Genomic DNA, 72,089 nt, shown 5'->3' on the forward strand with positions numbered 1-72,089 from the left:
AAGCCAAAGAATTTGTGACTTCCTGTTTAGGTGGTAATGCCAGAGCCCCAGCTGTGTTGTCTGAAACCCCTCTGGGTGACTTGATGGTCAGGGCTGGCCTAAATGGTTTTCTCTCTCTTTCCAGCAGATGGATTGAACAGCAAGAAGATGATAAACAGTCTGAGATGATGGATGCGAGAGGGAGGAAGATCTTTCAATCAATCTGTCATCCACAGTTCCTCTCCTATCCGCAAGAAACAGGGGTGATGTCATGGTCGATACAGCCGCGCTTTTGTCACCGTGTGTGTGTGTGTGTGAAGTTTATGCATGCAAGCGGTGTGCGGTACCTGCGTTTGTCACGGGGCGATGTGGGAATGGGAAGGGTATGAATTTGTTTGTTTTCTCTCCGAGTGGTGGAGGTCTGCATCGTTGAGGTGTGTGACTGCGCGCGCGTGTGTGTGCGTGAGCGGAGTGTGTGTTCGGGTGTGTTGTGCTGAAGTTAAGTAGGCAAACTGTCACCATCTGCTGCCTGGAAATACCCGCTGACATTACACATCACACAATATAAATGCTCACTTCAGCAGTTGGCTCAGTGGGAGCGGCTCTTCTAATCCAAAACATGTGCGCTCGGCAAGTGTTTGCTGGTTTGATCTTATTTCTTTTTTCATTTAAATTCCCTTACAAGAAGATCACCTCCTAAAAGGCTTCATTAAAGGGAAAGTTTTGTACTTTTCCACAAAGGATATTTTGACATATCTCAGCGGGAAAAGCACAAGCATCACTGATCAAATTAATGATGGCTCAGTTCCATTTAGTTGCTTCAGTTTTGGGGTCCTGGTATTGTGCGTGCTGGCTCACTGTCATGCTGTCACGTCTTACTGGGACACTTGAATAGACCAGAGTCACCGTTAATGAGCTTTTCCAAGTATGACAAGTCAGAAGGCCCATTTGAATATTTGTGAATTATGGATCAAGTGAAGGGGAGAGTCAAGAGTTTCTATAAATGAAACAAAGTGGTAAAATGGATCACCTCCCAGCAAATTTTGGAGAGAAAAGTGGATAAATTCAAAATAATGAATGTGTTAGTCCTGATTTAAAGATTTGGTTTGAGAATAAATTGAGAAGAAACCAGAAATGCTGCTCTCTATTGGGTCTTTGTAGTTTATTTAGTCAGAGCAGGTTTATTATTTTCATCATTAAGTAGATGCCCAGTAGTGTTGCTTAAGTATTCAAATCCGAACAATAAAATTTTGGTTAAAGTATGTGTGTTCTAGTGTCAAACACCAATTTCCTCAAGACCTTCTAACCCCCCATGCGACCTGACGTAGATTTCTGCATGATGATGCTGTTACATATAAAAGCTCTCGGATTGGGGGAGGGCAGGGAAAAACCATTAGCGCTGTAACCTGCACCACCACTTTTAGCTAACGGTTTAGTTTTGAAAAAGCCAGAGAAGAATTTAAGAGTAAATGAGGTAACCTTTAGCACTAAAAGCAGCACCAACATCTGTGAAAACAAACTCCAAAGAAGTTCAGTGTCTTCTGCTGGCAGTCCAACTTGTAATGGGTTTTTTTTTTAAAAAAGATTTGTCAAAGTCAAGCTTTTAAAAATGAATTTCTTCAAATCCAAGGTTAAGATGAAAAACTAGTCTACACCCACCTTAAATTTTCAAGTTGCTGAGGACAGTATGAACGCACCAAAGGTCCATGTATTACCTTTGTCAGAGTTTTCAACTATTACTCAAGGTCTTTGTCAGCCAGTTATTTGGTTGGTTATTATGTGACCTCTTTTGACTCACGGGACACCGGACCTTCTGATGCTGCTTCAGTCGCTCATGCACCAAATCCACGCTACATATCAGAGGTGTAGACTTGAGTCACATGACTTAGACTTGTGTCAGACTCAAGTGTCAAATTTGATTACTTGACTAAAAAAGAAGACTAGCAACTCGACTTGTACTTCAACAGCAATGACTTGTGTCTCCACTTGGACTTGCACTTGTTTGGGACTCGAAACTCAGAATAGGACTTGGGACTGTCAGTTTTGACTTGGGACTTGAGTGCAAGACTTGAGACTTACCTGTGACCTGCAAAACAATGACTCTGACCCGCCTCTGCTAAATACATACGTTTCTACAGAGATTCTGGTTACACTAAAACCAGGACAAAATAAAGGATAGTCAAAGGAGACTATGAATTCTAAATATGGACAATTCTTGAACGTGTTGTTGATCCATACTATTCTCCCACAATGCAATACACAATGGAAAAGGTGGAGAAAATAAATTGCAAGTGGTGGCTTGAAAAACAAAAAACACAAGAATTAAATCTCAGGAAAAACATTTCAGTCTATTAAAGGACTAGTGTGTAGGAACTTTTTTAGAGCCAGTGTTTGGTTTGTTTGTTCTGGGCTACTGTAGAAACATGGCGGTGCAACATGGCAGCCTCTGCGAAAGAGGACCTGCTCCTCTGTAGACATAAGCAGCTCATTTTGAGGTATTTTCAAGTGATTATACATGAATGAAAACATATTTTTGAATGTTATATTCCATTTCTGCCATTTCTTGGGCATTCTGCTAATAAATCCATGTAAATTTTATACACAGGACCCATTAGTTTGTAGTATGGATTTAGGACACAGCTGTGAAGACAAGGTGTAGTTGTAAGCTCTGAAAAAGCATGCATGAAGACCTTTGAGTTGCAGTTATTTTGTCACACAAAAGGAAACTATTATCTTGGAGCTATTAGTTCCACAAAGGTCTGCTTTTAGTAAGAGAAAATATCTTGTGAATATGGTGCCAGATGTGTGGTACAATGATCAGAAACAGCACAGAAGCAGATATAATTACTTTTTGGTAGTTAATGACTGACAGAAAGTGTTTTTATGTGTAGCCTCCATACAGGGATTGTCAAATGAAGACCAATTAAATTTCATTTAAGGCAAAAATGATAAAATACAAAGATAGAAAAACTATATTAGGCTTGTCAGAAACGTTGAGAAATTAAACCTACTGTAGCAAACCCTGATGTGAATCATACCTTATGGATCCATGTATATGCCGAAGTGCTCAGGGAGTTAATCCTGCTGTAGCTCTCGAGCAGTCAGGGAAAACTTGGCGAGTTCATCTCAGCAGCAGGAATCCTGAGCCAGAGTGCTGCTGGGAGGAAAGCCAGATACCAACATTGATTAGCAGCATTATCACCTCCATTCCTACGGATTCTCCTCAGTGCACGCGCATACACACACCAACACGAATACACAGGCATCCAAGGTGACTGCAGGTTCAATATTGGCTCCTGCAGTCAAAGCGAACAATGAATTTTTCAAGGCCTTGGATTTCCCACATAAAAACAAGCGTTTTTTTTTCTTTCCAAGCGAGCAAGGCATTATTGCTTTGTGAGTTGTGAGAATTTGAAGGACTCCTCCTGAAAGCTGGGCTCATCTCTGCTGCTCCAGCTAATAAACATGTTATCTTACAGTGAAAGAAGGCTCATAAAAAGCAGGGAGATGTACGTATTTTGCAAATGAGAATTGATTGGCTCTTTCTGAGGCAATCGATTCTCCCTACATGTCTCATTTGGATGTGGAGTTTATTTAGTCTTTTTTCTTTGTGATCCAGTATAAAAGAGACAAAAAAAAAGTACTTTCCTTTTTTTAAGTTTTGAAATTGGCACAAAGAGAGCTCACACTCACCGAGGAATAGATCTGCAATAACACAAAAACCACAAAAACTTCAAGGCTCTGTCTTTTTTTAAAAAAAAATAAATAAATAAAATGCATTGTCATGGCTTCAAACAAATTTTGACGTGTTTGGCATCAAGCCTTTGTCAGGGAGTCAAACAGAACAATAAAGGCAGTCTAATTGTTTTAAAAGAGTGCCAAGGAGTTTTTGTGATATTGTGTACACATGTTTCCTTATCCAAAGAGCACCTCAAATAAACTCAGTTTTAGTCTAGAAGGCACTCCCACCCAGACATTTTCAGGTTGGCAGTTAAAGTTTTGGCAAAGTTAAAGAAGTGCTGAAGTAAAACACACCAAAAAACAAAAAAAGACCAGCCTAGTGCTGCCTACAGTCACATGTGGTTCTTGATGTGTTTCGTGTTGTTAATTCACGAGTGTCTCAGGACGTCACCACTAACTGAAACTATTCCTCTTCACCCTGCTGTCAGAGACACACAGAGCAAGAGACACAAAAGTACCTGCTGCCGTACCACCAAACTACAGAACAACTTTTTTCCTCAAGCTGTGAGACTCCTAAATTTATCTTCCGCACTCCACTACAAATAAAAAGTTTATATTTATGCCTTATTATTAATTAAAGACTTGAAAAGGGAAGAACAAGGGCTGTGGACAGTCCCACTCCTGTGTTTGCCTTAGGCCCTTGAAAGACTAAATCGACTTTGCTGCTAGTTTAATTACCTGTGGTGCACAATTCCCCAACACTGCCAATGAGTTCTTCTAACTTTAGAAACATTTATCAATATTGAAATCAGAATAAAAAATTAAACATATATGCATGTAACATTATAGTTTTGCACCACTTTTGGAGAGTGGCAAATAAGAAAGTTTTGTTTTACCTCATGAATTATTTCTCAGTGTGAGTTCAGGCTGAGTTTAGGGCATCCTCCTCAAGCTCATGCTGCTCAGACAAAATTTGGAGTCTGATCAAATCTCTAGACGACTCCTCCCTTCCTAAGCGGCCCATTCAGCTCCATCATCTCACATCCAGCGCATTATTACTCAAACTAATCTTGTATGAGCAGCTTCATTGTTTGCCGGCTTGTCGGCCGCAATGTGGGCCGCTGTGGCACCTGAGCCAGAAGGCAGAGTGATGCAGGTGATTAATGCTCGCAGGACACAGCTGATAATAAATAAACAAACCAACCGCCCATTTGCTGTTCGAGGAAGCAGCGGCTGCCTCCTGCCATCTGTTGTGGAAATAACACTGCTGCTGCGTGTTTGTTGGCATCAATGTGACAGGAGGATCTGTAGGGAAGAGACATAGAGCTTCTTCATCTTTAAATAAGTGTGTCCTTTAAGTGATGCACACCTATCTGTGTGTGTTTACAGTGTGACCCCGGGTGTCTGATGCACAGATGTGCAGCATCACAGGCAGGTGTTGTTTAAAACAGCCACTGATGTGCGTGAGTCAGACAGAGCAAAAATGGATATTCATGAACGCTTTTGACACAATGTTCAAGAAATTTCTAACCACCCACAACCAAAAACTGTTTAGAGGATCTTCTTTAGTTTGTTTTTGTTTGTTTTAAATGTTTCATTTTCTGCTCATCACTTATTGATTATGGATGGCCCAAAAGGCTGCACAGAGAGGCCAAGCTTTCCAGAATGTGAACGTTGGTCAGACACCTCCCCCTTGTGGTTAAATGTGAACATGACTGTCACTCTTCTTGTTTATTACCTAATTCATTAGTTTGCAAACTACTGTTACCATAAGTAGGAGGCCCTCAGAACATGACAACGAGGGTGTGTCTAATGTTAGTTTCTTGGTAACTCATAAGAAAACACACATTAAAATAAATAAATAAATAAATAAAATAAAAAATAAAACTCACCAAAACCATCTCAGTTTCAACAGTCACAAACTGTGGTGGTCAAACTACTGGACTCCTCTGTTGTGGCTGCCCGCCAGGTGTTTGTCATCCCTGGAGTCGGAGTCCTGGTCAGAGCCGCTGTAAATCCTCTCAGTACTGTATCCCCTGTCATCAAACTGGCCTCTGTTGGTGCACCAGCTAAATTCAGGCAAATTTGAGTCAGGTAAGGGGACCACTATCTGCAGAGGTATCTCACACACCTACGATAGAACTTGACAGGGCTTTGCTGCTCGGCCTTGCTGCCAATTTACTATCTAGATCCCTATAATATATCTGTGGACTAACTGAGCTGAGCAGCTAGCTACAGTTAGCAGGAGTAGGCAGTTACTCTGGAGATATGAACGAGTGACCAAAAATAATTTACTGCAGATTTAAAATTTCTTAATGACAAAAACTTGTTTGTTATTTAATTTCCATTTATTTTTATCCATAAGGACCCCACTGATCACACATCCCTGAATGTTATCCCAAATCTAATAACATTAATCAATATGGCTCCTGGCCTGGAGACATTTCAGTACAATCAATTTCTATCACTATCAAGCATGGAATTAAAACAAAATTATAGAAGAAACAACAACAGATCTTTCTCACAGTGGCCATTTTGACACAGATGTTACTAATAAAGTGAATACTGGCTGTAGTCAGTATAGATGGACCAGTTCCAGGACTCTGCTATTGTGCCCGCTGGCTCACTGGCAGAGCTTTCCAAGGTTTATCCCTAAATGAAATGGAGCCATTGTTAATGTTATTAGTTCCACCTGCGCTTCTCCTGCTATGACAAGTCTGAATGCTCGCCATAATGTTCACAAAATTAGCAGCTGTAATGTTGTTTTACTGTTCTGCTCTGAGTTTACAGACTGTTGGGGATTTTGCACTTTCTTTATCTTAAAACAGCTGTTGTAACACTACACCGAAAACCTTCTCAGACTCCTGCTTAACTAGTATATGTGGATACTTTAAGTGCACATGTAGCCATTTCATCATGAATGGCAAAAGATCTACCTTAAAATATCTGACAAGTCAGTCCAGAGCTGGGAAACAAGCAGAAGAAACACACCAATAAAAATGATGAACGTGTCTCGTCATCCCAAAGAAGTACCAAGTTGTATTTGTTCTACATCAACTACTACTACTACTGCTGCTGCTGCTGCTGACTAGGAAAAACACAGGTGTAACTAATAACACAACAGCTCAGCTCTGCAAGTAATAATCGTTAATTTAATTATTTAAACCTGTGCTTCTCCTACTGTGACATGCCAAAAAAAAAAAAAAAAACCACAACTGATCCATTTTTTTTTGGTCATGACAGTTTCCAAGCTTGTGTTGTTCAAAGAAGATCAAAGTCAAACATTTTTAAAAATTATTTATTTAAAAGGGAATCTTGAGCATTAATATCTCATTTCCCCACCACCAATGTTCACTTTTATGTGCCATGAAATAATAGCTGGCCTGGAAGCTTTTCTCCTCATATCACAGAAAAAAAATACACATAATGCAACAAATTAATACATGATTGTTAAACATTTTTGTGGACATCATGCAGAGAACGTCCTAATTCAGACATTGCAGGCAGTCATATTAACGGTATGTTCAACACATAACACACAGACATTTTGCAGTACACATTGTGGTGTCAGCTACTGCTATAAAAGGCAGTTTATACAGCACAGTTTCTCGCTGTCTCTCTCACTCACCCAGTCACACGTAATACTTTTCAAGTTGTATTTACACTCGCACACAAGAGTCACAAAAAACATTTAAAGGAAGACAAAAGGATTAGATTTGGTCCCAAACAGCTAGTTGATCAAGGGCTGCCGTCACTGACAGACAGGCAGTTATTATTCATGAGAACCAGGAAGTATTCAGTACCAAACTTGAAAAAAAAAAAAAAAAAAAAACATTTTTCAGTTTTCTTTGGGGTTTTGGAATTCATTGTGGCACCAGCCTCTGCACACACATCCATCACAATAAAAAGATAACAACTGAATGTTTTTGCTGTTAAAATTACGGCACAAGACGAGTCAGATGTCAAGTATACAATCTTGCATTGAGACCGCCACGTTTCTTTCAAACGACCACAAATTACAGGGATTGTTCTCTGAACTTTGATTTGTTTTTTCTTCTTTGCTTTGTCAACCTCTGAGCGGAGACATTTTTGCTGAACAATTTAACACAATTACACAGAGCTGGCTTTTTCCATGAAATATAAAAATCGATCCTCAGTTTGAAAAACACAATCACACACAGAAATCAACACCGTCTGGAGTAAACATGAAAACAGTCACTTATAGTATATTACATATTTATAATGTAGGAGTAAGTTTTTTTTAACCATACGAGGAAACATCTTGCCATCAAGATTAACAATTGCACATAATGGTTGGCTAAAATATTTTAGTGACACTTAAACAACGACCTTGTTATTAAAAATAGATTAACATTTGAACAAAATTGTACATTTGCTTTTCTTTATCCTTTACAAAATGAGGACATGATTCTTTTTGGAATAAAAAGCTGCTGAGAAGATAAAAAACAGGCAGATTTGTGTACAAACCGATGCGTTTTAGAACAGGCCCTTGCTTTTCTTCAGATTCTTTTGCTTCCAGTTTGGCAGGGCGTTAAACTCCACTCGACTCATCCCAAGAAGTGTCTGCAAAACATTAAAATAAGAGAACAACAAATGTTACATGAGACCTCTTTCAGTTAAAGGTGTTGACTGGATCATTGAATTTGTCTCTCAAGATCTATGAAATATTTGGCCCTTTTAAATATACGTATATGTGTTTTGTAAGATCCATGCATGCACGTATGACCTGATGATGACTGAACAAAAGAAAGACAGCTGATTGTAGAGCTGTCCATCTTAATCATCTTGAGTCATTTTTTGATGAAAAAATGTCCAAATTTTCTGATTTCAGCTTCTAAAATGTGAATATTTTCTGATTTCTTTAGTCCTCTTTAACAATAAACTGAATATATTTGGGTTGTGGACATTTAAGGACATCACCTTGGGCTTTGGAAAATAGTGATCAACATTTTTCACCATCTTCTGTCATTTTATGGACCAAAAAACTGATCGATTAACCAGCAAAGTGATCAGCAGATTAATTTATAATGAAAATAATCTTAAATGTTCTATTTTCTGCTTTTTTAAAAAATTGTTTTAGCTTTTTCTTTGCTTTATTGATGAATGCTTGTCACTTTCATTTGATTATGATTGAAATTTTTTCCTTCTGTCATTTAGCTTACACATGGTTGTGAAAAAAAAAAACTCACACACTGAAAACATGGCTATTAAATATTTTTAATTATCTCACAACACATAAACTTTAAGATTTCTGATCATATTTGAGAGCTGCCATATGCCGTACCTTGAAGTCCTGGTCAGACAGGTAATCCTCCAGGCGTAGAGGGTCCACTCCCTCTGGCGGCGGTTTCCTGGTCAGCTCCTCAATGGAGTACTGCTGCTTACTGAGCTTAGACAGCGCCTCCTTCACTAACATCACCTTGTTTTTGGAGCTGCCAGCCTATGTACACATGCATATAATACAAGGTAAACAAAAAGTGTATATACTGTAGTTTACATTCCTCTGTTTGTTCAAGCTAGAATTTTACATATTATGTAACATTTTCAGCATTTAAATATGTACACTGCTGTCTGCAGAATTTCTCGTCTACACTCTTCACCCACTTTACACAAAATGTGATTCAGCATGCCAGCTTTAAATAGACATCTGGGGAGGACGACACTTTATCTGAACAGATCTGGTTGAGTGAGATGATTTGGATTCTTTCTAGCGTCGACTTCTCCCCTCTAAGCTGTGATATTGGCACAGCTTTCCAACCCCGACACACACACTACAGTGCAACTGTAAAAACAGAGATGTCACAATGAATAAAAGTACAGTATTCCACCTTTGAAGCGATGCTGGCGTCCTTCTCCCAGTATGGGAAGATGTTGGTGAAAGTGAGAGGTTCACAGCCTGCGAAGACCAGATAGGCCAGAGGGGGGCGCCGAGGGTTCTTCTCTGTGAATCACAAGCAAAAACAGTTAAGAAGGCATGAAAAACATGCTGTTGAATTCAAAACAAAAGCAACAATATTAATACTTTTGAAGACTACTTAGGTATTTCGTTCAATAAATTACTTTTAGTGTTATATTTTCTTTAAGTGAACCACTAATCTTTTTTGACAGATACTTAATGAGAGCACTGGTCCTGATTGATTACTGTACACAGTCAATTAAATCAACACACTATTGGTTGTCTGTGAACTCTGACCTTTGCAGTACTGTAACACCGTCTCCATGGCACACTTTCTCTCGTTGTTCCAGCGTATCTTTGCAGAGCCGGTGCACTCCGTGTCTTCAGGCTGCCAGCCCTGCCACAGGTACACCTCCATCCGGTTATCCAGCAGGAACAGGGCTGGAGAATCAACAGCGTGAGCATTTACATGTACGTATATCTACACAATGTCTCCTCTGTTATAAGCATTTATACCTGGGCACTTGTGTGTCGCTCTGCAATTACACTGCCAAAACGCTATCTGGCGGTATGATCTCTATGTCATTGGTTTGCTTGTTGTTTTAGCTAACCTCTCCTCCATTTGCTCCATGTTCGTCAAAGTCATGAAAAAGCAACTGAAAATGCATAGGAAGAAATGCGAACCAATCATAATTGTTGTGGTCTCCATGGCGTGATGTGTAATTACATTTCTGGAGAGGTGCACGCCATATCCATGGGTAAAACATTTAAACTGATATTGATTTTTTAGGTGGACCGTTTTTAAAGTGGGTAGTACCTCATACAACTCCACTTTAAATATTCTGAACTATCCCTTTAAGAGGCAACATTGTCCAGGTAATGTTGTCTACTGTAGTTGCACATAAAGTCCCAACAACACAACACATCCATCAACAGAGAAGCCTGTGAAAGAGTCTTTGAAAGAACCTTATTGTTTGGTTTTCAAGGTTCAAACAGGGAACTGCATGCATAATTTTTGTGCTGTGTTTCTTTGTGTGCCCTTGATGAGAAACCTGCAAACAATTTATTTTGTAAAAACATCTCTGTTTCAGATTAAGGATGATTCTAAAACACAGGACAAACACTGTATTATTTTCAAGATGAATCTTTAAAATGTGAAAATGATTTTGATGAATGACTCACAATCCTTCAAAACATGGGAGAGTGGGATTTACAGTACAGTCACTGACATCTAGTCGAACAAGGAATAAATACTCTCCAGTTGCTGGTAAATTAATACAATTCAGTATTTCTTCTTTGTGAGGCCACAACCAAACATTTTACAGCTACATTTCTGTTTCAGTACTGACTCCCAGGTGCTATTTAATCTTATTCTAGGAACAGATGTAGTTTTACATTCATCTGTTCATCATTTCAGAAAGAAACGGGGCCGTTTAGTTTCATAGAAAACATCAGACAAATAATAAACGTAGCATATGTGTTGTGTGTGGTACCTGGCTGTGGTGCGGAGTAGAGGTTATCTTGCAGGAAGGGCATCGCCATGACTCCCTCCGTCACTCTGGCAGTGTACAGCTTCTCCTCCCCTTCGAACACCCCGGAGCTGGCACTCAGCCGGAAGAGCCGGGGGGTGTAGTTGTACTTCCCTGGATCTGGAGATGACACACACGCACATCTCTCTAAATGAGCTCACAGGCAGTCATTAAAGGTCTTTCTCTCTCTTTCGTGCTAATAATTTAGTGTGTGTGTGTTAATGTGAAGACGCACCCTGCAGCATACAGTCATAAGCCTTCTTGTCTTGCGGGCCCAGAGCCTTTGCGAACTCTGCAGGTTCAGATCCTTCCTCCACCTCCTCCACTTTCACGCTGCTGGTTTTGCTTAGACCTAACTCTGCGGGACACCTTGAGCATACAAACAGAAAATTATTGGTCCACACATCCATCCATTAGAAATCTATTCATCCATCTTTCTTATGCATTTACCTCTGAGTCACTTTGTCTGCGGCTCTTTTGGCCACCTGCCTGGCGCCAGTGTGAGCTTTACAGCCATGCCACAAATAGAGACGGCCTTTCTGAGCATTAAGAAGCACCAGACTGGCACGGGAGCGTAGACTGGCATGCTGGCAATCCACCTCCACCAGTGAGGCCTCCACCTCTGCCTCACCACGGACACAGAACAACCTCCAACCACCTTTAGAGGAGAACAAGACACAGTTAGAAATATTTGACATTAAACATCAGTAGTGTTCAGTTCACTATTTGGTAAGTTTGATACATTATTGTATACAGTGAACCAAAGGCTGCACATAAATCAGCAGTATTACAGTACAGCTTTGTTTTTTTTTTTTACCTGTATTGTTGGTACTGTCGTCTCTATTGCCCTTGTGGATTATCAAACCTCCCTGGAACAGCTGTAGGAAGCACGGCGGTTCTTTTCCCTCAGTCACCAACACCTGGACAGCCAATCAGACACAAACAGATGAAGAAAGATACTCTGTGATTAAACATGCAGTCAGTAATGTTGATTAGTAAATAAATAGATGAATGAGTGAAAAATTATAGCTAATTATGATTTAATCAGTAACTTAACAATTAAACTGACACTGGTAACATTTTCTGCTGCCTTCATGTCTTTAATGCATTATAAACACATTCATAAGATATTATAATGTATTTAATAAGCTTTATAAAACTCTTTCTAAATGTGTATACAGTAAGCATGCATGACAACTTGTAAGGCTTTATAGAAGTCTTTATAAATGTTTAAAGTTGTCATGCATACAAAGAAGTTTTATAAAGTATTTTACATGATGGGCATGATGTATTATTAATTCAGCATTCATAATGCCTTATAACTTCATGCCAAAGTGACACAAACAGTGTTTGAAAGAAGAGTCTGAGTCCTGGCTTACACGGCACATTATAACCACCGTAACGTTTTTATGTTCTCTATGTGTCTGTTTAAAATAACAGTTATAACTGGCTAAAGTAATGGTAGTTATAATGTGCTGTGCAACCAAGGAAGGAGTTTCTTCTTTCAAACACCATTGTCACTTTGGCATGTTATAACATTATAAATGCCGAACTTAAAATATATTATGTCCACAACTTATAGTACTTTATAAATCTTGTTATAAGTTGTCATGCATTATTACAATTTAGCATCCACATTATCATACATTTATTAAGATTTCTATAAATCCTTATGAATGCATAATAATGCTTTAAAGGTGCTTCTAAGTAGAAAGCGTTACCATTATATTTATCGACTGTGTGTGGCTGTGACAGACTGATACTCACTTGTGACCCCCTGTGGCTGCCCAGCTCCACTGTCATCAGAGCCGAGGTTCCTTTCTCACTGATGCTGGAGTGTCGGCCTTGCCAGAAAAAACAAGCTGTCCTCTCTCTTCCAGGAGCACCGGCACTCAGCTCGCCGGGTTTCTGCCGCTTTCCCACTGACAAAAACAGATTAGAACCACAGTAAGTGGATTAAATCAGGATTTCTTCTTTCAAATCTCATTAACAGTTAAATCTGCCTGTTTCTTGATGCTGTTTTTCAGTCAGACAGATACTAATTTATTCTGCCATTAATCTTCACACTTGAACCCCCCATTTCACAAGTCCACGGTTTACTCCTCAGACTACCTTTGTGCCAAATGCATGACTCACCGAGTGTGGTGATGGAGTACTTCCAGCGGATGATGTAGGCGTCACCCTCGTGTAGTTGGCCCAGGCTTTCTTCAGGCAACTCCTCTTCACCGTGCTCTTTGATGTGCCAGGCGTCTACAGCTACTGTTGCCAGCTCTGCCTGTCTTCCATCGTCCGCCCTCACCATGCCGTGGCCTCGCTGGACATCCACCCCCTCCAGAACAGTCTTCACCGGCTCCGGCTCGTTGTCCAGCAAGGCCTTGGCATCACATGGCTGCAGCTCCAAGTCCAGTGGGGAACGTTCGGTGGAATGGACTGGGGTCTGTGTGCAAAAGGTCATTTTTAAGTTGTTGTTTCAAATGGTATATTCATGAACTGAACTGTTATAGTAGAACAATGTTTCTTCTTAAAGGGATAGTTTGGATTATTTGATATAGGGTTGTATGAGGTATTTATTGATAGTCAATGTGTTATCTACAGTAGATGGTGGTTGGTATACCCCCAGAGAAGCAGAGAGATGCACCAGCACAAAAGCAAAATACTGCCGTGGACAGGGTCAGCCACAAACCAAACTCTGTTGGCAAAGTTAGTTATTTTACCTTGCAGCAGGAGGTGATGGCCTACTGCTGCCTCAATCTCTATGGATTAACAGTCACACAATAACAAACAAAAGCACAAACAGAATGAGGCAGGGGGAGACCAGCAACTTATGTGTTCTGTGAGGTAAAATTACTGACTTAGCCTATGATGTTTGGATGGTTTGAAAATAGTGATATTTGACTTGTGGTAGTGGTGGTTTACCCTTGGACAAGGCTGTCTTATGGCAAGGTGAAGTGGTGAAAAAGTTCTAAATATAGACTTACTTACTACTTAGACTATAGATACACTAAAACTGGCTTTTAGGTTGACTTTATTTTAAGTGGCTAGACAACCTTTTAATGCAGACCCCGTTCAAAGCAATGTTTATTTTCCAAGCTGGCTATTGATAGGTACCTCATACAACTCCACTTCAAATAACCTTTATCCCTTTAATTCCTTTAAAACAAAATGTCAGATACCTACACATCAAGAAGCCACAAGAAAACAAGAAAGAAATATGTATCCAATCAAGAACTATCCAAATATGAACCCAAAAGAGGGACCAGCAACATTCAGTGCTGTTTGTCTAATGTTGTCTACCTTGACTTCCTCAGCTTGAGCTGCTTCCTCCTTCTTCCTCTCAGCCCAGTCCAGGAACTTCTCTTTGAACAGGGCCGTCTCATTGTGCTCCGAAAGTCGGCCAAACAGAGTCCAGCTTGGACGACCCTCCCCCTGCCTGGAAAACACACAACAGGAGGAAATCATTAAAAACATCTCCTCTGTGGAGCTGTACTGGCAAGATGACACCACTAGGGGCTACAATAACACAACCAATAATCTAACAAACTTTGCTGCCCATTGATGCCAACTTAATGTCACATAAAAAGTACAAAGCAGATGTCCAAGACAACGGGACTGATTAATTGACACTCACAGGGGCACATCCTTATTTGCGCAGGAGGCGTCTAAAGGGTTGACTCTGCAGTTGGTGTAGTCATAGCTGCCGTTGTAGAGCTGTTTGCCCAGTTTCACAGCAACTTTTCTGTCACCCAAGGGCACATCTTTGCCATGCCAGACATACACCTCGCTCCCAAAATCAAACACCAAGACCTGGTGTTGAGTATTGGCGGCAGGGAGGAGGAGGAGGAGAGAAAGTTTATTAGAAACACTGTCAGGCTGAACTTTTATGGGTGCTTTATGAACATCTCTAAGTTTTATAGCATCCTTTTTCAGAGTTTCTACGCGGGTCCCAGACTTTTCCAGGTGTAAAATGCATCAAATTTGTTTTCCACATTTCCAGACACATGAGGTCATTACTTTAGTGGTGGTGTTACCTCTTTAGAGTTAAGCAAGGAGACACTCGGGATGGAGGCCCAGGCATCTTCATGAGGCACCAGTTTGTCTCCCTGCAGTCTGTACACACCATTAGAGTCCAAAACACCGCTCTCATACAGCTCGTCCTCCTCTGGCTCCCCGGCTCCTATAAACACACACACACACACACACACACACACACACACACACACACACACACACACACACACACACACACACACACACACACACACACACACACACACACACATATAAAGCAGGGTGAGCATGTGTGTAGCTGGTTAGACAGATACTCCTTCAAATGCTGAGGTTCATTCACAGAGCATATCTATAGTGATACTACATGTAATCCATCCATGAAGCCACTTTTTCTTCTTCAGAAATGATGCAGACAATCCTCACTGTTAGACTGAAAGTTTTGTCCATATTTGACATCAGTACATTGTTGATATTGTTTAGAAAGCAGTTCATAAGATTATGTTTAATTCAGACCTTCACTCAGAAAGTCTAGTCAACTTCGCATTCCCCATGTTAACCGTATCTGTCTTTTCTGTTTAAGAAGTCCCAGTCAGTGTTTAAAAAATCCTAGAAGACGGTCCTAGAAGTAGCATTAGTTAAGGTTTTGTCCCTATGTTCTGACTTAATTTGTTTATTTTAGTAGGATTTTTTGGGCTCATACTTTTTTCTTACTTGTGTTTGTTGTTTTTTTCATATTACTTTTCTCAGCTATTTGAGACGTTTATTACAGAATAGTCACTTCAGGTTTTAAAATAAGTTTTTGTCCTTTTTTTTTTCTTTACTTTGATCGCCCTAACTGAAACTGAGGTAGACCCTGATAATAATTTATATTGTTTTTGTAAAGGTAGGAACAGTTTGATTTGTCAGCTGTTGTGTGTTAACACAACAAAATGATAGTTGATTGTTCAGTCTCATTTACTTCTGGTGGATCATGGGAGATGATTGTGGAGATTTATTTTTGCATTAGAGACTTTTCATTGTTTTCTGGGGAATAAATACTGCATATTTTGCCTTTAATGTTCTTTTCTATGTGCTACTGAATAAATTAAATTAAAATATGTGTATGAACCTCTGTATTTGGTGTGTCCTCCCAGCAGGGTCCAGAACTCTTTGGCCCATCTGCTCTCAGTATTAATGCCCTCCTCCAGCACCGTCACCTGGGGGGCCTTACAGCCAAGGTCCCGCTTAGCCTGAACAAACGACGCCATCTCTGATGCCTGGTCAAAAAAAACAAAAAACATACTGTATGTCTCAGCTGTATTTGAAAACTAAAAGCTCTGAAACTCTCCTGAAGTTTTCCATTTTGTGTGAGAAGATCACAGTACCTTGGCTTTCTCAATGACATTGGCAAACTCTCCGCTCCACATGAAGCAGTGCTTTGGCGTTATGAGAAGGAAACAGTCACCACTGTTTAGTGACTGGGCTGTGGGCTCCATCAAGCGCACCTGGACATGCCTCCGACCTACAGACAAAACAGCTTATAACCTTAATCTCAAACATAAATCACTGAAGTAAATCTGTCGTTAAATGTTCTCGTTTGTGGCTCTTTATCTTAACATCCTTAAGAATCACACTTGAGACTCCCATTAACAGCAGTTTTAAGCGTAATGTAATTTGATCAGCACATATTATACCTGCAAGTATAAACAAACAGAGTCCATTCTCTTATGTTTCTGACCTTTGATGCGAATGAGCATGAGCTTGTTGTAAGGCAGTGTGCTGTTGTTAGTCACAACATCGGTGGACTTCACACTGCGCAGGTTGACCTTGCGGAAGTTCTCTTTGCTGGCGAGACCCGCCAAGGCCACATCAGCCAGGTTTGTTCTGGAGTGTTTTGCCACTTTGAAGGAGAGAAAACGAGACAAGTGACAATAAGAAAATAACACATTTGAACTGTTTTTTTTTTTTTTTTAATTATTACTCTTCCTTGATCTAGTCTGGCATCTCACTGCTTATACAATGAACAAAACAAAACTTAAACAAAAGGCACAGCCAGATTTGATATGGATCATAAGATACAGATTATGTTTTCAATTTCTTCTTTCATGTGTGCTACAGTAGACAGACGATGGATTGCTGTAGTGCTCGCTTCCTCTTGTGTAATTTGTGAAAGATCACTGAGGTCAGACTAGTCTGTGAAGTGTATCTATAAAGAGGAACTGAAGATAGGAAATACGCAAGCCACAGATAAAAACTGAATATCAGGTAACTAGCACGTACACTGTAACTGCCTGCACCTTCAGAACAGTTTCACTCCTTGAGAACAGCTACTTGGTATCCAGCTTTGACTTTTTCATTCATGCAGTGTGTTTACTGTGCAAACAGTGAAGTAACCTGATTACTGTCAGCTTTCTGCATTGATCTGCTTCATTAATCATTATTTAAACAAGAAACCCGGACTCTGTAATTAGTGTATGGGATTAGAGAAACACAATTTTCAAACCTACTGGAAAACGCTGATTTTTTTGGGGGGGGTCAAATATTAGATATAACCAGGTTCCTAAGGCTTCACCAGAATTCATGCAGCTGTGACAGCAGGATTAAACAATGCATCCTTGCAATTAAAATAATTTTATTTAATTCAAATTCCAGCTAAAACTGTCACAAAGTAGTCTCTTCACTTACTGTAAAGACAACCAGGAAGCAGAGTCTTGCATCACTAAAATATCATAAAAAATTAGCAAGATATGGCTACCAAACCAGAGAAATATGATTTTGACCTGATGCAAGAATTTGACTGCTGGATGGTAATTTTTCTAGACTGATGACATTCAAAAGCTTGAGCTATGTTTTCAGAAGGGAAGCTGTATTGTGGAAGATTTTACTTGTAGAGTTTGGGACAGAAGACAAGTTCTTTTCTTGAAATGAACTGTATATAAAATGGAACAAGTTTTCTTGACAAATGTTTCACCACTGTAACTATAGGTTTGATGTCTTCAACACAATAAATAAATTAATAAAATAATTGCATACTTATGTGATAAATTATTTAATGTATAACTTATGATAGTTTTAGATTTTGTATTATTTTTTATATTATTGTATTATTATAACATTGTTATTTTATGTTTTTTTTGCACAGTACAATCTTCAGAAACCACTAAATAACCTTGTAAGTTTAGCATTAAAAACATAACATATCTTGGTCGAATCTTAAACTGCAAATTTTGGTTGTGACGGTCATCCCTGGTGAGTCTTATAAGACTCTGACTAATAATACCACACTAAGTAATTTTGAGCAGTCTTACTTCTCTCCACTTGGATCCTCTTGGTCTCCACTGAGGCCACATTAAGCCTCTGCTCGGTGTAGACTTGGCGGATGTCATTACGGGCAGCTAGGGCCCGCAGGGGGTTTCTGGAGCCCTGATTCCTTCTGGCTGGTCGCACTGCTCTCTTGTGTTCTGCTACAGCTGAGGTGAGCCTGAAGACATTAATACAGAAACAGAGGAGAGTTTTAATTTGAGCAACAAAGGTCCTGAGAATGACCGTTAAGAAAAATGTGAATCATTGAGTTATTATATTTATATGATGTAATGAACAATAACGTATTATGTTTTTTTCTGATGTTGTTCATGGCATGCAACAATTAATGCCTAACAAGTTGTACTATAAATGCAAATTGCCATTTTTTGTGGCCTTCTTTTTCATTTTTTGGTTCTTTTCATCATTCCCTCAACTTAAAATGTTTTACCAATAACTAATGAGGAAATGTTATGAGAATTACAAAGTTTCAACTGATGTTAGTAATAGTTATAACATGATTGATAGCAAACAGTAAATTGCAGTCAAGAAGGTGCAGAAAAAGTTACGAAAATGGTTAAAGGTATAATTTGTTATGATTATTATACACTAACTTCGGTGTATCGGCCTGAATCTGGCTGAGGTCCTCCTCTGTCAGAATCACACTGGAGTCCTGTAGTGCTGAGGGTGACACAGATCTGTAGAAGTTGCCGAACGTCTCGTCATCATCCAGAGTCATCACTTCTTTCTCCGTCTCCGCAGTCACCTCGATGGTGGATGTCTTGCTTTTGCTCACGCCTGATCCGCCCAGCATAGCAGGAAACAGGAAGGATGGAAGAGCAAGTGTTAGACTGAACTCTTTTCTTGCTAATGATGCATTTTTTCACTTGATGCTTTTGGTGAACACAACAAAGGCAAGGCTATAGTAAGGGGATTCAAATATATACAAAATGTGTTGGATATCTAGTCCTGTGAGCGTGAACCTATGCACAACAAATAGGGGGATTGTACCTTTATTGTGGAGCTTGTCAAGGAAAGACTCAAGCTTGTCGAGCCTTTTATCTCCTTCCACTTTGACATCAGTTCTACTGGAGATTTCTGGCCAACAAAAAACAACCACAGGCCAGATTAATTGTTGCCTAATACGCATACTCATTTATTCATACACCGTTTTACGTCCATTTTTGGCATTAATCATGTTTTTAAAAAGTATAAAATGCTATTAAAAATATTATATATTATTATATAATAATCGGTCGCATTTTGTGACAAACATGGCTAAAGAGTCCAGTTAAAGTATCAACACACAATACACAATAGAATTCATAGCATTGGCTGTGTTAACAAAAGTATCAGGTTAATCCCTTTATTGACTAACTGAATGATTCACACATGGATCTACTACTGAAGAGAAATGTCTACTACCTTCGTGCGGCTTCACAGGTGTGGCATGAGACTTCTTAAGAGAGATGAGAGGTGACTCTTCCTTTCCAGTATCCGACACAAGACCTGGTGGAAGACATGATTTTCTCAATTAATGTTTTGTCTTAAAATGTCAAAAAAGTGAAAAAGTCCATGGTGATTCAAATGTCTTGTTTCAGTCCAAAGTGTAAATACATTCAGTTTACTTTTAAGCATGTGAAACACAAGCATCAAATGCTCACACAAGAGAAAAAAAGTGATTTTGCAAAATCAGTGAAAAGCTAATAGTGTATCAAATTTGCTGCCGATTCATTTTCTGTTTTTGTTGATTAAGTGAATAGTCATTGCAGCTCTAGAGGGAGCAATCTTAGGTCCCATCTTGATGGTTCTTATGGACACCCTGTGAGGCAGGTGATAAAAAAAAATTATGGTGATCTAAATTGTTGTTGAAAACAGGTAAAAAAAAAAAAAAGTTGTGGCAGGTGACTTTATTTTTTCAATATCATTTTTCTCAGTGTTTTTTCTCTCTGGACTACGCAATTCTCACATTCAGTATCCAATAACCCTGAATATATCCAATCCAATCTAATATGCCTGTACCTATGGAGGGAGGATCAAATGGGACACAGAAAAGCTTCTCTTTATGTTGTTTTAAGGGCTGCAAATAGAGTTCATTTTCACAAATTAATACTGGCTAATTTTTTTTAAACTTCAGGCCAACATTTTGCATTTTTCTAGAAAACAGACTAATGTAAAGCAAAGTGTAAGGCTTGAAATAACACAGAAGTCACGCAGTAGCACAGAAAGTTTGCAAGACTGACTTTATGACAGCAGCATGAGCATGCTGGACTTGTGTCACACCACAATCTATAGATTAGATTTACCTCTCTTTGCCATGCGTCCGGCCACAGTGAACTGGACAGAATCGTTGGCTGCCCCTTTGCCTTTGTTCTTCCACTGCTCCTCCTTGTCTTTAAGGATCTTCATCCTATCCGCCAGCGACATTTTGGCCCCAACATCGATAGTGGACTTCTGTTGGGACATTCATTTAACAGACAGCTATGAGGACACAGTGAAGTCACCACGAGTGAGTAAGAAAGGTCGCCTGAGGATGAGAGAGATTCTTGGTGATGCTGAAGGAAGATAGTGAAGCAACCTCACAGGCAGAAAATAATTTAGTAGAGAATTAAGAAAGATCCTGTTACAAAATAATTTAGTAGAGAATTAAGAAAGATCCTGTTACAATCGTATGATTTCTGAGTGCTGGTGGCTTCGTCCCAAAACAACTGTTTTCACTGCATTATTCAAACTTTATTTTTACAACAGTGAACATGAAGAATGTTAAGGCCTGACAATAAAACACCAAAATCCCTGTTAATATACTGAGGCTATCCATCACCCCACAATTCAGCAGAGCTTTCCTTGTGTGATTTACTCCTGCTGCCATTTTTGCACCTGAACTCCACCATTAAAAATAAATTAACAGAGTTTACTGCCCCCTCCCCCTGCTCCCACCGGACCCCCAGAGCTGTTACAGTAATTAATGATATTCCACTCTTAAATATGTGAAGCGTTTTATGGCCCTGCCTGGGTTTTTACTGGCTGCCTCTCCTTATTCCTTTGCTAATAATGAGCAATTCACTGTGGGTAATGTGCCATGAGGGGTGTTACACACGGAAGAGCCTCCAAAACTATCTGAGTGCACAGGAGTAACACATACAGAAAATAAATCCCAAGCTGATACACAGCATGAACCAAAGTTATTGTACAAGACAGAAAAAAGAGGAAAATCTTATCACAGACTCTAGATGGTCGGTGCTTGCATGTTTTATGTGTACACTGTATGTTCTTGTGCCTATATGAATTCAAATGAGAGCAACAACAGGGCAAAGTGTGCTGCAGGAGATGGAAGTATATGATTGAGGTTCCCAAAACCAAATATCTTGTTACAGTCAGAGAGGAATTTCCTTTGTGGATGATCTGCTGACTATCACACTGTAACTCAAGGCATCATCTTTACTGTAAGCTCTGAAGAGTTAAACATTCACAGATGTCAGCAGCAGCTTTAAAGCGAAAAAGATGTCGTGGCTGATGTGATGAACTGCAGCCAGACTGATGTCAATGTGGTATTAGAATGGGAGGAGTTTCCTCACAAATTCAACAGTATATCCCCTGATGTTTGACAATAAATTTTATTTGAGCTGTTCCAAATACCATTGTTGGGGCTTCAAAGCTTCCTTGACAATTACCCACAAAAATCTGAAGCTATCATACTTTTCTCAAACTTATTCATATACTTTGGTATTATTGTAATTAAGAGCCTAATGAGAGAAAAGGACAGGAGGAGACATGTCAATGACAGTACAAACAAGGTAAGTCTGTAACAAGCATAACAAAGAATGTTTATACATGAAAAGAACAAGTAAAGAAATACCAAAATAATGTTTTTAAAGACCTCTGGTGTTCATTCTTCAACAAAGTTTTCTTACTTGAGAACATATAGACGCTGGCATGTAACGAACATATCAACCAGTCAACAGCCATGAGTCTTCATTTTAGTTTTTCCATCTCACTGAATTAGCCTTGATAAGCTACATCTGACTAGATTTTCTTTGCTTTTCTTTGAGCTAGTGAAGTCAGTTTTGTTAGAGTTGTACTTTTGCAACGCATCAATAGTAGGGACAACAAAATAATGTGAAATTCAGTGATTTGTGTTGACAATGTTTTATGAAATGGCACACTTCAGTAGAGAAGTAGGATGAACTCCACATCTTGTCTAGAGAGGGCTCAGATAGTGTGACAATAACTCTTAAAAATATTATTTGAATACTTAATTAATTCAAAGCTCAGAGTTACTATCTAATATATTTTACTAAACCATTGTAGTGGTACTCCTGGGGTGCTTCAGTTGGTGACTCAAGTAGCCTACCCGTCCTTGTCCAGTGAATTCACTGTAATGCCCTCAAGCCAGCGTTATAATGTGCCTCTCAGGAGAACAAATTATTACTCTACGATCTTCATTCCTTCTGCTATCAGGCTACTAAACTCTGAAAGCAGCCATTTTAAATGACTGCTATATTCTTTTACATTCAGTCATCATATCATCTGCTGCCTCAGACATAAAACAACTTTGCCTTGCCTGTAAGATGCAAATGAATGGCCGGTTTGCAATCAGTTAAGTTGTCTGAATCTTAATCGATTAAATGCATTACCTAGTATTTCCCCCCTTTTTTGAAAGAGCAGTCATGCAGAGTTAAACAGACCGAGGCCACCGGTTCCATGGAAAAACAGAAAAAAAAAAACCTGGCAGTCGAAGAGACTCTGTGACTGCAGGGTCAAAAGTTTAATCCAACAACAGTCTTTGTGTCTCACAATATATTTACTGTTGAATTGTCTCTGAGCAAGACTCTCCACCTCTGCTTAACCAATCATTTTTGATACCCTAGCAGGGAATGAGCTGGAAATTGCCCCGCAATATCAGAAAAATGTAGTAAAATTTAAATAACAAGCCTGACAAATCTTATTTGTCCTGAATAAATGGGACACATGCTGTGATATACATAAAAGCAGCCATGTAAGAACAAAATGGAAAAACACCAGTTTCCCTCGAACAATCTCCCACTCAAACACACACACACGCCCTCTCTTTGTTTCTCTCTCTGTCTCTGACTCAGTTTTTTGCACTTCAGTGTCAAACATGTTGCGTGGTGTGGTCAAATATTAGCCTAACACGAGAGAAACGTTCAAAGAAATATATGTAATCACACACAGAGACAACACACTAGGGCCTGCACATCAAAGTGAACACTTGCTGATTTCAAAACATAAAGACGGATAAATCTTCTGACATACAGAGCTGTTTAACTGCACATGTCCTGAAGTTAGCATGAGTGAGAAACTTTTATACTTTGGGAGTAAATCCTTTTCTTCTATCTTTAAACTATAAGAGGGATTGTTTGGACTACTTATCAATAGTTAGTGTATCACCTACAGTACATGGCAGGTATCATGCCCCCAGTTTGGAGAAGCAGAAAGGGGCACTAGAGCAGAAGCTGAGCAATAACTGCTGTGGACAGGGTAAGCAATTGTGTATTTTAAAATAGTTTACTTTAACAACAGACAGCCTTCTCTTACGGTAAACAGATTTTATACAAGCCAAACATTGCTCTCTTCAAACCATCCTAAATCCATCGGCAAAACTAATAATTTTACCTCATAAAGCATGAGTCGCTGGTTTACCGCTGCATCAATCTGTTAGTTTGTTTGTGTATTGTGTGTCTTTGGTATTTATAAAGAATAGGTCACGTGCACCAAAGTCACACAATAACATAAAATGACTAACAAATCAAGGCAGTAGTAGACCTTCAACTAATGTGATATGGAAAAATAAGTGTAAGGTAAAATAACTGATTTCACCAGTGGAGTTGGTTGGTTTGAAGAGAACTATTTTAACTCATATAATGCTCATAACATCCAGTTCCTGTCAGAAAAGATTGTCTGACAGCAAAGTAAAGCAATCAAATATTTTAAATATAATACAGCGTAAAATTATACTGAGTTTTTCTTTTTAGTATCCTAAATGTTTTAAGTGTCTTTTCAGCAGTTCATTGACTAGCTTCCGTGCTGTTACTGGTTTTCCAAAGTGGGGGCATGACGACCAGCATTATCAATAAATACCTCAAAAACCCCACATTAATCCAAATTATTCCTTTAATACTCAAACATACCACTCATAATAAGTTGTGAGTTATGTTACATTGCGGTCTCTTAGTACAACAATGCATATACTTGCATGCAAACTACGATACCTGTCATTCTCTCACACAGTCCTGAAGTGTTCTCACACACTCACAGACTGACACGGCCCCTCCAGCAAGCAGCCCATCTCTGGAGTCAATCAGAGAAGGGAAATACCTTGGCCTGACAGGACCCCAGAGAGAGGAGGGAGGGGAGGAAAGGGGTCTGGGCCTCAAGCTCCCACAGGAAACCATTTTTCTCAGCCCTGCCTTACTGTATGGTGCTGGCAGTACCTCAGCCAAACCACTGACACAGATATCGACCAACTAAGGGCCAGCAAACCACATTCATGTAGCAACAGTGAGTGTGTTGACAGCTCTGATTTCTCTGCAGTACTGCTCAGAGAGTGTGAGAGGTTGTCCAGAGCACACAGGTAGAGAAATAAGAGCGAAATTAATTAACGTCCATGCAAAGAGGCAGTACATATTTCCGTACACACACTCACCTGAAGGGACTGGGAAAGGCTGACAGGTAGGAGCCAAAGTCAAAGAAAGGGGAAGAGTCCGCAGGTGAGGACAGAGGAAACTGGAGGGTAAAAGGAGGAGCAATAGAGGAAGAGGAGATGAGGAAAGGAAAATTATCAGAGGAGTATGGAGGAGAAAAAGCATTAGACTACAACAGCTGAAGTGAGTGGGTTTGAGCGTGGAAAACTAAAGAAGAGACATTTAAAGTCATTTAAAGCCTGGAATAAAATTTGAGAGGATGGGAGGGAAAGGAAAAGGGAAATAGATTGTTTATAACAGCGCATGCAGAGACGGTACACACCATAAACTGAAAGCAATTTATTAAAGTACAATTTAGTTGGAATCAAGTGGAAATGTCTCAACCTGTTGGAGGATTTACTGCCAAAGTTTGATTCCATGCAGTGAGTTGTCTTTTTAAATTGCCTATTTAAAGAGCAAACACACTCACAATGTTTTTGAGATAATTAACTCATCTTTAGTTGATTATCTCAAATAGAGTTTCTGGGAATCAACACAGCAGGGACAATATTTCTAGCTGATCATTAGTCTTGCAGGGAGAGTTCAGCTTATTTGAAGTGAGGTTGTATGAGGTACTTATCCATAGTCAGTGTACTACCGACAATGGATGGTGGTTGACCTGCCCACAGTTTGAAGAAGCCGCACAGATGCCAAGCAATGTGCTGCTGTGGACAGGGTCAGCAGCGAAATGCATTTTAGACACTTAAAAGCAGTTTAAGTTTATGCTATATCTAGAATATTTTCATTGCTCTACTTTGCTGTCAGTCCGCTTTTTCTGATGAGACACGGGTGTTATATAAACCAAAAATCGCTTTCTCCAAACCAACCAAACTCCTTATGCAAAAACAGTCATTTTACCTTGCAGAATGCAGGAGTTTCCGTTCTACTGTTGCCTCACCAATAACACACAATAACACAAATAAACTTAGAGATCGAGGCAGCAGTAGAGCAGCGACTCCTGTGTTCTGTGAGTTAAAATGACTGTTTTTGCTTAAGGAGTTTTGGTACATACATCATCTGTTTCCAGTTGGAAAAGCCTGTCTGATGGCAAGGTAAATCATTGAAAATATTCTTAATATATTGTACAGTTAAACTGATATAGATTTTTTTGTGTGGCTAAAATAACTTTTAGTTCTGAGCCTGTCCACAGCAGTACATTGCTTTCTGCACCAGTACTCCTGCTGCCTCTCCAAACTGGGGGCATGTCAGCCAGCATCTACTGTAGCTAATACACTGACTATGGATAAGTACCTCATACAACCTCGCTTCAAACAATCCAAACTATCCCTTTAATGTACTGGATCAGACTAGTCGATGAGTCATCACTGGAATACCAAACTTAGCAAATCCTAAGGGATTTGAACATAAATAGCAGATTCTTTTTAAAGTCTGTGGGGCAGAATAATGTACTAAAACTGAATTCAGATGAACAAAACAACAGTTTTCTGTTGCTTTTTTATTTAGATAAAATTAATCATTCACTAATGACCTGCTGCAAACAGGCAACATATGACTAACAATCATTACTACAAGACGGACTCTTTAAATTGAATTTACAACAAGGCCTCACTTTACAACGCAACTGGGGTGTACAGAACAGTTTAGCAGCCTTAACAGGAAACATCTGGAGCTGGTTGAAGATGACCATAGCGTATACTATCCATGTTACGTTCCCTGGTCTGCCACATATCAACCAAAGAGCAACAACATCTGCTCTGGCTTGGCAGTGCAGGAGATGAAACGACATGCCTTCACATGTAAAACCAATGGCTTTTCCTCAAGGGAAGAATGGAAATGTAACCAGAATAATCACATGCAACTAAATGCCCCATAGCTAATGCCGATTAATGCCAATAATTTAGCCAAACTGTGTATTATCTCTGAAGTGAGTTACTTTCCCAGAACTGTACAGTAGCAGCCGCAGCACACAGCAGGTTCCAGACCAATGCAATAACCACAGATAGTCTAAAAGGAACAAATCCGCAGACATTTTGGACACTAGTTTGGCTTTCTTTCATGCGTGTGAGTGTTGAGGATGCAGTTTTTGTAGGCTACTAAATTATTATAGACTTTGTGTTGATTCATCATAATGAAGGCAGACCACACAAACATAAAATGACATCAGTTTTCAGTATTTAGTTGACTGGGGATTTGTTCACATTTTTTGGCTGTCTGTACTCAGTCATAAAGTGGCTTTTTCCAGACTAAGAGTGGATTTATTCTAAAGGTTAGGTCATCCTTGGATGAGGGATGAGCCCAAAACCAGAAATCCCCCAAGAGGATCATTGATCTTAACAAACATCAAGCCAAGAGACCGTCTATATAAATAAACATGACATCACTTCAATCTTAGTGTCCAATTGACTGTTTTGGGGATATTCCTTGAGGCAAACAGAGGGGTTTTCCACTTCTGCAGCACCATTCTTTACTGGACGTGGTTATTACAGAGTGTAGTGTTGTTTTTCCACTTGAAAACTGAGCAAGGGTGGTCTTGTTTGTTTAGAAGAAGAGCATGTTGAAACCTGCACGCACTTCTATCACCTCTTAAAAGTATGTCAGTTATCTTAGCATGTGTCCAGAGTAAAACTGTGTGACCAGGATGTTTAAAAAGCTTGCTTACAGAGGGACTTTTTCATGAGAAGAGAAACAAAGGAAGCAGGCATTAGCTTGGAAGGTTTGCAGGTGTTTGGTCATGGTTTAGAGTTTTATTTTTACAAGGGGGAAGGGGCGTGTCTCTCTTTCTCTTTGGGAGGCTAGCTGAGCCCTGGCTTTCTGGCTTTGGCATCACCACTCCCAAATCTGCTGTAACCCCCCACCCTAACCTCACACCCTCTTGGCAGCAACTCCGGGAAATAAGCTGATTCAGCAGGGGAAGAAATGTGTCCGCCGCCAAATCTTTTTCTCTCTGCACACAAAAGCTGAGGGGAAGCCTCGACATATGGCAGGATTTGCTCATTACTGCCCACTTACCCACCCCAAAAACAAAGCACTCTATCAAAAATAGCTCTTATTTGTAAGAGGTTTTGCAGACCTGTGATTCATACTAACCAACCAACTACTAAACCTCACAACACAAAAAAAGAGTTTACTTAAAAGTACAAACTGACCTTTTTCTTCCAAGCATTTTCAGCATCTTGGAGCTGACTGAAGCGATCAGCCAGTGACGTCTGGACCAGGTCAGTTGGCTTTGCCTTCTTCACTCTGTCCTTCTTCTCAGCCTCACTACCAGTGAACTCTGACAGTCTTAAAATTCAAAAGACACATTAGTTATTTCCCTGATTTCTCAAGGCAGCATTAATATTAGTTATTTGATATATCTACTATATGTATATTTGAGATTTTGTGACATTCAAACATACTCCTGCCAGTAATCATGTTTAACTTATGTTAAATGTTAAGTCCATTCAAATATATTGAAAAAAAGGCAAAGATGGATTTTTAATTTTTTTAACAGCATTTTTTGTAACAATATTTGAGATAATTTAGCCTGTGATGATGTCAGTAAAACAGATTAAGTCCATTCAAGGGAAAATGCTGTTCACTGCCCTTAAGGCAAACTTAAAATCATAGATTTTTTCTTAAAGGTCCAGCATGTAAGATAAAATGTATGGATTTGCTGCTTTTCTTCGTCACTTATTATAATAAATGACAAGTTGTGTCAAACGAAGCAATCTGAAGATGTCACTTTGACAATTTCAATTTCGATTCAAGCGCCGCCCCACCCTATAACTATTAGCAATTATCAACAATAATTGTGGAAGCCAAGCCTTTTGCATTTTTATGAGTTTTGCAGCCAACATAGGTTCTCCCACACACTTGAAAGAGAAGGTGGGGGTAGTGGGTGGGCGGCAGATTGCGAAAGCACTGTGAAGCGCACCACAAAATGCACCTGCTTCCATTCGACATCCACGTTAATCAATTGGACCGGACAAACAGAGTGTGCTGCAGCTGGCTCGTGATCTGCAGCATTCCATTTTTTCTGTGCTCCGCAAGTGAATCTGACATGAAAATATGTCATAAAAATTATATATTATACATGATATAAATGATCTGATACTGATAAATGATGAAATATGCAGCCCATGCTTTCCAGCTCTTTTCATTTCTCTCCTCTCTCCCTGCTGGTCACCTCAATTTTTTCAGTATCAAAACCTGTTAATCCACTATATTTATTAGAAATAGTATCAGTGTGGATTCGTTCTTTTACAATACTTATTCCACAAATTTCTGTCTGCTGTGTCTACGGAGAGCGAGAGAGATGAGCAGAGCAGACACATAGATGCAGGCAGAGGGGAAGCCCCTTCTCGCAGATCATCATATAAGGTGATGGTCTGCCTTTTTTCAAGGGACACATAAAAAGCTTTCAATTAACAATGTTTTTATATAGAGCAGCTCTACATGTGATTAGAAAACAAAAGACAAGTAGAATCGTATGCTGACTGGCATAAAGAAAGCACTTCTGGTGGGTTCAGCCAGGCTGCTGCTCAAACCAAAATTGATGTCTTGCTGCGCTTTGCTGTGCCTCTCCCTCCTGTGTGTCCTGCGGTCCTACACACTGGTCCATTATGTTTTATTTATTTAGTTTTTACATTTCCTTTCATTTTAGTGCACAAAAACACACACATTTAAGCTTTATATTTCATCATAATGTGTGGTGTGTTTGTGTACATCCAATGACCTCTGTTTCAGTGAGGAGTCCTGGCTTCCGTCCAAACTGCTCCCCAGCTCTTCAGCGTCCTCTGACACTGTGGACGTCTGCTCCAGGCTCTCATCAGGCGAGGGACTCTGCATCTCCTCAAAGCTCCCTCTGCTGCTCCCACTGCTTCCCTCCGACTGCTGTCTGTCAATGCTGATGCTTCCTCCGTCTGTGATATCATCGATTAGTGACTCATCCTCTCTGTCATTTTCCTCATCAGCCTCTTCATCCATCTCCTCCTCCATCTCCTCATCCTCCTCCATCTCCTCCATCTCCTCCTCCTCCTCCTCCTCCTCCTCGCTTTCGTGGTGGCTGAGGGTGATGCTGCTTTGTCTGGCCCGTGTGGGCTCTGGTGTCGAGCCCTCGCTCTGGTCCGACTCCACGCTGGTGGAGCGGCTTTTCTTTAGGATTCCCTTGATGCCTCGAGGCCCTGAGTCTTGGCGTTGCAGCAGGGCGGGCTGGCAGGGAGGAGAAGGAGGGGGAGAGGCGTCTCTGTTCTTGCTGAGGGGGGGAGCTCTGTCTGACTGGAGACTGGAAGGCTGATGTAGAGAGGAGAAAGAGAGACAAAGAGGTTTTTTTTAAAACTACCAGCCAGAATATCTATAATATTTGGGCAAGACAATTAAAGTTGCACTATTACTATAAGTGTATTCTGTGGCCAGGATGTAGCTCTCTCTGACATTTTCCAATGCAGTCTCAAAATAAACAGTAAAAACTCTTTTTGAAAAGTACTATCTAAATAAAGTCTGCAATACAATAGTCCTGTTCTAACTACTCCTGCTTCTGCTTTAGGTGGCCTACTGTTGTTATCAGGAGACTTTGGGTTACTGAGAGATGAGCAGAGTGAGGTGGTTTAAGTGTAGATAAGAAAGCTTGAGAAAGCAGAGACGATGTTGATTAGAAATCAATGGGTAAAACAAAATGAAACAAACAGTGTGTCAAAGAATGAGTGGGATTCAACCTTTGTCAATAAATCTGCAAGATTTGTTTGGGGCATGACGTATGTTTGTTTTGTTTTCCAGATAAAATAACACATGTTGATAGAAAACATATGTTGTGTTGCGTAATGCTGTGACTGTAAGACAAAAGCATTTTTAGTCTGAGCTACCATAAAATGTTAACTGTTTTCAGGATGTGATTATGTGTTTAAAATGTGTTTTGAAGAGTAATTCTTTCGAAATACAGTCAATTCACAGAGTAAACATGGACATGAAATGACCCACATAGACACACCCTTTTATATGTGTTCAATATGTTATTGCTTTGATGATACAACAGCAGCTGGAACAACAGCAGACGACCTACTGACGGGTCAAAGGTCAGGAAGGAGTGCCGATTTAGACGGAGATGGAGGGAGAAGCAGATTGTGAGGCCAGCTGGGTGTAAAAGTGCAACACTAACCAGGTGGTCGTCTTAAATGAAAAACACCAGTGTAGAAACGTATGTGGTTTACAGTACTTTGATTACTTGTGAGTATCAGTTTAGGTTCTGCGTGATGTAATCACATTTTGTCCGCACAAGTTGACACAAGTGTGTGAGAGAGTGTGTGTTTCTGTTGCAACTGTACATCAGTGACATGAATCACAATCTACACGTCAACTTCAAAAACAAAAAGTAAACTAAACCAGACACAGAGGTAAATAGAGCCAAAGTTCAGGTGAGTAAGAGTTTTGGAATTGGCTCGCATGCGGTGGTAACATTTTTCAGAAATGCAACAGCAGTGGTCAAAAATATGATCTTTCTGAACACAATCCAGAGAGATGACTTATATATTACAGCAGTGTGCGAAATACCCAGTGGCAATCAGGGGGTCTCTCGTACCTCGTGCCCCAATGTTTCAGTCTTAGACAGACTCAATACACAATATACAAGATTTGAGTATGTATTTTTAAGCGAGTGTAACTGTGATGTCAATGCAGAAAAAAATCCACTGCTTTTAAGGTTGTATGGTGTAACATTGCCATATGCAACAGCAACAACTAGGAATTCAATGCAGGAGACACAGTCTCAGACCTGTATTTTGCATCATGTATTTGAGCCTACTGAGAAAAATAAAAACAAAAAAAACTTTACAGTTGCACTGTGTAGCATATAATCTAAAAAGACAAAAAAACAAACAAAAAAAACATCAACTTTGATATGGAAAAAAATACTAACCTTTCTTTCTTCCTCAGTGACATTATATTCATGGTGTTCCTTCCATGAAGGTTCATCTGTGGCCTCTTTCTCATCCATTACCTTACTTTCATCAGTTTTTAGAAGGCTGTAATATCAGAAAAGGACAAAGATGGTGAAAATGGACAAAAAGAGGAGAAAACAACATTTTTAATAAGTATCCAGTTAATTGCCACCACAACATCTCCCTTCTGTTGTAAATATATATAACCAGTTGTCAGAGACATAATCAGTAACCATCTGTATTTATGTTATACTAAATATAGTAAGAATACAGCAGTGCATAACTAGTCTGAACTGAACCGTTACATAATTAGGGTGAAGCTTGTATTGTATTGTAAAAGTTGTATTTTACACAACAGCAGACAAGGTTTTTGTTTTCCTTTATCTTCACTAACACACAGGACGTTGCCAAAATCAATAACAGTCATTGTTTTGGTGCTAATCAATGTAGGCACTGGGCCAGCACAAAGATAAAGACACTAAACTAATACACATGCTAATACACCACAACAATCCCTGGCAGACTAAGTAGGTCCACAAGCTCATAATCATCTCATCTGGTGTGGGTGTTTTCAACCTTTGGATGATGATAGTCAGACACACTCACTTTTGCTTTTAGCACACTCCTGAGCAAAGTTTTTTTTTGTGTGTAACTGTTTTTTGTAGTATAGTCTGTAGTAAAGTCTGTAGTAAATGTAAAATTGACATTTATCTTATTAAAATGTTTGGTTTTTGTTGCATGCAGTACAATGGAGCTTTGCTGAAAAGGTATCTTACACAGTCCAGTTGCAAATAGTAAAATATATAGATATATCAGCGGTGTTCACAGTTTCAACATTAAATCAGAAATCAATCAAAATGACCTTCCAATTTCACTTCTGACGTACTGACAGCAGTGAGAGTACTGGTCAGTTAAACCTCCATGTAGACCAAATGAGACAAAAATGAACTTGTCTGTGCACACAAACACGCATGGACTTTTTTGTCCAGTGGTTACAGTGCTAAGTACAGTTTGGCTCTTGCTGCTGCAGCTATTAACTTTAGTCTGGTTTGCACTACCACATAGTCCTTGGTGTTTGTATGTTTATGCATGTGTGTGAGACAAAGAGAGTGTCGTATTAAAGAAGCTCTGCAGGTTTATCTGGTTTATCTCTGCAGCTGTTTACATCATTAGACAGCCTTTGAATTGGTCTGTAATTAACTCTGTGCTCCGCTCAGACTGTGTATGTGTGTGTTGTGTTGTAGAAAATGTAATATACTGGATAATCTGTTACTTGAAGGGTGAAAAAAGTTTAAATGTAGTTAGTTTGATAAAGTGGTCCCATCATAGAGTTTCCTTCATAAAATAAAAATTCTGCTGTTCTAACTATTCATTCAGAAGTGAACTCTGCTATGATTGTGAAGCTGCCTACCTGGTAGAGGATTCCTCTTCGTCGCTACTGATTAGCTGACACTTGACCCTGTTGTTGGCATGTCGGCCTCTGCTTCCATCCTCTGCCCCCTCCTCCTGATCCTACAGACAGATATAAGGACGGCTGTGACCTAGGGGTTAGGATTATGCTTGAAGGAAGACTGTGACCAGCTGAGAAAAACAAATCACGATAAGGGAAGTGAATGAATGAATGAGGCTCCGCCCCTATAATTGAGCAATGCACTTAACCCTTGCAAGTGCATTCCAAGAGCAAGTATGAAAAATCTACCCACCCTGAGTACATACAGTAAAAATTAAAAAGGAGAGAGATGAGTCCTGCTGGTACTGCATTTTCCACATTAAAGTCAAGTGTCCTTGGGGGAGCCATTATGTTTTTTGTTTTTTCAACAATCTTACGGTTAAAGATCCCCCTTGAGTCCAGAAATATTAGATGGCATAAAAATCTGTTGCTTTCAAAAGTTTAACTGCTGTCCTACTTCACTAAAACATCCATTTTCAGTGTATGTGTGGCAGAGGGTTCACATGATGCTTGTGCAAGTTACATACTGGATCATGATTGGCTCCAAACTAGTTGTGATGTCACAAAATTAAGATAATAAAAACAACTTCAGTGTATAGGACTGGCATCTCTGCCAGAACTGAGAGTGGTTGCAAAACTCCTGCAAAGTGCAAAAAAGGCCTGTCTAGAGCCAGTGTCTGGTTTGTCTGTTCTGGGCAACTGTAGAAACATGGTGGTTCAACATGGCGGCCTTCCAGTGAAGAAGACTGATGCACATTACATTCCATTTCTGCCATATTCTGCCTATAAATTCCCGTAAATCTTAGACACTGGACCTTCAAGGTGAGCACAGAGAAATTTTCCTCCCTTCGGCAGATGAATGTGAAAACATTCTTCTACTTTCAAACACGATACATTGACAAGGTGGGGTAACTGCCTTTTTTTTTATAATCTTAGCTGTTTGCAACTAGAACAACAAGTGACATATGGTAAATGTGAAACTAAGCAGAATAGAAACAATACCTGATCTGGTAGCAAGTTCCAGTTTAACCTGTCCCAATAAAAATTGTGATTTAAATGTATCATTTATCTTTGTCCATCTTTCATGGTTTGGACATCAGATTTTGAAACATGCATACAGTGTGAACCATGCAGCTGTGTGGGACCTTTTGTCAGTAAACACTTTACCGAGGCCCTGGGGTGACCTAGTGAAGATAAGTGGATCTCCAGCTGTGAGCTGAGCAACTGAACTCAAATGCTCTTTTCTCACAAACTTACACACCAAAGCTTACAGAATTAGAAGACTCTTACAAACTTACTGATTATATAGAAGAACTTATTTTCCACACAGCATGCATGAAAAACATGTTTTTATATACTCAGGGAATTCAGTCAGGAAAGTTAAAATATAAATGAGCTGTATCTTTGTCCAGAAGTCTCTATGTACACTTTTTATTGCCTCCATCCGCGCTGGAAAGCAGACGTACTGTAACCTCACTTCTGTTCTGTCTCTACTGCTGGAGACTCTGACTCACTGGCTTTCAACAGGGACTACGGAGAAGAAATAAGTGATAAGGGAAAAGTGAAGACAGCAAAGGGGGTATCTGTCACTGCTGATGACTTTCAAGTGAGACATGTTAAAATAACAGAGACCTACAGTCAGTCAGAACAAAGCATGGTGAGAGCAGAAAAAGAAGCATGATTGTAAGATAGTCTCGCTTGTTTTCCCAGCAGGTTTTTGGTTGGAGCAACTTTCTGCCATCTGGGTTCACTTGGCCAACCTTGGCACTGCTCCTGGTCTGTAAAGGCCAAGTTAGAACAGCTATTTACATCCAATATTATGAAACCTAACCACTTCTGAAACCTAAGCAGCCTGGGAAAGCGTGATAATCCCTGCATTTTTAAGCACACATGTGAATATCTCCCATAACATTGAAGATATTATCAAGTTTTTGTTCCTGAGTGGATCTTTTAGTTTTCTAGAGTTCTCTTCCCACCACTGCTTTAAGACCTCCAGTGAAGTGTGAAGTCATGACTTTGGCCAAGTGTGCATCCAGGTGCAGGACAGCTCAGTGCTGTATGGAACAGCTCAATTTGTTATTAATGGAGCAAACTTCCAGGCAGGGCTGAAGCGTACAACAGCTGCACTGGAAAGGGCTGAGAGTAAATCAGCGAGGGAAATGAAAAGAGCTAACTGTAGCCTGTAGAAAAATACATATATCTGTGATATCATTCATATGTTTTGAAATTTAGATTTAGATTAGTGTGTGCTGTCATTTGGAGCTATGACATTTAAATGTGGGCTAAAGTGAGGAGACCAAAAGACAAGCATCATTGCTGACTGCTGAGACACCTGTCAGTGGGTTGGGACCAGCGCCATGCAAGTTAAGTGAAACCTAATCAATTACTTAATCAAAATGTTTTATATTCAATTATATTACTTTACTAATTACTCAGGAGCAATTACTAAAGTTACTTTTCTTTCATTATTCAGCCCAGCTCCGACAAAGGCGCTTTTAAACAAATCCTGATAATAAATAAGAAATTGTGGCCCTATAATTTTGAGGAATATAGAACATCTAGTCACTAGCTTATCATTGGTGACTGCACACAGCTCTCCAGAAGTCCTGATCTCAGGAGTGCAGACCCTCCTCTAACTCCAGTGTTGGACTGTGAACAAGTCGACCCCTAAATGTCACAATATGGAACTTTACTGGGATTAGTAATTTCAATGTAAATACTGACTTTCAAATTGTAAGGTACGCCCAACACTTCTTGGTAGTGATGCACACAATGCACTGCACTTAACTGCCCTTCAGTTAAAACTGAAGGAACTGTGGTTAATTCATGGATTGGGCGGGCCAGGTTGTAAATATTAACATTGTGATTAATAGCTGATGGGTTGCAGGTCAGTGAAACAGGGTGAAGTATTTCCCCATTAAGAGAGACGCTGTGCGCATTTACTCACGAGGCACAACAGTGTTATTTTAGTGATTACAATCTCCCAACACGCCATCTGGATTGTTCAGGATCTAACGTTGCTAATGTTCTGTGTCCTCCTGCACATCAAAAATAGACACAGTCATAATTCACATGGTGAAATTGTTGGAGAAAACAGCTGTCCTGATAAATCCTGAGCTCCATTACAGCTGTCTAAAACAATGACTGCAGAAGCGCAATGTTTAATTCTACCACAGTTTTCAGTTTTTACTACTTAGATTTGGCGCAATAATTGCTGCAGTGACATAACAACGTAAATGGAAATGTTTAAAATGGCTGAAATTGTTAAAGAAAACACTTGTACATTAAAATGACACACAATAAAGAAATCACAGGAGAGCTTGTCACAACTTAACATAATTTAAAAGCTATAGCCTATATCCTACAGGCACGGGTACAGGAGGAGTGAAATGTCCATGCACGTCCAGGTCTCTAAATCAGAGAAAATGATTGGGTGGCAGGTGGATGATTTATTTTAGGCTATGCATACATGTGTATTTGGATGAACTCAGAGCCAATCCGCACATCACTACTGCTTGGAGACCAGAAGCTATTTTCCAACAAAAACAAACAGCAAATCAAGTTTCAGATATGACACACAATCAATCAAACACTATGAAACAAATTCCATATATTCCATTTCTGCCATAATCTGCCAATAAACTCCCATAAGTCTTAGACACTGGACCAATAACACATGTAGAAATAAAAAAAAAAAAGAGACATTGTGGACACACAATACACAACACTAAACTACAACAAACGAAAAGCTAAAAAACATTTGGATAAAGGGAGTTAGAGGAAAAATCTAAAATATCATACCTTAAAAAGAGACATCTTGGAAGTCCTCTTCACTGAATCCACAGACTTCTCGTCAACTGAAAATTATACACACAGACACAAGGTTGACCATGAATACAACAGTGAGAAGACATTTGCTAAAACAGTGCTTCCTGCCAGTGCAGTATCATGTGATCACTCAGGGTTTCATCTTACAATGAGGGTTTGACACAGACACTGTGTTTAGTATCCACAACATAATGCATTGTTGATGGACGGGGAGATGGTGAGGTCAACCACACACTCGCTTTTTATAAATAGAGAATACAGGCGAATGCATAGACAGAATTGAATGCAGACACTTCCACAAAGATTTAACAGGTAAATGGCTATACAAACAATATGAACAAACTCCCCCCCCCCCCCACACACACACACACACACACACACACACACACACACACTAATCTCCCTAACAGTCAAGATATGCTGCACTCAAAGGGGCAATGAACTGCACTCTTTCCAGGTCAAATGGAAGTTTTCCTTGCTGTGGATAACAGCATGAAAAATGACAGGACATACTGGCTTACTGGCTTTGGTGCTTCTAAGGTGTCTCTGGATCAGAAAAGGACATATATGTGGAGATATTTCTCTCTCCTAAGGAAGGTTTGGAAAAGTCACTGGGCTCCAGTGGATCCAGACTTTGTAGTAAGATAATGGGCTTTTTAAAGTAAGGAATACCATTACAGTGTGTTTGTATATGTGCGAGAGAGAGTAATATAATTATTTCTCATGGGAGTTGTCTAATCAAAAACAGCCCTGAGAATATAACCTTCTAATTATCCGAACAAAAGGAAGGCATTAAATTTAATGATATTCCAAAACAACACAAATTTCTTAAGTCAGCACACTCAAACACGTTCTCCCACTCTAAATCTACTTTTATTGCTTTGACAATGTGACACTTAAAGCCAAAATCCCCCCCTCTTAGGAAAACAAAAGAACAAACAAATCCAAATACTGCCTCTGACAGACTCCTCTTTTCCACTGGAAACAAAAATGTTCTGTTGCGGTTGAAATACTTGAGTTTTGATTTATGTTTCTAAGCTCCCCTGCTGTCCAGAACTTAACATGATTTAGTTCAGGTGATGAAACATTATGCATTGCAGACTGGTGACTCCACTCTGACTGCACTCTTGTAGTTTTGACTCCAGTCCAATCTTTTTTACATCATCATCCATCCAACATCCAAGCCAGAGGCAGAGAGAGAAAAAAAGAAAAACTTAAGAGATGGAAAAACCTCCACTTAAGTTTACTGAGTTCCCCACAAGTGTTTCATCCATCTCATCTCCCAGTTATAGCTGCTGAGAGCTTATTGGATGGACCTTTGACCTTGTAATGACCAATAGAGTCTGCACATATGTGAATATTAGCCAACAGATTCTGAGGAACAGCGTATGTTTATGTGTATGTCTTGCTGGCTTGTGGAATAGCCGAAGGGTCGGGGAAACCCTTGATTTGACCACAAGAGGCGTTTTGGCTCAGAGCACTTAGTTCACTGCCAGCTTGGACAGGAAACTCCATCAGCCATGTGAACGCACTGCCAGTCCTCTCACACGCTCTTGCTTTCATACATACATGCACATATCTCAATTAAAATCGAACACTGACTGCCCTTTGTTCCTATTTCTGAATCTTCGGTTCTTTTTAGCACAAGTTTTACTCTTGTCTTCCAACCAGAGAAATACACTGGCCCCTTTTCTTCTCTAATCAGTTCATCTACAAGGCATGTTTGACAAGATAATCAATTAAAACATGATAAATGCTTCCCATTTTGCTGTTCATTCATGACATGCTAGCTGGACCATCAGGAGCAATTAGGGGTTCAAAGCAATGGAATTCAGTACCATTTTGTACTCTGTTCCCAAATCTATCAAGTCCGGACAATATTCTTATATCGAGATATTGTGAGTCACATTTTTTATGTCTAAATCAATGATAGAACACATATTTTGCAAGTAGATCAGTAGACAACCATTAAACTCAATGAGGTTAATATAGGTTTAAATTTTACGATGTAATTTATGAATGCCTTTAAGGTGAGCACAGAGAAACTTTATCAATGACTCTGAAGCTGTGTATAAAAATAAAATAGTTATAGGAACAAATTATTTCATTATCTTGAGAAAACAAAGGACAATTTCTCAAGACAAAGACAATTTATCACAAGAAAATTACTTGTTTCCTCATGAACAAGGCATAATTACGGAGAACTCGAAAGGGTCTGGTTCATTTGATCAATAAACGTTCTGCGTACAGTCTGAGGTGTTAATCAATCATGGATACTCATTGATCTGACATTTTCAACTTAAAACAGTTGCAGAAAAACAGGTTGATTAGCTGGTTATCTCAGGATAACAAGGATTGTTTTCTTGACATAACAAATTAAAGCGATAGTTCACCCAAAAATGAAATTTCACTCAATATCTACTCACCCCTGTGCTGATGTGAGGATGAGTGAAGATATCCAGTTCACAAAACTATTGCTTTAATTAACTTGTGATCTCAACATAATGGCATTAAAAAAAAATAGTTGCACGCATGGCCATTTTCAGCCTCCAAATATATAGCAGACCCCATGTCACGAAAAGAAGTAGAACCTGGACTGGTGTAATATAAAAAGCTCTTGCACTCTTGTGAGTAAGCACCTTAGTCAAACACATTAATCAGTGTTTGGATTAAACCTGTGATTTATTTGCACATGGATACAACAGCCCCGTGATTTACTGCAGTATTTATGCTTGCTATGCACACTCACATGGAGAAAGTCTAGGTCAAGCACAATGTTTTAATCAATAATTGCACTGAAAAACTAGCAAAAAAGCACAACAGACTGAACAGAAAACTAGCCTATAATAAATCTTAACATGGTTTCATCCATATGATTAAATTTGATGATCATTTAGACTTGATCAACCAGACTTCCTGGTTAACTTAGGAGGTAAAGAAATTTTCTGTTTACATTGTTGAGCAAATAAGATGTGTTACACAACACTGCTACAAACGCTCTGAAATGCTGAAGTAACCCTGCTGTTTTGCTCCAGGGACCTTCCTATTGCCTCTCTGTCACTATCTTTCTTTCTCTTGTGCAGCACACATACACATAGACATCCATGTCACTGACCCTCAAGTAAGCAAGAACAAAACAAGACAGCCAAATCAAATACATAAGCAGATAAACACATACAGACAGGCAGATTAACAACAAAGACAGGGTAAAAAAGCAGGAGGCCACTGACAAACAGGCAGGCAGCAGACAGACAGTCTGACAGACAGACAGGCCTTGTGGGCTCAGGTGGCTGAGTCAGAAAAGCAGCCAGCAGGACATGTATAAACTTAGCCATTTTCTTCTCTCTATAGCAGCAGGCTCCAAAATTAGTTCATAATGTGAACTGGCTGAAACGAGCTTCCACTGTAATTGCATATGATCAAACCTTTGCGCAGAAACACACACACATGGAAGCGCACACCCACAAAGTCACAGCCTCTGAACCAAAAACCCTGCAGACACGTGCCAAACATTATCTCGTTTATTTTTTGGAAAAAGGAAACCATCGCCTGAGGCAAAACATTCATTTTAAATTATCTGGCGAACAAAACAGAGCCAAAGACATCGGTAGATCTGTTTTCTTTCACTCCTCCTCAGTGGCAGAGTATTAAACAGCCAACATCTATAAACCTGGTAGGTGATCTGACATCAGCAATGAGCTCAGTATTCCTTTAACACTGTGTAATAAAGAATGCTTGAATGAGTTCAGGGATACGGCGGTCTGTAGAACAATAGAGGATCTGAGTGCAGTGAAAGTGGAGAGTTCATCTTACCCTTTGGCTCCTCTGTGTCATCAGTTTCCAGCAGCCTAGGAGAGACAGAGACAAATGAGGTCACTCTCTAACACACTGAAGTGATGACAGAAATTACGTGTCTGTTACAATTGAGGCTCACAAACTAGACAGAAGAATGAGAATATTACTTACACAACTTCAATCAAAAAATGTACACTCTAGCCACATTAAAAAATGATGCAATATAAACCAAGCTGACATCTGCTGCAGAAAGCCATTTGCTGTGCCTCCTATGATATGCTACAAAATTCACTCATGCCAGTCCCATGTTAGCAATGATATAACAGCGATTCCTGTGCAGCATCTGAAGATGGCCATTCATCTCTAAGTAATGGGCGTTAAATATGGATGGGGACAGCAGCTGCCTGTGGGGTAGCAGCGATGATGTAACAGGAGGAGGGGAGACGACCGCTTTAAACACAATAGAGAATCGTGGTGGACATCTGGGGAGGGTCAGAGGTGACTGGAGAAGGGGAGATGGCCCCAAACCAATCTGCAGGTTTAGGATTCAATGCAAGCATTTTTATTGGCTAAATAAAGTAAGATCCATTTCCGTTTACACTGCACTGTTCTCCACTAAAGCTGCAACCCCACAGGTAAGCTGTGGTGTGCACAAAATAAACGAACAGTGGCAAGCACTTTCAATAAACCATATGACATAATGTGAGTAATGCAGTTGAACTAGGGCTGTGTATTGGCAAGAATCTGGTGATACAAAATATATCACAATACAGGGGTTATGACAACAACACAATAAACAAAGTGATATATTGCTATTCTTTAATCAAATTTTCAGAAAACTCATCATACAGAGAACACAGCACCACATATAAAATCTGAGTTTTTATTTTTTTTGCAATCAGCGCTGAGAGAATAAAAAACAACACTGCTATCCAGTAATTTGGGATTAAAAACAGCATAAAATGAATCACTGCCACAAATCTTTGCATGTACCACAATAGCACAACATGAATTTTGATCGTCAATTCAGTATCACAAAATATATTATTGCAATACTCTGAACCAAACCTCCTATTATACAAAATGCTGGGGATATAACAATACACTGAATATTATAATAAAAAATGTCTCAATAATGTACTGTGGACTTTGACAATATCTACCTCAATATTATATGGTTAATCATTTTATTTTATTGTATAAAGGACTACTACTGAGTGTTGCATTGTTTTTGTTTTGCAATTGTACAAACATAATTCAAACATTCATTACCAAAGACAATCCATGCCAAAATTTTGCACATGCTTAGGTCATGGCTGACTACTTCTATTTAATTTTATTAAAGAAGAAAGCAGAGGCATTTTAAATTAACAGGAAAAAAATAATATGAACAAAAGTGCTGTACACATCAGATTTATTATTGTATTAATAAGGGACATTGTTTCAAGTCATAGTTTTTCTTTCTTTTTATAAATTTTCAATAAATATTGTAGACTTTTTATCATGGCATTATTGTATCTTGAGTTTTTGGTGTCATGACATCCCTACAAAATAATACAGGAGTTATTCAGAGTTAGTTATTCATACACGAAAGACATCAAACAATTGCTTTTAATAACTTTAATGGACATAGGCATACTGTAGGCTGAGGACTGGCACTCATAAAAGTAGTCTGTATGACACTGGAAGGCAAATGTGTTTATACTTATTCTACTTCTGATGTCAGAAAGGTCTTGGCGGGGACAGAGTGTCTGAAACTACCATGCAACAAGCACTTCTGATGAAGTATACTGACCCCCTTAGTGGACAGTTATCACAGTAGACAGTGCAGCCGTATTATGTGAGAAAAAAAAACAACTAAAATATATTTCAGTATTGGATCTGACTCAGTATCGTCTGACTTTTCCTTGGATTGGTGTCATGTTCGAGTCCCAAAACTTTGTAGAAAAGTGATTTTTACAGCAGTATATTATTATGAGTAATTTGAGGCTTGGGTTTGGCTACCATGGAAAGTATTTGACAGTTTGGGGCTGACATGCCTCAGTAAAGATTTGAGAGAAATCTTAAAATGCAAGGCCAAGTTATTTATGGTGTGTGATTATGGTGTTGAAGTTGGAGACGGAAGATCACAAATTGATGTAGGTGTCACAATAATTAAAGTAATGTAATACTCAGCGCTCTATGGCTGTGTAATAAACACTTGGAAGTTTAAAAGCATTACAGTCATTGGGCTACTAGCAAGTCTGTTTACAAAGCTTGGTGATCTCAGTGACTGATGCCACCTGGTTCTCATGCTCTACTCTGACACCTTCTCCAACCACAGTGCTCAGTAACACTTCATTTAACACACCCACACTTTTTGACTCCCTGCTCAAGCAGAGGGGCTGCATGTTTTGGTCATACACTGCCATAAAAACTAACCTGAGACGAAGAGTGGAGTGCAGTACAGGGTGAAGATGAGAAGAACAATGGCAATACAGACCAAGTAATGGGGGAAGTTGAAGAGAGACAAGTTAAACATACATTCAAATGAAGGCAGGAGAGTCATTAATCAAACACTTCCAGTGAACTTCCTCAGTCATGCTCTATGAAGTTATGTCACACACACAAAGCATCAAGTGAGACAGCGGATGAAGTGCGAGTACAGAAGGGATATAATCATGGCTGTGGCATAGTTAAAAGATTTAATTTGAATGTCTCTAATTTGTGCGCTTAACTGTTGGGAAACTCAGTTCTTCACACGAACTCTGGGTTATACACAGGACTGAATAGGATTTTGGGCTAATTATTGTTTACATGGCTGAACCATTACAACTGGTTAACATGCCAACATGCAGAGAGCACAATTACTGCTGTTTGCTAAACATGCTTAATAACACACAACATGAAACCAAAAATACTACATTATACCATTCATACTCAGGGGTACAAAATATCTTGGATTTCCTTTCAAATTAACTGCATTTTTGTATTGCATATGTAACATGCATTGATGTAAAACAGTTTCATGTACATTGTTATGTGCAGTTAACTATAAATCTTCCCAACTCAGGTTGTCTTACTGTCGTACATCATACTATCATATGATGGTGTCAAGTGATAATGCAAAGCATGTTCTAGATAAAGAATCAAATTTCTGTACAAACATTGCTCTAATGTTTGTAACATTAAATACCAAATCAAGAAGCCTGATGCTAACACTACTGTTCTCTGTGAAATAAGATTAATGGAGAAATCTGTGATATACTTGCTTGCTGTAATAAATCAGAAAATGTGTAGTGTTCCAGCCTGTCTAAGCTTTCCTGAGTCTGGGGCGGAGCGAGCAGGGGGAAACAACTTGCTTCAAGCACAGATCGTATATGAAATAGGATTTCAACCTATTTCATATACAGTCTACAGCTCCAAGTCACAATTTTAAGTGCTGTACTAATTGCTACATGTTGCTTCTTCAGGTAAAGATTACATTTACATGCAAGGGGAAAGTGTAGAATTTGTATTTTCCTCAATTACTATGGATGGATTTTAAGTGGCGTTAGGCAGTTAGGAGTTTTTAACTGGTTATGAAACAGTCTCAGTTTTATACTGATGCCTCAACATGACCTACATAAACAAATAAGACCACCTATTTCTATCAAGTTATTCTTAATGCCTGCCACCAGGTGAGATTCTCCTTGAAATCCAATTAAATAATTTACAGCATGCAGTCCGGAGGATCCTGCCTTTACATTTTCTCTGGCAGAGTTACATTTGCCAAGTAAAAGTAATAGATAGACTTATTTTTTATTTTGTGGTTAGTGTGGTGGAAACACTACCTCTTTCGCCCACAGGGGCCTCCAAAGTCAACAAAATATGAAAGTTCCTTGTTGTAGCTTTAAGTAACAGTTAATTGTTAAGTGTCAAAACTGTGTTTTGGAATGTCACCCTTCAACTTTAACTCTACAAGGGACGGGTTCTTGTCTGTCACAGATAAACATGTTGACAGACAGTTTTCATTATCACTGAAACAGCTGAGTTCCAGTTTCCTTGATGCTATTCCTGTAATAGACACACACAGACATGTTGCCTGTGAAGGGTGCGTATGTGTCAAAGACAAACAGGGCATACACAAGCACAAGACAACCCTCCACATTTTCACGTGAGTTTAAATTTATTAAACAAAACACACACAACTCCAATTATCCCCTAGAACTGAAAGGCAAAGCATAATATACAAATACTGTACATCAATAACAAGCTGCTGACAAGTTTTTGGCTTATAACAATAGCCAGTATAACTGCATCTGTCTATGTATATATGTTGTGTAAGCATGCATGCATACAAGACTGCACAGCTGGACTGTGACATGTAAGAAACGTCATAACAAAACTGTCAAGATTAGTAGGTAACACGACAGGCATGTGAGACAAACACATCAAGACGTCCACCCGCTTTCATGCTCTCTGTAATTAAAAAATGTAGACCATAACTTTGTGTGACTTTACTCTGTATTTTGTCAAATATTCTTTCTGCTCTGGGAAGCCGCCACAGTAAGACAAGTTGTTTTCACATTACATAATGTGGGAAAAAAAACAACTTTACTTGAATTTCCAAAAAATGGTGCTTTAAAAAGATTTTCAAACTAAAAAAATCCTTCCAAATGAAAGCTTTGCCATAAGAAATTGTCATTGACAACATTTGATAGTTGAGATTTGCTGAAACATGCCATGCTACACGTACTCTATTTCTTTTGCAAGTCTATTACAACACATGATATGTCACAGTCTCTCCCAATCTTATAAAATAATTGGTCCATAATATCCAGCAAGCCATCAATCACAACCATCTCTGGATGTCTTGCTTCATTAAGCACAGGGCATGAAAACTTGGCAGAGCCCAGTACAGCCTCTATCGTTCCCTAATAAGCTCACGTCTCTGACATTATCTCAACACCCTGTCCATCTCAGTTTTTCTCTCTCCATCTTCTCTCCCTTAGGCAGTTTTTCAAGAATGAACATGTCTGGCTATGTGCACACAGCAGAATTCTCAGCTTTATTACAATGCTCAGAAGAATATTCCTGGCAGCCAATGAGAAAACCCCTCCAAGTCACTCTGACTCTTTCTGTTTGTTACTTCTCAGATGTGTTAAACATGTGAGTTCTCCCATATCACTGCAAAGTGAACCAAAACAAACAGCTTGCATGTCATCGGTGCAAAACATACCAGGGCAAAATAAATGAGACAGTCCTCTGCTTTCCACACATGGCCAATTTTGGAAATGTTAGCAGCCGTGTTTACTTCAAACAGAAGATAGCACTAAGCATTCTCTAATGTGCCGACTTGTCACTCATTAGGAGCTAGGAGGCCCTTTTACAACAGCCATCTTTACTAGCTAAACTGCAAATCTTCTCTAAGTCAAGGGATACCTTAGAGAGGACGCAATGTACTCAATTCAGTTGCTGTTAGCATTGATCTGGATATTATGCTCCAACTTTAAGCAGATTTATTTGTGAGTCAGGTGTGTGTAGACTGACTGGCTATGAAGCAATGCTGGATGAGGTTGTAAAAATTAATTGCTTGAGAAAGAGGCAGCGTTGTAGACGGCGGTGGTCTGTGTTGCCATTAAATACATCATGACGTGTAGACAGAGAATTCTCTTCACTAACTGATGACAAAAGTTATTTCCAATATTTACAGATTTTTAAAACTTCTTCGTGTCCTGTGGTCATATATATCTAGCTAGCTACCCCCATAACTACTAGTGGTAGTGCTCTGCTTTGTCTGTCAGCTTCAAAAAACGTGCACAAGTACAGACAAAATGAACACAAGGTGTTAGATACGCATATGGATGCGGATGATGATGAGTCCCTATGCCTGGCTTGCTTTGGGTTTCATGTCTCTGGCCAAGTGTCTGTCACAGCACTGTGACTGGTGTTGCAAAAACCAACGGACAACAGAAAGTGTGAAAGTGTGTCTTTGACCTGTGACAATGTGAATAAACTCACCTGGAGCGAGCAGACATCTTCATGGAGGAGATAGCTTCTGATTTACAGGATAAAACTGTTTCTGCTTTGAGGGCAGTGGTAACCTCTCTTTTGGGGACAGGCTCATTATCAGGCTCTGCCACTTTATTCCTGAGGCCCCTCCTGGTATAGCTCTGCTCTGATCCATTATCCTCATATTTTTCCTTCTCCTTGGTGTCTGAGGACACAGTTTCGGATGAGTCGCCAATTTTCCTGTCCCTGCGGACATATTTGGAGGTAAATTCATCTGTGTTGCCATAGCGCTCAGCAAGCTCCCTCCTTCTTTCTGCCTTGTAGCGAGCAATTCGCTCAGCCTTGGTCTCTGGTGCCGAGCTCTGCAGGGTGTCTACTCCATCCATTTTGCAGTTCAATTCAGTTCAGGGTTCGTTTGCAGGTGAGAAGATTCCAAGTTGCTACTTCAAATGTCCTAACCCAGATATCAACTTCCTTGTAGATCTCCCTTGACAGCAATGTCTCACTCCATCAAAATCATCCCAGTGCTGCAAACAAGAAAGGAAGACATCATTAGCGTGTCATGATTGTAGAGTACAATTTCAGATGACAGGCACTTTAAAACTGTGTAAAACCAAGACATGCATTTCTCCGGCTTTCATAGGAAACTGGCTCAGCTGTAGATCTCCAAGCCAAGCCCTGCTCTGCCCCGGCTAACACCCCCCCACCCCACCCCCCTGTGAGAATGATGTCAGCCAGCTCTGCACAAAGACTGCCGACCACCGCAGCGAGACTCTCATATAACCTCTATTCCATCGACTCACTTGGAGCCAGTTGGAAAGAGGGAGGAGAAAGTGAGAATCACACATCAAATAAGCTCTTCAAAGTTGAGGATTTGAGTCAAGGCTAATCACTTCTTGGACTTTTCCCACCTCATAATGATTCTTTACTACAAATAAAATACATTAGAAACTCTAAATGGCACCTAAGTGTTACTGTGTTTGTCTGTCTACATGTGCCATAGACGTCCAGCTACAGCCTCTCAAGCACTGGATGCTAGGACAGGCTGGATTATCTGTTTAACATCTCCTTTCAACATCCACCGCAATGAAAAAAATGCACCATTTAATAACATGTGACTTCTCAAGACAGAATGAGTTAAATTCAGGAGGTAAAAAATTAGGAGGCTGGGTTGAGCTCATTTTGTTCCATTAAGCGTTCACAGAGCAGCAAACCGCACATGGCTTGGATGCAGAGGTTTGAAAACTGCACTCACTTAAATGCAGCGCCAGCTGACAACAGCAATAAAAATTACGTGTGCACAGTTTCTGATTGCTCCACTCCACACACAAGGGCTTTTCCACAGACATTTCTCAAGGCACAAGTATGCTAACGATGCTTTGGGGCTTCTGTCCCGAGGACAGCCAAGGAGAAGAGAAAGAGAAGAATAAAAGCAGGTATATTTATATTAGAGAGGGGCAGCAGTTTAAAGTAGCCCTCTGGTATCCCTCAAATCATAGGGCATGAGTTAATTCAGCACACTGGTTCTCACATTTATGGCCAGGAACAGAGGTATGGGAACAATATAAATGTGCATACTGCTGAGTCTGGACAATGTTAGTAATAAGAGCATCAAGAAGAAAGAGAGAAAGTGTCAACGTGTCAAGGCATGAGGGAAAAGAGAGGTGAGTCTGGTCATAAGGTGGAATAAATGAGCTGACTCCAAGTGCCTTTTTCTGTGATGATGACAAGCTTGAACAAATCTCAAGTGCACCCCCTCTGACCATGACCACCTGCTGGGCTATAAAACCAACCCAGAATCAGGACTCTGGGTTCCCCTTACAAAAAATATGGCTTTGAAATATTACACAGGAAATCAGTGGACATGTCAGGGGGATATGTATGTGTGTGTCAGTCACCTTGACCTTTCCTATACCTCCTACACCTAACATAACAGTGCTCAGCTAAACAGTATATCCTTTGTGTGAATTTAAATTTAGTTTGAACATAAACTGTAGCATTGCTGGACCATTACATGTTTTCTGCTCCATGTTATTAGTCTGGAGATGTCTAAGACACCTACTCTCTGGGAAATGTACTGTATGCTCCAGACTTTGAAGAAAAAAATTCCCATTGTCCAGCAGCAAATTTCCATAGCAGAGTCCAGTATCAGGTCAGGAACATTGCAGGTTGACTTTAAAAAATTGGTCGTGAGTTTGGCGGTACAGGCAACTGTACCTAATGTGAAAATGCACTAATTAAACTAATAATATCAAGCCTAACCAGCCAAGAGGATTTTTTAAGTATGAAAGCCTATGACTCAACCTTTGACCTCACATTTGGCTAAATAATATGACATTACTGACCTGACAGTGATGTAAGCTAATGCTAGTTAGTACATCAAAATGGATGACATAAAGACAAAAAGTCAGTGGAAAATACCAAACTGTGGGCAATATGTACATTGTTGAAGGCCAAGACAGACATTTGCTTTTTATAGCTGCAAGCTAGTGACACTGTTGCACAAGAACCGCACTGAAAGCTGCAGGAGCACAGATGCTGCATTACTTGACAGATACTTTTGCAAGAACACAAGTGAGTGCCTGTGTATGTGTGTTTAATCATGGCTAAGGTTGTGGGATACATATTTAAAAAATTACAGGATTTGACTTGAAAGGTGTGAGTACAGACTACTAAGGTTTGCAGGTATGGGTTTACAAAACTGGGCCAGTGCAGGCCTCTGATTCCATAACCAATTAAATTTAGCTAGAACATAAACTGGACCATATTCTAGGACTGCAACCAAGATCAGATGAGGCTAAAGCTTTTTAAATGGAATTCACTGCATAATATGGAAATGAAATGACCTAATAAATATGCAGGCGCAATCAACTGGTAGTGGTAAATCCACTTTTTCCCAGCCTCGAGCCTTCAAGAGCTCCACAGCTCCATGAGGAAAAAATATTATTGGAGTTTTACTTCATTTCTGCTCTAGTGTTAAAACGTTTCAGGATAAGATTTGTTTCGGTTGTGAACTCCTTGAAATAAACTTGTAAAAATACTGTGGCAGCAGTAAACTATGATGCTCCCTGACCTGTCTTAGGCAAACAACATTTTTACTAATCAAAAACTAACATAACATGCCTTGTTTTGGGGTTTAAACTGGAGGTCACGCCACAGCCTGTAAATTGCCTTATGAAGGCAAAAAGATCCTGAGTTTGGATGTTGATTTCAGGACTATGCACACACTTACATAATTCACCTAGGGCACTACCTATAAAAGGAGTGCTAAACAGTACGCTAAAGCTCGTCCATGGAGACCAGGAACATCGAGGCTGCTTTGTTTGGAAGCTGCCTGTGTTATTTTAAGCAACAAGGGGGACTGAACACACAGTTTGTGAGTCATACTACAAAAATCATCACCTCTATCAGCAAATGTGAACTCACCAAAGACTATTTGTTTTGGTAGGTGTTTTATACTAGCAAAACACCCCAAACGTGTCTTTACCTATTTATGGTTATTTCTTCAGAAATACAGATAAGTGGAGCAGGACCAAAACACATTAGAGGGCTCTGAACAGGATCTAATATGTTAGTACTGATTCACTACATGACAATGGAGGTGGTTTTTAAGGAGGAAAAAACATATCCACAACTCCTTGCATTCGATTGACATGGATAAGTGAGTTTGTTTGGTTTGATTATCTTAAAGGGACTCAGTGTCACATCACTTGGGAGGTTTGATGATTGGCAGGATGTAAAAATACTGCAGCACATGCATGGTTCTTGTTTTACTGACGTCAGTCCATCTGTCATGCTCAGTATGCAGCTATACCAGTCCTACCTGCTAATTCATACAGGCAATATTATTTCTGCTCCTCTAGGGCATGTAAACAAACAGAATCCTCTGTTTCCAGTCACAAGAGTGTTCTTCGACCTTTTCTTGTCCACTGGGAGTTACTAACCAAGAGAGGAAGAACTGTCCCAACAAAGGCCAAGTGTGTCATTTCCTGACCCTGCCCCATATCCTCCTTTATAAATGCTTGATTAATCAGGAAATGTTACTCATAAGCCTGGCAAACGTCCAAAACTCTCTTGAGAGACGGGACGGGTGAGGGCAATGAGAAAACGTTGAATGGGTTCAACAGCCAGACATCCCCTTTGCACTCAAAACAGTATCAGATTTAGTGTCATCACTTCCTCTTATAAGTGCTCCATTATGGTGCTGATTTTAAATATTTACATCTCTGCCAAGACCTCCAGTGATTATAAGCAGTTACTAGAGATTGCATAATAGCTGTTCTAGACCTACAACAAATGCAAGATACCACAAATGCAGAAGTTGCAACAGCCAAGACAGTTCAAAGACAATTTGAAATGTGTGAAGAGCTCTTTCGCCCTTCTTCTTCTGAACTATACAATCATGAACTGTATAGTTCAGTGGTTCCAAACCTTTGTCAGAAAAAACCTCCACAGCAAATCAGATAAATTTGTGGACCCATTTATCCACACTAGGGGTGTGCCTTACTGTACTGTTCTCTCCCCCCAAACCACTTTACTAACCAGTTTTCAAATACTCTCAATTTGCAGCACTTTGAATTAAGGTATTATAGCAGATAAAATATGTAGATTTTTTTTGTCCTAATCAAAAGATAATTTCCATTTTTTTAAAGTGAGCATTACTATTTTTCTATGTACCCAATTGGTTACAACTCGCACTGGTTGGAAGTACTTGCTGTAGTTTTAGTAGTATCAATGGTGTCCTTTTCAGCGTTTAACTGCCTGATGTTCTGCTTTAGTATAATATTTCAGCAAAGCTGAGTCAACCAAAGTACCTGAAGAAAATGTTATTATGTCATTGTTACTCACAGCCCACTGATGTCATAATCTTCGTGGATGAAGCAATGAGAAACAGGTTTCTTATGGGAAGAGAATACCTGTCACACACATCCATAGGGAGCACATACACATTAACTCACTGATTCATTCCTAGACAAGAGCAAGACAGAGAGCTGCCTGTAAGGCAAAAGCTGACCTGTAGCCCAATACTTTGTGTATTTTTCAGAATTCACATGTCCACACAGGAGGACAGCACAGGAATGCAGGCTACACCCTACTCATAACCCTACTGGATTTGCATGGGAAAAGCAGGGGATCTCAACTGTTTAATATTCAGAGGCTTTCTATTCAAGTGAGTAATGCCCAAAGTAAAGCTTGCATAAGCAGAGCTATAACCTGGTCACTTAATTGATTCAAGTCCAAGCTATCAACCAAAAACGGACAAAAACTATTATACAATTGTGTCCAATTTTTAAATATTGTTTCAGTTCAGTTCTACTGGAATTGCCCCATTATTTTACCTTTTCTTATCTTAACCTGACTCTTACTTAACACCACAGAGATTTACACCTGAAACTGCCTGCATTTTGACAGTTATTAGATTTAAAGTCTCTGTAAAGTTGTCTTCACACTACACAGACACAGTATCTGTTCAGCACCAGTGCTTTGTATTATGACAACACTTTGCCACTGTAAACCTTCAGGAATCCACATAAAGTTACCGCAAGCATCAGACAGACTTTAAGACATCAACTTTCCTTTGTCGTACAAAAACACAGGAGGCAGTTAAAGACACGGCCAGCTCCTGACACACATTCTTCCTGAGGGAAGAGGGTGGAGAGTGGAAACTTCGCTCCACTGAGAAAATCAGGTGCCAGCGCATAGAAAGCAAGGACAGTAGGCAGGCGGTCCATTTTTAAGAAAAGCTCTTCAGCTTAGTGACCATTAAGACGCTAAACAAAAGACGGAAGTATCTTCCATGCAGAGGCAATCAAGGTTTTAGAAAAGTGTACTTTCCTTGCTTTAAGGTTTGGTCACGTAATGTGGATCTCTAAGTACCAATGCTGCCGTGTAAAGAAAGCCACAACAAACAACTTATTTTGGCCATTTTCTGATATTGTTATATGTACATATTTACATTATCTTCTGGAATAAACATATTGCCAAAAAATGCCGAAATATTGGCATTTTAGCTGATACCAGTGTTTTAATTCTTTGTCTGCCAATACCACAAAATGTGCCAATAATACTGTGCGTCCCAAGTAAAAGGAAAATAAAATCTTACCTTTATTCTGTTAAATATACATCCAGAAAAAGTCCCATACCGGACTGCTGTTACTAAATAAAATATTGCCAGGATTCGTATAAAGGCATGTGTCCTGTGAGTTGACCCATACACATTGTGTTGCATGTTAGTGTGCATGGGTGTGTATGATTGTAACCAGGTCATGTGACCAACCATTGAATGCAGATAGGCCTGAGGACGGGTCACCAGTCCCTAATCCAATAACTCCATCTTCCACATACTGTACATTTATCACTGGCTTCAAGCCGATCTATTCTACCAAACAAATGCATCAGAAAACATCTGTGGCAGGGGGCGGGTCCAGGGTGTGTCACACTTTTTTAAGCCTCCCTCACACAACAATCAACCACATACTGAGTGGCCAATGTGTTTCTCATTAAAAAGCAATCTTTCAGCACTTAAGGCAGTTTAAGTACCCTGCCTGCAACTGCTGGCAGAATGAAGTTTTTAATTGCAATTATAGAGGCTTGCAACACTTCATCGTGTTGAAATGTGCCTCCACTAATAGAGAGCTTCAAAGGATTATTCTGACAGGAGGGGTGTGTTGGTCCAACATGGTAAAAGCCCTCAATTCACATGACTCAACTCTCCCCTGGCTTTGAGCTGCAAGGAAAGTAGGAAAAAGGGATGAAGCGACAGGGGAAAGAAAGCAGAGGAAGGAGGAAAAAGGGCGAATGAGGATACAAAAAAAGAGCGGAAGGATCAAAAGAGGAGAAGAAGAGTGGATACAGCAGGAGAATGAAGAGAGGTCAAAAGAGCAGGAGGAAAGAGGAAAGAAGATGGAAAGGGCTGAGGAGAGAATGGGCTTTTTGTGGGGGTGGATGTGATGGCTTTGTGGGGCATGTGTCTCCAGGGTGCCAAGGGGCCCCAGTCTGGTGGTACGGGGGTGGAGGTAGGATAAGATCTGCTGCAGAAGAGGAAGAGGAGGAGGAGGATGGGGCAAAAACAGGGCCTGAGCCTAATCCATCCCTCCCTCTCCCTCCCAGTTTCTCACACAGACACAAACTCCCTCGAATCCCTTTTACCAGAAGTCCTGCTGACTGCAGCCAGTCACCCGAAAGACAGTTGACATAACAACCCCCTGAGTACTCATGCCTGCACTGTGCTTTGTCTGAGTAACTGACACTGTAAAAACTGTACTGGTCTGCTCGAGGCAAAGCTACCATTTTCACCAGGCAAAGAAAGTTTGCTGCTTCCTCGAAATATTTGTCAACGATGACAAAAAGAGCTCAAAATTAAGGATGTCTTGTTATCCCAGGGACAATTAAAAGATCACCAGGGACACAAAGGTTCAGTGTCATGGACAATTCCTGAACAATCAGAGAAATTTATCACAAATTAAATTAACATTTATGTGTCATCACGGGATACATATCATGACACCTGCACCAGTTGTTAAGTCTGGGACAAGTGACAACTGGGACAGTTGTGGGACACTGAGGAAAAAAGTTAATTTCGAGTCCTAGGCATATGTTACTCAAACTCAATAAGACTATGAGGTTTAACACAGAGAAGCATCTGTGTTTTCCTCTTTTTCCTTTTTTTTTTTTTTTTTTTTACAGGGTAGTTCTTTGTCCGAGTCTTCCGGCTTTCTGTCTGCTGCATTCAAAGGAGCCATTAAATGTGACGTATGGGAAAGCAAACAAGCAAATTCACACAGAAACACACACAGTGCAGTGCACACGGACACGCAACTAAATAAAACACAAAAACAGGCTGACAGAAATACCCACTGGCTCTCCAATAAGGCTGCAATCATGCAAGCATGCAAGCTGGAGTGTGGAGTGGGAAGGGAGGGGTTTATGGGGCTTTATCTAGCTAGGGGATCATATGTGTGCATGCTCAAACATACACAACACACAGTGTGCTACATTGGATTTCTTTCAGTGTGTTAATGTGGGCCAGAAACAAACACCCACACAATATTTTATGGACCGACGTACTATAGTAGCTTCAGTTAAAGCACCTACCCTCACACCAGTTTCTACCCTCTGTTGCACCCTGACATACGGAAAGCATTGCCTCACTCCAGCAACACTTCAAGTGCATTAAATTGGCCAACTTTTGATGCAAAGAATAAAAATGTGAAAACTGATGGAAGCATTTATCAGTGTGCTCAATCAAAGGTGTTTCAACTATTTTAAAACTTGAACTAGGTCCCTCAGAGTAGAACTGATGTTTTTTTTTTCCGCTTTCATGCTTACTTCCAGCATTTATTCAATTATTTGACTAGTTCCTGAAGCCATGGCCATAGGCCATGATTAATGTTGAAACCTGGAGTAGACAAAAGTTATTCCATTCATGATTAGAGCTCCAACCCACTTTTAGTCGATTGAAAGAAGATTAGCTGCAACTACAGTGATAATTGATTAATTGTTTAATTCATTTTATAAGAAAAAATATCAAACATTTGCTGGTTTCAGTTTCTTGAATGTTGGGATTTGTCATTTATGACAGTAAATGAAGAGTCTTTTAACTGATAATGAAAATAATCATTAGTTGCAGCCATACTTTTTACAATGTAACTGCAGTCGCATATATTCCAATGTACAGCTATGCTGTAACAGTGGTACTGTACGACGCATCCACTGATTTCTATGGCCTAAACACAAAAAGCTCCTGCTCACAGTTCACTACACAGTAACTGCAGAGCTGGCTCTCCCAAGTAAGCATCTAATACGATTTTTCCGCTTGTCAACAACTTATCAACATGGCCTTCATCCCTAGAATGGCTGCCTGTAAGACCCAGACAAGACTGAACTGAGAGATGGCGACATGTGTATGGTGGGGTGGGGGGCAGAGATCAGTGGGGTGGAATGTCTCATCCAGAGAATCCTGCTCGTGGGGTTTCTCTCTCAGCTCTCTGGTGTCCGCTGTGTAGATCAGACACCATCTGGCCAGCTGGAATGCTACTGAGCAGGGGGTGGAGGGGTTAAGGGGGTCTCCGATGCTGCAGGGGGATGGGTTATGGCTGAGAGATGGAGTATTAACAGTAGTGGTATTAACCATTTAATGCCAACTTAACTCTTAAAGTGGAATGAAAACAGAAATGGAAGAACAGTACAGTAAGAACTGACGCCATAGGGGCCATTAGCCTTTCTGTGTCCTATATATCAACATGAAATGACTAAAATGCAGTATGAAGGATAAACCTGTTGCTTAATGAGGTACAGAACAATTGATTCAAAGTATGCGTACTGCCTCTTAATATATAAGAACAGAAAAACAACTATGCATGCTTTTGTATCAGGTTTAAAGGAATAGTCTGTCACTTTGGGAAATAGGTGTATTGGCTTTCTTGCAATGAGTTAAATGAGAGGTATGACACCACATCTGAATGGTAAATATGAAGCTACAGCCAGCCAGCAGTTAGCTCAGCTTAGCATAAAGGCTGGAAACAAGGGGGAAACGGCCAGTCTAGCTCTGACAAAATGTTACAAAATCCACCTACAAACACCTGTGCAGCTCACCAATTAACATGTTTCATCATGTTTTTTAATCTGTACAAAAGTTTGTTTTTTTCCTGTGTGCTATGTACTGGGACCAGCCAAAGCGAAAGTCTTGACTGGTTGCTTGATAACCAGTGACTCATGGTTTTTGTTGGAATTATACAAGCTACAACATGTTAATTTATGATCTTAAGATGTGTTGTGGACAAGTTTTGGCTTTGGACAGAGCCAGGCTAGCTGTTTCCTCCTGTTTTCAGTCTTTATGCAAAGCTGACCGGCTGCTGGTGGTCGCTTCGTATTTACTGTACAAACATTAGAGAGATATCAGGGTTTCCCCAGGGTACTGCAAGCCTGGTGGCCCACCAGGCCTAAGCTGACCCCACATCAGGCCAAAGCATCAGCGACTTTTAGCACTCCAAGATTGTACATTGTCAGATTCATTGTAAAGCTCTACTGTAGTTGTTGATTTTTGTGCGCTGAATAAATGCCTTATTTATAACAACACATTATATTATATTATTTTCAAATCTTCAGGCAGCCTTTACCACTGACTTAATGTAGGGCCCTATGAAATCTGTGTTACAGCTTTTTAAAATTCTCAATTCCACATTTCTGGCTGTGATTTTGTTACAACAAAAACCAAAGGACCCAGCTTTAATGCTGCCAGCACTTTGTCGCTGGCCCTCACCAGGCCCCTATCAAAACAGACACTGGCCACCAGCCCACTCAAAAGATACTTGCCACCAGGGAACAATTTTGAAGGGGGAAACCCTGGATATCAAGTTTCTTATCCAGCTTTTGGCAAGAAAACATATTTTGCAAAATGTCAATTGTTTTGCAGTTAGTTTAGATGACAGTGAAGGTGGCTGATGATGTTTTTTGGTTGAGGTTACAGATGGATGAAATTTCCCCTTTTAATCTTTTAAAAATAAATTTACCATTCACCTTAACAGATATTCACATAGATTCAAACTTAAAATAAAACTATTTCCTCAATTCCTGTGACGCTTATGGTGCAGAAATCATACCACAATATACAGACTACATGCAATTTACAGGCATTAAAACTCTACAAATAAGCTCAGCGAGGGCCGTATTATTTGAATACACTCTTCTCTTTTCAGTTTATTGTGCTATAACACAAAGCTTTGTCCCTATCCATACATATGGTTTACAAAGTTAAATCTGTTTGTGCGTGTTTTATTAATGGACGTTCATGGCAACATCTGTCACTCATATGGACACAAAGGCAATAAAACCCTGGTTGACATGCATATAAAAGGTTGCCCATAAACTCACTTGTTTTGAATGCATATTCAAAACACTCTGATGTTTTATTCTCAGGCTTTATTTTCAGTTGATGATGGTGTCCAATGAGATTCTGCTCTGGCACTGAGCTAAAACAAAGTGAAATGTAGTATATGGACAGAGGCCTTGTGCTTCCCCTGCATATGGAAACTATTATGTATACACAAATCAAATGAAAGTCTGAAGTATAACCATATGTTTATGTGCCATTCAAATATTACTCTGGTTAAAGACGTTATTGAAGTGGGCCTTGGCTGTACAGCTGCTGACCAAATACAGTTAACGTCTCGGTGACGAAGCTGGAAGCGGTCCACTCTAACTGCAAGCTAGGTTTATAAATATGTCTTAGTGGAGATTAGCCTGAGGGTAACCCCTTTGCACGCTTCCCCGTGGAGTTCTTATTGCTCACATTGTCACATCCCTTCTGCTTTATATAAATATTTGTACTGCAGAACTTCTTGGCTGTGCAGCCGACATCAAACCCTGCAAAGGAGTGGAGGAGAGAGGATCTCGGGCCTGTGTTTTTGCAGCCAAGTTTTATAGTTCAGCTGCAGCATGGTACTTAACTGTTAAGTAACACATGCAGGTAATCTTAATCTTAATATACTAATATCTTGCTGACCATGTGAATATCTATTATGATAAATAAATGTTTCTCTTACATTTTGTGACACAGCTTCATAGCTAAATTGAACTTTAACATAAGGCTGAAGGACTGCTGATTCCTTTGTCTTCTGTTTTCAATGATGATTTCATACCAGACCTGCAACAATTAATCAATCCACCATTATGAGGCATTTTTTAAATAAAATATGTCCAAATTCTCTGATTTCATCTTCTCAAATGTGTGTTTATGATTTCTTTACACCTATATCACCTTGGGCTTTGGAAAACAGTGATCAACATTTTTCACCATTTTCTGATATTATATGGCCCAAACAAATTGATTAATCAAGAAAAGAATTGACAGATTAATAGAAATTGAAAATAATCATTAGTTGCAGCCCTACAGGAAACACTGAGTCACAATATAATGTATAAAACACTGACGCTCCTTCACTCTCTATGAGCAGAAGGCATAATTTCAATAAGTTTCAGTAAAAGAAAGTGACAAATGGACATTCTTCTACAAAATATGCAATCAAACCACAGATCCAAATTGGATATTTAAGCAATTGTGAACTAAAGTGAGGCAATATGGTGCACAAGTGTATTTATTATGGCCCCTTTCTCTCTCAGATCCTTGTTAAAACCCTTAATTACCTATTTAAATCTAACTTACAATCTTAACTTTTACAAGAGGGTTTTTTACATCCTTTCAATTACTTTTCAGTTAAGCAACACTCTGTGGGAGGTACATTCACCAAACTTACACCTTCATGACAGAAGGCTGGCAACAAAACAGCAGCAAAACACACAGAATGAAAGCCAAATGAGAGACCATTAACTGATCTGAAGCTTTGTAAAGAGAGAAAGACCTCACAGAAGCCAAAAAACAACAAGGCAACACTTGAGGGTAAAGTCACCCAGTCAAGATCATATACATTAGGCTATATTTTACATGTAGGCTGTTCAGTTAAGCTATGACTCCTTTAACTCAAACAGCTCTGAAAAGCATAATCATTCTGGAGAACAAGCCAGTTGGATTTCTTCACACTGTGATTCAGGCCCTTGTATTGTTTGCTCTAGCTTTCTTGTTATATTAGTGATTAGGGAATTGAAACTTGATTCATAGTTGTATTCACAACAGCTTTCTCTGAAGAAAAACATGAGTAACACAGACTGATGTTCCAGTTTAGAACAAGGCAAGTCTCTGCAGCCTGAGTCCTCAATGCTCATTCACCCTTTAAAAGCCCTATGGCCAGTGTTGAGTAACAAGATCCCTGCAACACCACCCCTAGACTGACATGAAGCGTTAAGGTGAATGATAATACCCATTTCTGCTCAACAACAATGGAGCGTCTGTCTTCGTGTTTGAAGGTCTTTGCATGGTCCAAAGAAGAGGCAGGTAAAGAGCAGTTTAAAAAACAAAAAAACAAAAACAAAAAAAAAACATGACTAGAGCAACTCCCTCCACTTCCCGGAGGCGACACTGCTTTGTCCAACAACTTTCTGTTATTTCCCAACACAACAATGGTAACACAAAGCAGCAGCACGTTGTGTTATTAATGAGTTAAAGAGTAACACAAACATGTGCTGTCCTGCTCTGTGCCTGACACACAAGACACTGACTATGGCTTATCAAGCCATGCATCAGTTTTCTGCCTTACTCAACTGCAGCTGGCTGAGGAAGGTCTTGGGAAACCTGTTGTGACACAGGCTGCTCAGATGCCGTATAGTACTGGGAAAATTACAGTCTGGCAAGCCTCAAATACCATAGCCCTTGGATATGAAGCTTAAATGAGTTCCATTCTATTCACAAGTTGAGAAAAAAGTAACAGCTACTCTTGAAATGATTGATAGGACGAAATTATAGCTCTTTAAGGAAGACAGCAAGCAATTAAAATATTTGGGGTACAGTTTTTGCACAAATTTTGAACCTATAGTTATATCATTTTTCTCCCTAAAATTACACTATTGTCAACATAAACACCTGAATTCACAGTGATAAGAACCAGGCCCCAGTTAAAATCATGGGGAAATCACTGCTAAAAGAAAAGCATACTGAGTAAACATAGGCTACACTTGCACAAAGAGTACAGTCACAATATTTGAAAGGAAATCAAAGTCTCATCCATCTCAGTGTAGACATTACCCAAGCAGTTTGCAAGTATTTGCATAGCTGTGGCAGTGTGACACAGATAAACATAGCTTTGATTCCAAACTATCTTGTGCCAACTTACATAATACTCTGTAGTGACATTATTGTAACCTTCACAATAGCAGAGTAAAATGAAATATATATTGACAGTGGGTCCGTTTCAGCTCTCTCACACTTATCATATGTTTTCACAGGTGGTTTTGCAGAGCACAACCCTGGGTGCTCCCTTCTCTCTGTCACTGTTTGCAAAGGGGATGTGTTGGGCGACTCAACAAGTCTCTGTTGACCAACTTGCAAAAGAAAAACACAGGGTGAAAGGATAAAACCAGCTGGCTTAGACATGCTGTCACCTGATATGTCACACGGGGACTGCCTTAACAAAAAAGCCTCAATTAATTGGGACTGTTAAAGGAACAGTTTACAGCAAAACCAAAAATACATATTTTTCCACTTAACCTGTAGCGCAACCTATTCATCTAGATTGTTTTGGTGTAAATTGTCAATACAGGAATGGAATGCAACTAAATGACACTTGGCTTGTGGTGCTCAAAGCTCCAAAAAATACACTTCAAAAACTCAACAGCAACATCTCTTTTCAGAAATCATGACCCAGTTACTCAAGATAATCCACAGATTTCATTGTGGGCTGAATTGTCCCTTTAAGTGTCTTTTTTTTCCATAGGATACAGTTATGCAAAGGCACAAACTTTCCCAAAATGGTGCATATCGTATATAAGATTAAACAACAGGAGGGTTAAACAGTTATAAATAAAAAGCTTGATTTCCCTGCTGTGTCTACTGTCATCGTGAGAACTAGGCCAGTGATTGAGGAAGGAAACTAAACTGACTAAAGCTGTGACAGCTGTTGAGTGTGTGTGCATGACACAAAACTCATGTCCTTCAATGCAATATTTGTTACCGAAATGTATGACTGTCAGAAATGAGCATTTCCTTGAGCAACACCTTTCACACACTTAGACTCGTTCAGAGGAAGGTTACAGTTTGTGCTAATGCCTCCAATCAACCAGCATCTAAAGTCAGACTGTAACAACATACTCATTACAAAGTTAAAACGCACGCTGTCAGTTTATACCGTATCTAGCAACATAACATACCTGCAGTCCTTTATGGAGGTCTGCTCAACCGTCAGCAAACATCGACGGAAATACAACTATGGGACACAGCTGTTTAAACAAACTCGAGGAAACCACAACAGTATGTTAGCTAACGTTATGTTTTGGAAAGTTCCTGACGATGCTAACCTGACGTTAACCGCAGCACGTCACTGAACGTTATTCGAAACTAACGCTGAGCCGGCAGGCATGAGGAGGTCCTCGACAAGAATGAAGGAAAAAGTAGAAATAAATCGACACTTGCCTGTTTTAGATAAGAGTCTGGCTTTTCTTAACTCATCTTCCACTGAAGCTGAGGGTCGACACGGCTCCGTCCTGCCCGTGCAGGGTGCAGAAGCGGCACTAACGCAGAGCTGCCCGCAGGTCCGGTAACTTCAAACTTAAAATGCCTTCTCGCTTGTGATTGGCTCAAACTCAGCACGGCGCTGCATTCGTGCTACGAGCCCTCACTGCGGCACGCGGAACGGGGCGGGGACGGATGTGGGCGGGGCTGGACGTAGAATGGGCGGAGCGTAGCCTAATAAAACCAATGCCACCATCTGCTGGACGACCGCGAGAAGCACAAGATACAAATGTGTGTTAATAAAATAGAAACTTATATTTAAAACAGACCTGGGTAAAATGTGGCCCACTGAAAGGTTTCATGTGGCCATCATGGAAATACCAGAAATTAAAAATCCAAACAATGGCATTTTGCTTACGATTAAACTGTTATGAGACCTTTATTTTGAAAGGGCTCAGTGCTGTGTTTACTGGTAATGATAATAAACTATATATTTTATATTAAACTGTAACTTTATTCACTCAGTGCTGTAGATCCATGTTGTTCTTCTTCTATTTTTCCTGCTACTATCATTGCAGCCTGTATGCAGCAATGCAAAAAATATTGTTTACACTGTACACTGTATGAAACTGATCCTGCCCTTAATTAATGAATATTTAATTAAATTAATGAATACCAAGCAATACTCCTAAGTTTGAAAGAATTAATATATGTAAAGTTCCATGTACTTATATAAATAATACAGAAATTCAGTGACACTCACTATTTTAGATTCAGAGACTCAAAGAGGACATTACAGATACTCTCTTGATGGTAGTGGGGTAACAGTAAAATGCAAAGTAGGTACATGTTCAAAATAAAAATGTAACGTTAAGGTTGCACCGCCCCCTGCTGTTCATATTTAGACAATGTATATACTTTGTGGTTGTCCTGTCTCCTGGTTAAGTAGTATTACGTTTGTAATAGTAATCAATAATTGGTGCATGGTCTCAAAGAAAAAAAAACTTAAATACTGTGACTTGATTTTATTCTAAAACAAGAGAGGGTTGGTTCAGTCGACAATAAACACTTGACCCTGGAATGATAGAGTTTTAGCAGCTATTTTCTTCTTCAAGACAAAAAGTGATAAAATGAGTTGCATGCATTCTTGAACTCTGAGATATGGATTTTGGATTTGTGAGAATATAAATTTACTGTATAGCAGTTTCCCTAGATGACATAGCTTTGTTTATGAATATGAATGTTATTTTAAATATATATGTTTATTGATTTTTCCAGAGCAAAACAACACAAAACACTTTCAGAGGCAACTCCCCCCTCAATAAAAACAATGAAAAAGCAAAACAACAAAACATCTTGGCTCACAGACAGAGATATCAATACAGCAAAGGGACTCGGGCATTACATAATGTGGGATCAACAAATAAAACAGGGTGGCATGGTGGTGCAGTGGTTATCACTGCTGCCTCACAGGAAGAAGGTCCTGAGTTTGAATCTCCTAGCTGGCTCTGTGCGGAGTTTGCATGTTCTCCCCGTGTCTGCGTGGGTTCACTCTGGGTATTCTGGCTTCCTCCCACGGTCCAAAGACATGCAGCATAATGAGAGTGAATGTGGTGAGTGACTGGTTGTCTGTCTATGTGTCAGCAATGCGATGAACTGTCAACTTGTCCAGGGTGTACCCCACCTCTCACCCAATGTCAGCTGGGATAGGCTCCAGCCCCCTGCCACCCGTCAAGGATAAGTGGTTACGGACAATGAATGAATGAATGAACAAATAAAATAAAAATTCCATACTACCCTCTTGTAAGAATACCACTAATATTCAGTCCAATATAAGATATGTAATCTATGAAATACATTGTGTTTACATGTCAAGTAATCTGGCAAATCATATTCAAGTTTGACATTATGCTACAGTTGGGAGATATGCACTTTGTTGCACTGAAATACAGTATTTAAAAAGATTCAGCCATTGATATCCCAAGGAGCCTGAATTTTGGATCACTTTCTAAACTGATGGCTAAGATTTTCTAACTTTTCCCTAATTATACACTTATCTATTTTCCAACATGACCACAGGCAACAGGTGAGACGAGTGTTCTCTGTTCTGCGGTTGAGACACAGAAGAGAGAAGTCAGCGGCAAACCTGTGGCGCTGGGAAAGGGATGGGTTCTGTGTACAGATGCTTAAGGTCCTTGCACTCTTCCTGGCATCAACCCAGACAGAAAAGATGTAACGAGACAAAACAGACAGAGGAGGGACAACAAAACATGAGGCAAAACAAAAAATGATGTAACAAGGTGAAAAATGACAACAAAATGCGCAATGATGAAAGAGATGTATCATGACGGAAAACGTCAAAGAAATTATGTTAAAACATAATAAGACAACAACAAAAAAAAAAGCAACACAAAAGATGTAACCAGATGGACGACAAAAAGCTATATAATGAGATGAGAAATAATGTAAGAGACAATGAAGAATGACCCAAAAAAAAACCAAACTGATAAATGTAAAACAAATTATGTTAAAGACAGGATAAGATGAAAAACTATATATACAAGACATAATAAACTGAACAAGGCATAACAAGACGGTAAACTATGTCAGTAATGTCACAAGAAGAAACAGAAAGGGAGACTCGACCGTGGAGCAAATGTGACTTTTACTATTATACTTTGAGAACATTTATTATTTCACATTTACTTGTGTAAAGAAGTTGAATCAGTGCTTCTACTTTTACACATGTATCTGTACTTCTACCTCAGTAAAGTAAGTAAGTAAGTAACTGAATAGACCTTTTTGATGGAGGCCATATTGATATGAAATAGTAGTGTAAATATAGGTGTTACCAGTGATACTAATTAAGTTTCCATTCCATTTAGTGTAGCAGAGCCTTTCCAGTGAGCCAACATGCACGACAGTAGCACCCTGACGCTGTTAAACAGAACCTTAATATTACTGGTAACACTAACACACTTGTTGTTTGTAAGGGGTTAAACCTGTAGAATGCCTTCTGATTTCTCTCTTGTCTAGAGGAGATTTAACTTGATTGCATTTACACTTGACATTCTGCATCTGCTGCTGCCTCCACACTGAACTGGGTTGTGTGAGCATGTCCGACATCGTGGACTGTGGGTGAGTGTCTTTGTTCTTACATGTACGTGAGAGAAAATGATTAATGAGCTTGTCATTGTCATGTCACCAGAGGTTTTGTGAATTGCCTGTAGAAATGTCAAGAGACTAATGCACACACACACACACACACGTACACACACACTGGTATCAGCATGTACCGGGTGCATATTCTGAACTGCTTGCGTTTGTTTACTCAGTTCTCCATCATTTTGGGAACAACCTTTTCTTGCTGTGGAAATGCTGAACCTAGGAAATAACTGACATCCAGATGATGAATGTATTTACAAATGGAATTGTGCCTTTATTTATTTCATTGATTTGTGAGTGTGTTTGTGTATGTTTTACAGTTTGTCAGTTTATATTTTAAACCCAAACTCGTGTTCATGGTGCAGTTTGATGTCAGTGACTCCGGTCCTTTCATCGTCTTGTTTCAGTTAGTTGGGTAACACCAAGCCCACCTGTAAAACACACGCACATTTTTATGAATTACTGATGACTGGCAGCTATCAAACACAACCATCAACTGTCCAAACCTCAAAGTAATGATTAAGATAATACAAATCTTCACATTTCTGAAGGTGGGACAATTAAATGTTCTTGAATGAAAAATTACTATTAAATTAATCAACTAATTGTTTCATCTCTACATATGTAAACTATTGGGTAAAACATCATATTTTATAAGATTTTTCTGTTGTATTTAAAAGTTTTTGCTGTATAATTTGTAACGTAACTAATAAATAAAGCTGTCATGGAATAAAAAGTACTTGTAGTTGAGTAGAAGTAGGAAGTACTTCTACTATCCAGACTTTGGAACGACCTGCCTGAGGAGATCAGGGCTGCAACTTTGTCTCCTCTTTTAAATCACTTTTAAAAGTCTGCTTTTTTAAAACTTTTTGGTGATTTAATTTATCTTTTATGACATTTTATTTAGTTTTGCTTACTTTGTGTTTTATAAAATGGTTAGATTTATGGCTTTTAGTTCATTTTATGCTCTTTTTGTTTAACATTTGTTGTTTTTGTTTATGGCGAAGCACTTTGTAACTGTGTTTTGAAAGGTGCTATACAAACAAAGTGTCTTATTGTTATTAAGTTAAAGTTTACAGGTTTGCAGTATAGCGTATAGCAGACTGACAAACTGGAGTCTTTCCTGAAATACATCAATATTGCATTAGGAGGCATTAGAGTTGAGAGTCTCAATCTACTTTTATAAGATACTGAATGATTTTTTGCTCTTAGAATTAGTTCATAGTCATTTGGCAAAGAGCACACAACTTTCAGCAGAGAGGATCAGTGTGGATGACTTTGAATAAGAATGACAGTGACACGTCCTGACAGGTGGAGATACCACAGTATTCAGTACCTTATCTGGGCTCATAGTAGGACACATCCAGTTGTACAGGTAGTAATGAAGGGTCGTGTCATTGATGCTGAACTTGAGCTTTTCCAGGAACCTCTTGTTGTCCATCCCGTCCAGAGCAGAGAAGATATCAAAACTTTTCTGTCGGTAAGGAAAAACAGCATTTATTTTGTTATAATAATATGCAATACATACAAAAATTGACGTTCCAAGTTCTAAGTGGATTTTTACTCTGACACACTCACAGATTTAGCCAGGACCAGCGTGTCCTCCATGAGGTCGACCAGGTCAGTGGCCGTAGAGGCAATGCAAAACAGATGAGCTGCCTTCAGGCCAGTGTGGACCGGGTGATTCAGGACCCTGTAGGAGACGCTATAGAAACTCACCACGTCTGTAAGTATCCCATCATCCCCCTGTGTATCAGGAGAGGAGGTGAATTGATTTTTAACTACTGCAGCATCATAAAAAACACAACACAATTTGTTTTAATTTTAAAAAAGTTAATGTCTAGGCTGCCTTGAAATTTTAAGTTGAGTGAATTTGAAAAAACAAGTTGGGGTACTTTTGTAGTAATTCTAGACAAAGTTTTCTAGTCTTTTATTTATTTAGAAACTTTATTTAACATGTAAATTAGTGAGATGTATGTTTTTCTTACAAAGATGAGTTTAAAATTTTTCAGAAAATGCTATGAAAAGCTATTGACCTCCACAACGTAGGTGTCAATCACGTTCTCCCTCGGCAACAGCCAGTGCTCTACGTCCTGCACGGACAAGATGGGGCTGAGGTGAAACTTGCGGAGGTTTTCCTGGAGCAGAGAGTGTATCCCCACAACATCTTCCTCAGTCATTGCACGAAGACCAGGTGTCTTTGTCATCTTGGAGACAGAGGAAGAAAGACAGAGTAGGACAGCAAAAGTCACTTTTGGCAAGTTCAAATTCCTGATGCTTAAAGTCAATATCTTTAAATATTATTTCCAATATTAAAAATTCTGTCAGACTGGAATGGCACTGATGGGTTTTTGCCTCTAGGGGGCAGCACAAACTAACCTCAGGCAGACGGTTGAGTTTGAGAGCTCTCAGCAGGTTCGTGGTCTGTCTCAGACCTGGGTAGCTCACCTCTGTCAGCTTTCGGAGACTCAGAGGGCGATTCCAATATCTAAAATAATTAGTTTGTTTATTTGGTAGGGAAGTAATGTGATGCGTAGATGTATACAGAGTACTTCGTACTTCCTTTCCTTCATACTTGTTTGGAAAGACAAATCAAAGGTGTTCTGTTAATTAGGGGAGCAGAAAATGACACCCATAACCAGACAAAGAAATGTAAGGTTTGATTCTTCACTGTGGATTGTTTGCAGTCGGGTTGTATGAGGTATTTATTGATAGCCAGTGTGTTACCTACAGTAGATGCTGGTCAGCATGCCCACAGTTTGCAGAACAGAGAGGAATACTCTGTGCTGCTGTGGAGAGCGTCAGCAGCAAAACACATCTTAAGCCACTTAAAAATCAATATCAATTTAAGTGCACACTATATTTAGAATATTTTCACTGCTTTACTTTGCTGTCAGACAGCGTTTTCTGACATGAAATGATTGTTATTGAAGCCACATCTCACGTTCTCCAAACTCCAAGTCCTGTTTTTTGCGAGGTAAAATTATTGATTTTGCCTTTAGAGTTTGGTTGGTTTGGAAAGAGCAATATTTGGCTCATATAATTGTGGTTTCGTGTCAGAAAAGGCTGTCTGAGAGCAAAGTCAAGTGGTGAAAATATTCTAAATATAGCGTACACTTCAGTGTTTTAGGTCCATCTTCTTTTTAATGGCTAAATACTTGATTGCTGCTGTCTCTGTCCACATTGCTTAGCTTCAGTGCTGGTGTCCCTTTCTCCCTCTACAAACTGGGTACATGCCAACTGGAGTCTACTGTAGGTAACACATTGACTATCGATAAGAATGTCATTTAACTTAACTTCAAATAATCTTAAAAATTCCTTTAAGAACCCAGAAAACTTGTTATTCTTCTATAACATTAAATATTCATGACTAAATAAGCTATTACCTAAGTTAAATTTGGGGTTAAAATCAGGACTGGGTGAGTGTGTTTTGATCAACTTTGACCGACAGTGGCAGCGAAAGAAAGCAGCCCCACGACTGTCGTCACATTTTTATTGGTGCTCCGAAATAAGTGGCATGATTTTTGTCCAGATGCCCCCTGCTTCAAAAAACAAAAATTTGTCAAAATTCTGGCAACTTTGGCCAGTCAAAAACCATCCCTCACGTTAATAAAGGACCACTGTGTAGGATTTACTGTCCTTGAGCACAGATCCTGGGGAGGATGGATGGCTGAACGCTGTGTTTTAGAATGGAGTCTGGATTCACAGTTTAGCTACTTGAAAGGAGGAGCAGAGGCTATTTTAATGTTAATACTTCACCTAAATTGAGCTGACCTTCCTTTTAATTATAAACCTTGTGAATAGCATAAAGTTATGCTGGAAGTGGGGCTAAAACTGACCTGTTTTCTACTTCCCTTGGGTCACAGTAAAAGGACATGTAATAATCAAAATTATAACAATAGTTCTGCTTTGCTCTGCACTAATGAAGACATACTTATGAATATTATATTTAATGTCTTCCATATTCTCCCAGTAACCCCCCCTAAATCATACACACTGGTCCTTCAAAAAGCATTTTAAAGTGGTATTTTTCAGTGGCTTTAAAAGTGGCTTTACTTTGCCAGTAAGTTGAGCATGAATGTAGCGTGTGCAGCAGCGACTACCTGCAGGAGCTTAGCGGCGTGGGCAGCACTACAGCAGCTGTGAAGACAGCCTGGTAGAGGCCCTGCTGGTTGACCCGTCTGGTGAGCTCTCGGATCAGAACTGGAGTCATCCGCTTGAGGCGCAGCTTCTTATGAACACACAGGAATTTGACTTGCACCATCCGCTTCTCCCTGCAGAACACGTTTTAAGCATTTGCTATGAGACATTTGCAGGAAAATTGCCACAGTTTTGCCGGTGAGTGCTGTGAATACTAATACCACTCATCAGATTTCACATAAATGCATATCTTTGCATATATTTATGAGATACTCACGTCTCATATATGCGGACATCTGCAGGAACAGCAGCAATGAAGCCGACTAACTTGTTATTGGTGTCTACTCGCACACCACAGTGCCACTGGGCCAGCCAGTTAGGAGGTTGTAGAGCCCTTAAGAGGGAAAGAATGACATTGTCGGCAATATGACTCTATGAATAAATGTAGTTCAATAAACTCTGATTAAGAACAAGTTCCAATAAAAGAGTGAGCTTGAGATGACTAGGCTGAATGGATACAGCAGTTTTCTTTAACCTGAAGGCCAGGGACCTGAGCCAGTTTCTGGAATGCTAATGGTAATTATTCCTTTCAAAGTAAATGTTATTATGTTTTGATATAAATGTTCCCTGAAGGTGGATATACTATCTATGCATATACACAGAGAAAAAAGGCAGTAGTAAAAGAGATCAGAAGAGCTGGCTTGTAACTGATACGGTGTGTTGGAGGGTCAGGCTGCAAAGTCGAGTGGGAAAAATGATGCTGTCCTTTTGAGACTCTCAACACCTTAACTCCTTTAGTGTGACTCACAGGCTTAAAGGAAATATGTGGCAGTTTTACTGAACAGTTTCAAGGTGTAAAAGTGTATGAACACCAAAGGGATGGTTTGACATTTGGGGAAAAATGCTCTTTCATGATTAATTTCAGAAAATTGATACTGCTGTCATATCTCTGAATTTCAAATGAGGCTATAGCCACTTAGTTCAGCTGAGCGCAAAGACTGGAAACAGGGTGTAAAAGGTAACTCGCCTCTGTCGAACGTCAACAAAATCAACCTATCATGACCACATCGTTTAACAAAATATCTAACTTATGTCTAGCGTTTTAAGACATGGTTGAGAGAATAATCCAACATAAAACAGCAAACAAGATAACAGATCCAGACTAGCTGTTTTTCATTGTTTGCGGTATTTGTACTGAGCTAAGCTAACAGCCTATCATCTGCAGCCTTACATTTATATCAGATCTTCTCATCTAACTGTCTGTCAGAGAGCAATAGGCATTTCCCCCAAAATGCTGAAGTCAAATGCATTAAGTCAGTCTTCATTAGATGAATAAAAGGTTAAAAAATAAAGTTTTTTTCAAAATCTAGTAATCAGAAGCTGCCAAATGCACCTGATCGAAACTTACCATTGTAGATACTCTGGAGAGAAGTCGTATCTGATAGTGTTGTCATCATCCTCCTTGTAGTTCTCATTCAGAAGAGTGCATAGCTCTCGCAGCTGAAATGATAGTAGGAAATGTATTCAGTTTGTCTGTATTTGAGTACATTTTTTCCTGAAGTTCACAACTCTACTTTAAAATACAGTACACTCCCTTACTTCTGAAAGATTAGAGTTTTGTGTTTGTGATATACTGCAGTCTCTAATGATGTACACACAGTAACTCATAGTGAGTAACTCACCACCGCAGGGCTGCTCAGGTCCAGAGTGTCCCAGCAGAAACCTGGAGGCAGAGAGTAGGGCTCCTTTCGAACACTGACTTCAGCCTCTACTATTGGACCATGAGTCACGGTACGGTCACCTGCACCATCTGCATTGTGTGCATAAAAGGAACAGTTCAACATAAACACACCAAAAACACATAATACGCAACACTTATTCTGTTTCTGCTTCTAAGACTGACACCACTGTCATATTTGTTCACTAAATATGAAAGTCAGCAGTCGGTTAGCTTACTTTTAGTGTTGAGACCGGAAACAGCTCGGCTGGCTCTGTGCACAAGTAACAAAGCCTGTAACAGCATATGCTAAGCTCACTAATTCACGTGTTTTATCTTGTTTGTCTAATCTGTACACAAACCAAAGTCTTAAAATGACAATCCAATCACATAACCCCCATAAAATTATTTTTTAATGTTTTTATGCTGCATTTCTATTATTATTTGTTCTATTATTTCTATTAATTAATCAAACAAGACTTAACATGTAAATTCCTGAACTACAGAGTTGCTGGCGGGTGGATTTTGTCAGCTGCTAGCAGTTTCCCTCTGTTTCTAGGCTTTGTGCTAAACTTAGTTAAGCTAACTGGCTGCTGGCTGTAGTCTTATATTAAAAGGCACTACATGTAAATTCTGTTGCTAGGAGACTCACATTAAATAACAAAATATGCCATGCTATGTCATGAAGTAATGTGGGATCATGGGAATTGTTTAGTCATGTGCGCCACGTTCCTTCCTCACTCTCTGACATATCCAACATATCTCATGTTTACAAAGCAAACTTAAAACGTGTTTTCCTAGAAATTATAGCAATTAGCAACTGGCGAGCAAGGCCTTGAATAAATTACACATGTATTTGAACATTGTTAGAAACATTTGGAATAATAGTAAGTACACAACTTAACAAAATATATAATGTATGTCTAGGGTTTTTAGACATTTTATTTAATGTTATATATTATAGCTTTAATGGACAATATAAGAGTGGTATGGA

At 39.5% G+C, this 72,089-nt stretch overlaps 2 protein-coding genes across 2 annotated transcripts in view; both read right to left on the minus strand.

Annotated features, from left to right (window-relative positions):
* Window positions 1–8,105: 8,105 nt before the first annotated feature.
* Window positions 8,106–47,541, minus strand: svild (supervillin d). The gene is made up of 28 exons (XM_084741470.1): window positions 47,025–47,541; window positions 41,061–41,095; window positions 37,221–37,276; window positions 33,381–33,481; window positions 31,948–32,053; window positions 29,763–30,329; window positions 28,202–28,327; window positions 20,700–20,847; window positions 19,819–19,902; window positions 19,405–19,491; window positions 19,008–19,191; window positions 18,402–18,574; window positions 16,832–16,993; window positions 16,479–16,615; window positions 16,223–16,370; window positions 15,135–15,280; window positions 14,735–14,910; window positions 14,401–14,536; window positions 13,243–13,543; window positions 12,874–13,028; window positions 11,924–12,026; window positions 11,557–11,764; window positions 11,342–11,475; window positions 11,071–11,226; window positions 9,875–10,018; window positions 9,510–9,622; window positions 8,966–9,121; window positions 8,106–8,244 (listed from the first exon to the last, which is right to left on the minus strand). The coding sequence occupies exons 1-28, from the start codon at window positions 47,399–47,401 to the stop codon at window positions 8,158–8,160; spliced, it is 4,506 nt and encodes a 1,501-aa protein (XP_084597596.1). The 5' UTR covers window positions 47,402–47,541; the 3' UTR covers window positions 8,106–8,157.
* Window positions 47,542–65,487: 17,946 nt separating this feature from the next.
* Window positions 65,488–72,089, minus strand: part of LOC146312019 (glycylpeptide N-tetradecanoyltransferase 2-like) — a 7,303-nt gene continuing 701 nt past the window's right edge. Inside the window, exons 4-12 of the mRNA XM_084741471.1 lie at window positions 71,061–71,188; window positions 70,787–70,878; window positions 69,656–69,772; window positions 69,342–69,512; window positions 67,618–67,726; window positions 67,275–67,445; window positions 66,817–66,984; window positions 66,575–66,712; window positions 65,488–65,669 (exon numbers count right to left, since the gene is read on the minus strand). Coding sequence (XP_084597597.1) covers window positions 65,646–65,669; window positions 66,575–66,712; window positions 66,817–66,984; window positions 67,275–67,445; window positions 67,618–67,726; window positions 69,342–69,512; window positions 69,656–69,772; window positions 70,787–70,878; window positions 71,061–71,188 — 1,118 coding nt within the window. The 3' untranslated portion in view covers window positions 65,488–65,645. The remainder of the gene's footprint in view (window positions 65,670–66,574; window positions 66,713–66,816; window positions 66,985–67,274; window positions 67,446–67,617; window positions 67,727–69,341; window positions 69,513–69,655; window positions 69,773–70,786; window positions 70,879–71,060; window positions 71,189–72,089) is intronic.

This window comes from Lutjanus erythropterus, chromosome 17, assembly GCF_056507025.1.
Source record: "Lutjanus erythropterus isolate fLutEry1 chromosome 17, fLutEry1.hap2, whole genome shotgun sequence".
NCBI classification, from domain to species: Eukaryota; Metazoa; Chordata; class Actinopteri; order Lutjaniformes; family Lutjanidae; genus Lutjanus; species Lutjanus erythropterus.

Coding starts and splice junctions, on each gene's coding strand:
- svild (XM_084741470.1), bottom strand. CDS start 47,401: ATGGATGGAGTAGACACCCTGCAGAGCTCGGCACCAGAGACCAAGGCT. Junction 20,848..28,201: donor AAAATGCTTGGAAGAAAAAG/GTCAGTTTGTAC, acceptor ATGTCCCAACAG/AAGTCCACTATCGATGTTGG. Junction 16,616..16,831: donor CATGCTCATTCGCATCAAAG/GTCAGAAACATA, acceptor TTTTGTCTGTAG/GTCGGAGGCATGTCCAGGTG.